Source organism: Cupressus sempervirens, chromosome 5 (genome assembly GCF_028749045.1).
Source record: "Cupressus sempervirens isolate cs-2001-9-10 chromosome 5, ASM2874904v1, whole genome shotgun sequence".
Classification (NCBI taxonomy): domain Eukaryota; kingdom Viridiplantae; phylum Streptophyta; class Pinopsida; order Cupressales; family Cupressaceae; genus Cupressus; species Cupressus sempervirens.
The window spans coordinates 508,583,525-508,655,613 of record NC_143122.1 but is presented as its reverse complement, the minus strand read 5'-3'; the positions used below and the strand labels follow the sequence as shown (position 1 = coordinate 508,655,613).

At 35.6% G+C, this 72,089-nt stretch overlaps 1 protein-coding gene across 1 annotated transcript; it reads right to left on the bottom strand.

Annotated features, from left to right (window-relative positions):
• Positions 1-14,841: 14,841 nt before the first annotated feature.
• Positions 14,842-67,271, bottom strand: LOC149556940 (Haloacid dehalogenase-like hydrolase (HAD) superfamily protein). The gene is made up of 6 exons (XM_089831575.1): positions 66,843-67,271; positions 21,017-21,145; positions 20,767-20,887; positions 20,565-20,646; positions 15,810-15,963; positions 14,842-15,669 (listed from the first exon to the last, which is right to left on the bottom strand). The coding sequence occupies exons 1-6, from the start codon at positions 67,077-67,079 to the stop codon at positions 15,535-15,537; spliced, it is 858 nt and encodes a 285-aa protein (XP_089687701.1). The 5' UTR covers positions 67,080-67,271; the 3' UTR covers positions 14,842-15,534.
• Positions 67,272-72,089: the final 4,818 nt, after the last annotated feature.

The following is a 72,089-nucleotide window of genomic DNA, read 5'->3' as shown; positions in this document are numbered from 1 at the left end:
CTGCGATAACTTTCAAATCGTGGGGCCTTTTGACCTAATTCTTTTTTTGGAATGCTCTAAATTACAATTAATTTCATTTGGCCAATTTACACCTCCTAGTTCACCAAAATGATGGCTCAATTAGATACTCCTATTTTTTTGGCATTTACACGTATCTCAAAGTGTTCAAATACTCTATCCTAGAACACTGATAGTGGAACTATGAGAGTTAAAGCTTTTATTTGACCCAAATGGGTATCTAGAAATGAAAACACATGAAACAAAAACTAAGTCTAAGTACATTTTTTTTTGGGTGACACAGGATTGCCTTTATACCTCTAGATGCTCCTGCATCACTTTGTCCTATTGGTCTACAGATCTCATATATAGTGACCCCATTCCATAACTTCAACAACTCGTCAATAAGGAGTCCAGTATACATTTTCATATCTTTAACTTGGTACTTACCTAGTAATTGAATGAACATAAATATTATATAATTATTATGACCATTTTGATGCACTATTTATAAATTAATTTAGACAACTATTAAATGAAAAAATACCTGGTACAATCATTGACAACATTATGTGCTCCCTCTTTATGGACATCCAAGGAGGAATGTTATTGTTAATAACAAAAATAAGCCACACTGAGTAAACAGATATCATATCTCCAAATGGATTGATATCATCTACTACCAATGAAAGCTCAATTATGAGGGTATTATTTAAAGAGATATGAGGTTCTCCTTTAAAGTATGGCTATGTTTCTTCTATCTCTTTAAATGTAGAACCATCTATAGACATTTACATAATGTCATCTTGACTTCTATTGCGTGCATGGTAATCCATAAATTGTGCCAAGCTAGTGCACCTAAATAATTGTTGAAGATGTGGAACAATGGGAATGTACCGAAGAACCTCGTGAGGCACTTTTTTTGTTATTTGATCTTATTGATATCTACTACTATGACAATCAGGGTATTCTATTGCAAATTTTTTTTTTTTATGATTTAGAATGTGATCATTGGGATATTCATTTATTGTATGATACTTCATTCCAATTTGATTTATAATGGTAGATAATTCTCAATACAAACAAGGTAGAATGTTTGATGGTGGTAACAAAAATTCACTTATCAACCTACAAAAATAAATATGAATTGTTAATATAATGAATAGTAATGGTTTACTAACATTGAAGATGACAAAAATGGCATACCTTAGCATAGGTGACATTGCTACATTGGATAAACCACATATAAACTTCAAGTTCACCAACAACACTATAGCAAAGAGAAGAGTGTTCGGGAGACTTCATATAGGGGCTCATGTGCCTTCTCAAGTATAGGTATATCAAGACCATCTTCATCATCATTATCATGTGCACTAATACCATCATCATGAGCATCTTCATCAGTTGTGCCAATACCATCTTCTTCAATCATGTCCTCTGGCACATTATCATCTTCTTCCATGGGAGTGTTATCCTTAGCTTGGATATTCACACCTCTATGTTCCTCCAATTGGAAATCCACATTTAGCAATCGACCAAAATCATGGCCCCCTTTAATGTGACCATATTTCTTACAATGACGTAGGGCTGTTGTGATTAGAATTGTTTGATTCTTTAAGCCCTTACACTTTTTGCAAGGACAATAACATTTATCATCTTTTCTTTAGAACTCAGAACACAATCTAGAAATTCTCTCATTATTTTGTTTTGGATTCATATTGTCAAGCATGGTCTTTCTTCACAGGAAAATATATTTGCAAAATTATTGGACATGTTATACTTAATGTTTATATTTGCACATATGGTTTTGAAAGAAAAATTTGGTGTAATTAATGTGTATATCTGCAAAAATATTGGACATGTTTTACTGAATGTTTATATCTGCACATATGGTTTTGAAAGAAAAAGTTGGTCTAATTAATGTGTATATCTACAAAAATATTGGACATGTTGTACTTAATGTTTATATTTGCACATATGGTTTTGAAAGAAAATTTTGTTCACCTTGCTCAAATTCACCCATATTATAATATCAACAATTTTCATTGACATAAATTCAACAACTCTTGTTGAGCCTTTCTATTACTCCTTGTTTTTCATGAGTTGGGGTCATTTAATAGGGAAAGTTTGTATTCAGTGTAGAGTATGCACATATCAAAGTTATGCCTATTTATTTTAGTAGTTCAGTATGATTCATTCTGGCAGTTGTTTGGCTTTTCTTGTGTACATGTTGCTTTGTGCTAAAGCACCCATAATTAGATATTAACCCAAACATATAACTATTCTATTGATTAAATGTGGCGATATAAATTTTTGCATAAAATATGGACAAATTAGGTGTTTTCTCCATATTTAGATAGTGTCTATCATGAAATGCATAAATGTTATGGTGGTAATTTTGGGACAATAAACAACTCCACCTTGAATTAACCTACTCCTCAGAAATCCAAGCAATAGGAGTAAAGTAAGAGCTCTTAAGGAAAGCCTTGTCACAGAAGAAATATATAGTGTGCATGGAAGATGTGACCTTCAAAAAAATAAAAGGAACATCATCAATGTCCAAGGCTGTAAATATGATGTGCAACAGGATTGTGCCCTCTAGAGGATTAATGATAAGAGATATTGACATCAAATTAGTCATGACTTCCCACACAAAGTCAGAATGCATTAATCCTTTTTACATGGCTTCCGTAGATGTCTATCATATTTTGCAAATTGGATTTGGGAGCTCAAACTACTTATCGTATAGTAGATGTATATTTTACCCAAGGGATTGTTCCTAGCTATACTAGGAATAACTACGAAGATTTCTAAAATCTTCAAAACAAATTGCTCACAAAATCAACATTAAATGTATATCTATAATCATTTTATAGAGGAATTTTTTATAGATATATTCTCCAAAAGGCTCAAGTATTCCTTTCCATTTAAAAAGTTGGGTGCATCGACCAATGTCTTTGTGGAAATTCTAGTCATTATTGTATGACCAGGGAAAATTACATTTTCTAACTAGGTAATAGTTGATAATGATTGTGAGTTTTATCTTCAACATCTCTTGAATCCTTAACAATTACACATAATAGTTCTCATTAGTTTAGCAAGATGCTTGACACCTACTTGTGCACTAGATATAGATTTTTGTTTAAATCTTATGATGGAAATGTTCTTCTACCATTTTAGCACAATGTCATAGACCACATTTTGTAACTGATTTTGTTCAAATTTCTTTGATTTCTTCATTTTCTAAATTTTCCTTGTTAGAATTGATACCAAAAGAAACCTTACTTTTTATCAATCTAATGGCATTTCTTACTTCAAGGAGAAAATAGAGATTTAGTTTTAGTTGTTTCATAGATTAACTATTCCAATTTTAGATGTTTGAACTTGAAGATACTCAAACAATAGTAGTTTGTGGGTTCATGAATTTGCAAATCTAAAACAAATTCACAAGTTCTCCTATGGCTATAACTTCCATATCCAATTCAAAATCCATCATAAAGCACCTTTTCCCTAATCTAGTTGTGTCATCCCTTATTTGATTTGTTAACACAAATACATAAATTATACGAAAAAATAACTTATTTACTATTATTCTACTCTTGTTCATATAAATATCAAATATCTACTCACTACTACATACTACCCAACCAAGAATGATACAGGGACTTTAAGATTAGTTTCCAAACGCAAGTTGACTTCTAGAATATCTCTAGAACATATCAGATATATTGATTTGTGTTTTCTAAATTGTGATTTAGAAAAACTTGTTGACCTATATTTAATAGGGGAAAGTTGACTTCTAGAATATCTCTATCTTCAACTTATAAGGAATCATAAATAAAGTATTTCATTTTCAGAAAAAGGAAATGAATTGAGAACCTAGACAGTGACTATAGGCTAATGAAGAAGTGATCAACAAATAATTCTAGAGTTAGTACACCCCCACCTTGTCCAACTTCCTGCAAACATAAGGTTACATAGATTAGCCATTATTCCTATAAAACCGGTTTGAAAAGATTGTAAATGCAATTTTCATAGAACAATTTGACAAAATAACAAAATATGATTTTCAAGTACCTCAATCTTTGATAGAGATGTTGTGGGTGCATATCTATCAACTACATTTCCATTGTTGTCAACCAAAAACGTAGTGAAGTTCCATTTTATGCTATCACCAAAAAACCCACCTGTGATTGATTTCAAGAACTTGTAAATAGGGGTTGCATTACTACCATTGACCTCAACCTACATCATCAAATGCAATACAAATAGAAAAGATAAAATTTAATAACGTTGTTTACTAGTTAAATGAAACTTGAAAAAAATTCAATTATTTTACAATAACATTGCCCCTAAAATATCTAGTAAAGATATCTAATAAGCAATCAAAATATAGCTAATATGCTAACCTTACCAAAAATGGGAAACTCTTCTATGAATCGAGTAGATGTCACCTGTACAATCTCCATAGTAGTGACTAAAACATTTTTAGAGAATACCATATTATTATCAAGATTACCATTTTGTTGTCATTGATTATAATATCATTAAAAAGATTTAAACTCATTAACAAGCTGTGTTTTTTGAGTACTGAATCAAAAAATATATTTGTCAAGCTATGATTTCAGTAATTGTGATGCTAAGGCAAAAGGGAAAAAAATTCAAAACTTCATTTTGCTATTGCTATCCAAATTTAACTTGTAGTTTTTTTTTATTAAAATGCATTGTTTCATGTTTCATAAACTCATTTGTTATGAGAATGACTAGAACATTTCACTTATTACACCTAGGTGATGTTCACAGAGGTGAATTGGAACTTAGGTTTTAAGATAAACTTCTAATAACAAATAATTCTTGTCCAATCTAATAGATAGAACATATCAGATATATTGATTTGTGTTTTCTAAATTGTGATTTAGAAAAACTTGTTGACCTATATTTAATAAATTATGAAATGTAAAAACTTATCTCTCATGATCACAGTAATATTCATAAAGATTAGTTTTTCTTTAAACCTAGTTCTATAGATTATACTATTGCCTCCTTCTAAAGATTATACCATTGCTATCATAGTTCAATGTGTAGTTCTCATTCAAAATCATGATCTATCTAAATTGTGAGTATCGTGGTCTTAGAAAAGGAAATATGACAGGATGCTAAAATTTCTTGATTCTCAACTTGATGCAAGGATGGAGGTGGTAACTATGATCTTCACATACTAATTCTTTAACTAGGCTTCTTCTAAGACAACCAAGTATATCATATGTTTTTCCTTCATATTCTCCAAGGTTAGAGACAAGGCAAATGGCCTATTCCTTGTGTCACTCTCACCTATTCCAATTGTCTCTACCTAACCCTTCACAATACCCAAACAATTAACTCTTACAATACCCAACACTTCCATCACCTTACACCCTCCAAGACCTTTATCAACATCATACCCAACAAGCTTCCAACAAAATCAACTCATTGTTGACTAAGTGAGTTCAAAACATTCACAAGGTTCTATTCCTCGCTGGGCTTCAAACATCTAAACTTACAAACTGATATAATGAGACTCTTCCTTTTAGCCCTCCCTTAGGAGTTATAGGGTAGGAGCTTACAATCCTTCCAAACATTTATCAAAACTAAAGAGTGATTCAAACACCTATTATTGAACTTGACCAAAATCCAAAGTTGTAGATTCCCAATTATTCCATAAGGTATATAACTATCAGCCTGAGTCTAGCAAATAGGCCTAAGACACCCCTATTAACTCCAAACTCATTAACTCTCCAAAGTACAATAACAGCTGAACTTTAAGACATCATTACCTTATCAAAAATCTTCATACTACTAATTTTTAGGCTCCAAGTGAGTGAGTGTATGGCAGATCAACCAAACCCTTTGCCATTATGAGGGTTTTATTGCTGATTGTAATGGCTAATTCCTAAGTTTTAATATCTCATCTTTCCTTCACCTCCAAAATTCTTCAACCTCCCAAGACTGAAAAAGACTTTCCAAACATACATGTAGATCATATAACAACTTATGCCACGGTTTTACTCGTTGATTCATTGTGCAACAACATGTATTTGCTAATTCTTAGCTAGCTCTTTACAAAGGAGTAATGGTATGTTTCCACTCCCAAGGTGGCCATCTAGCACAACAAAAAGAGTCTTTAACTCTTCCCCATCCTCTATACAATGGCACCATGCAGTTATTGTGGTTAGACAACCCATGAGTGCAAGTAAATTATTGTCCAAACTATGAATACAACAGATTATTCTCATAACTCGTGCAGTTAGGAAAACATGCAGAAATAATAATGATACTTAATTAAAATCTATAAGGAAACTCAAAATACCATCATAGCCACGAATCCAAAGAGAAGGTGTTAGGACAACATTCAAATACTAATGTATATGCAGATTTTCACAAAACATAGAACATGCTTTTATTATACACAATCATACGCTATATTTCCTCTACCTTCCTTCTCCATATATCCTCTACTCTATCTCTTAACATGAGATTACAATGTTTTATACACAAACATGACTTTTCAACTCCCTAATGACTCGTTCAAGGTGGATGATTGATCGGCTTCAAAAACTTGTCATTTTTGCATAAAAATTGCTGATTGCAACTTTTTGGCAATTTTACATCTTTTCACATTTTTGCATTTAATGACTTCTCATGATTTCTAGACATTCTATTCCATTTATTCCATTGCATGGCATTTTCCCACTTTTGACTCACTTGACCCATAATGCTTAAAATAATAACTTGGTCAACATGACCTTAATTTGAACACCTAATAACATGAAATGAAACAACTAAATCCCTAATCTAACATGACATAAAAACCTACTAATTATGACTCTAGATTCCATGGAGATGGTTAGGGTGCCCTACACCACAACTTGAAGAAGTCAAAGAGCTTAATTTCTAGTAACTTCAAGTGAACTATTTTCTTGAGCTCTCTCACACCATCTAGTCAAATCAGAATATGTTTAATCAACACTTAGGGACCATGAAAATTTCATGTCTTTACATGTAGAAACATAGTTTATTTTCTATTTTATATTTGAACTAATCCTAAATATGATAAGAGGAGAACCATTATCTTTTTTTGCACTCCAGGACTCTGGCAATTTTTATTTTATTTTATTTTGAGCAATTTATAATTCATAAAAAATCTAAAAGTATTTATAATTGAAAAATCTAAATCACTAAAATATCTTTTATTGAATATCTTTCAGTTCAAAAGATAGAGAAAAATAAGACTTCACTATAAAATATATAATTTATTTGTAATTTATACAAATTATAAGTCAGTAATAGTTGACCTCCTTGAGCTAAGAGCCTACAACTCAACGGTAACTTGTGAGCCCCTCATGTGGGAGGTCTTGGGTTTTAATTCCCTTAACACATAAAAATAATTAATTACAAAAAAAAAATTAATCCAGGCTTTGGTTGTTTACCGATTTTTTAAAAAAAATAGTTGTCCTTCTTGGAAGTTTTGGTGACTTATCTGTGTGAGCATCATTTCGATCCAATGAGTACTAATGTTTCATTTAATATCATAAAGATTAATTCATGTGAAAATATGAAATAATGAAGCTTGTATTAGAACTTTACTAATGAAAGAAAAGTGTACAATGAAAAACTAGAAATAAACTATAGAGGGAAAAGTAGGAGTAAATGGTACTATAAGATGGGAGACAAATACACCCACCACAAAGTACAAAAGAGGACACTAAGCTAAAATATTATATTAGACAATACCATGTTCACAAAATGTAGGTTGTGTGCAAGTACATAGAAGCAGACAACCTAATAACAATGACAAAGAAACCAATTTTAAAAAAATAACAATTACCAAGAAGAGACAATAATGGTATGACTAGAAATAATCATGATTCTGCAAGAGTGGTGACAACAGCTTTTGCATCCCCAATCAACATCGCAACAAGGTCCAAATTATCCTTCAGTTGGAAACCAAGGCGGCAACAACATTGCTTTCCTTCAAACCAGTGAGACAAGCGTGTTGAGTATTGATGGCTCTACTTGACTTACGTAATATACTACTCCCAACAACAATAACATTGGCCACAAGATGATGGTGCCTTTTTAGATCCCTTCCATCAACTATACAGCTAAAATATTTGAGATTCCTTTGTAGATCCCTTTCATTAAGTATGCAGCTGAGATATTTGAGACTTTCATTCTTGACACTTCAATTTAATTATCCACCACCAGCCACAATAGCCTTAATATAATATAAGCTTCTACCTTGGTTTTCTTTTTAATCTTTTCCACTTCTCTTTGGGATTGCATGTCACTCAATATTTTCATTTTTATTATAATTTTATTATTTGTATAGTTAATGGTCATGGAAGTAAGAGATCTGTCTATTTTTATCCTTGAAGTAAGATGCAGGGACACTGTAGCCTTGCAAGGGTTTTCTAGAAACTCTTTGCTCCTCCAGCAACTGGAAAGACAATGCTTGCAAAAGTAGTTGCAACCAAATGTGGGGCAAATTTCCTAAATATTACAATGTCGACCATCACATCAAAGGTAAAAATGTAAAAAAATTGATCAATAATTGTTTGTTCAAACATTTCTCCAATTCTTTTATAGTGTTGGTGAAATGTGTGTCTTGTTGTGGTTGGAGTAGCATGGTGAAGCTGAAAAGTCTATCGAAGCTATATTTACAGTGGCAAGTAAAATTGCTCCATGTGTTATATTTATAGATGAGGTAAGCACTGTAATTAGTAACATGGCAAAGGTTTTTTCTTCTTATAATTTCTAGATCTATTTTTCATATTAAAAATTTGTGTTTGTAATTCAATGATTCGTGTTTAACAAATTGATAGGTTGTTGGGTGTAAGCAATATAGAACATGAGACCATGCGTAGAATCAAAAATGAGTTTTTGCTAAATTGGAATGGATTGAAAACGAAAGAGAAAGAGAGGGTATTAGTTCTTGTTGCCACTAATAGACCATTTGATCTTGATGAAGCTATCATTCGAAGGATGCCTAGAAGGTACCTAGTTTTACTCTACGATAATGAAACAAAATCTAAAATAATAGGCTATTGATAGCACCCAACCTGTTACATAGGTAAATTAATGAAAAGGACAAGGAGCTACACTAGTGTTTGGTGAAAACCGTGGTAGAAGCTAAGTGTGCATTGTTTGTCAATCCTTGCGGATGATGTTATGCTTAAAAGACTCCAAACTTTTAGGGTATAATGCTCTACTCTTTTACTTAAGAGCTCATAGTGTAAGACAAAAAAACTACATCCACTCTATAGTCATTAACATTATTTGTATTAGCATTATTAGATTTTTCAAGATCCATATAAGTTGTAAGATGGCTTGATAATCAAAGTGGTAAATTGTATGCTATCACAATAGTCACAATGCCCATCCATTTCTTTTGTTTGAAATAAAACAATTGCGCTTGAATCAAGATCCAAAACTAATGATTACAAGAAGACAATTTGTCTTTCCAAGGCAATATTGGCAACATAAGGAATTATTTAAGCCAAACATCTTTATGTAAATCTTCCATGAGAAAAAACATAATATAAAAAGTAATTCTACCTAAACAATAATTTTAAATATGTTGCACTTGTTGTTTCTTACGATCATGGTATCAAAGGCATGAAAGAACATAGAATAGGAACTAAATCACAACCACTACAATCTAGCCCCTAATTTTCAATGTGGTTCATAATGTATGCATGCATTAGGGAAATTAGTATCCAAAGAGTAGAAGAGAAGACTAAATGGTACCATAGAACAAGATCTCGGTCTGCAAGTTTTAAGCTCTTACTCTAGGCTCTTTACTAATTTGACAAGGTTTCTATGTCAAACAATCCTTTACTAATTTGACAAAGTTTCTATGTCAAACAAGGAACAAGGAAATCGGGGAAGGAAGAAATAAGGACTACCCAAGTCCCCGAGTTATTAGAATTGCAAAACCTTTTAGTGAAAAACATTTTACCTCTTAGCCTAACAAGAGTCGATAAGTGGGACTAAATAATGCAAGATTATTCTAAAGCAAACCATTATGCTCAATCGATTCCAAAGAGTGATACTCCACTTGGAGATAATGGCTAGGATATTTTTAATAAGATAACATTAGAGGTTTGATCTTTTGTGAGGAAACCCTCTTCTTTTATAAGGATCGCTATAGATTTCAAAAAGCAGAAGTATAGGCCCTTTACTTGGCCTAAGAATTGCAATAGCCATTTATGGCTATGTCACTCACTTGTTGGAGAAGCCTCCAACAAGTGAGTGACATAGCCATAAACCAATCCCATACCTCTACTATGGAGGAAGAATCAATACCAAAAGGATATGAATATAACAATTCCAACTACCTCATGCATGGAACCCATTGGTTATTGCTTTCAATCTTGAATCCCACCCACTATTTAATTCTCAAAGCTTTCCATTCCCCATCTATGAGTTTGAATCCACCCTTGTTTTCCTTCCAGCAAAATGAGTGAATAAAATGATGTATCTAGGGGAATCCTTGACTACTGGCTCTATCCATGCCAGTGGAAAAAAAAACATGCATTGAAAAGCTCCTCATTTAAAGGACAACTATCTTTCGATTTCTACCCATTGATCCTCTATGACTCCCCTCGAATATCTTTTTTAATAGGTGACAAAATATATTGATTAACATTTTCGTTACCCTTAACTAATATAATCATTAATGGATATAACAAGTAATTATTAGTCATATTTTTATTCTTAAATTGAATACAAAAATCAAAGTAGAACTTAGAGTTGTGACACTACTTGAGTAAAGTGCTAGGCAATTCTAGTCTCTGTGCCCTCTGCTTCCTCTCGGGGCTTCAATGTCCAATGAGATTTAAGGGCAACAACATCATTTGGAAGCCACCTAGTTTTACCCGCTGCTTGGTTAAGAGGTGTCAAAGAATTGAAAAGATGGGCCTTGAACCAAAATAGGAAGCAAAGAACTTTTCAAAGCTAGAGTTGCGCATTGTTCTTCCAATTGAGTGAAACATATTTACCCAAGAACCATCAACAAACAGAACATCATACCGAAGCATGGAGAATTGTGGCTCAAAGGAAGAAATTGGAGAAATAAGTCATGCTCAAACTCTATAAGGAATTGCAAAAACAAGCCATGCCCAAATGCCAAATACCTAATGAAATAATGACGAGCACAATTTTCTTATTTTGATATTACGAACCCGAGTTGACCAAAATTTTGACCAACTCGGGAAAAAAACCAAAAAAAAGGATATTGAACAACTCTCTTGATGTGTTGGTCGAAAGTTTGGGTCGAAAATTTACTAGTGACCAAGATCATATCAGTAAGTATTAGATCCACTCCATCTGTGACAAGTCATCAACATAAACAACCTTACTCTAATACCATTCTAATGCAGTACATGGTAGGTGAATCTCCAAAGGAGATGACCAAGCCCCTAACAAATACAACACAACAGAAATAAACAAGATATTTCAATTGTCTTTATTGTTGGTTTTTCTAACAATAAGGAAAATTCAAACTTTAAAGCTTTCAATTCTTGAAGGTTCAATGTGCATACATCCAATTCATAGAATTCCTAAAGTGAAGGATGAAAAATTACTATTTGCATTGTTGGCTAATTAAATCAGACTCACGTATAGATTTTTACCTTCACATTCAAGTTTCATCGTTATTATTTTATAGTAAATTTTATCATAAAGATTGGTAAGATAAATCTTATTGGTTGCAAGTCTATGTACAAGTTCTATAACTACCTTGGTGTTATCATTAGATATGCTTATATGATGTATTACACTTTTGTAAAATATGACGTTTTCTATATTCAACAACAAATCCAATTTTAGGATCCTCACTTTGAATCCAATTCAATATTTACAATAGCCATGTTTTAATGATAAAGTCAAATGGATAGACTTTCATAGAAAATGTTCTTTTGTAATGACATCACATATATAGATATATTCATCAATGAATCATTTACCTTGCTTTATTTTTTGACCTAACAATCTCCCATGCACAAGGCATTAAAAGTTATCCCCCAATCATAACCCATCATAATCATTATATACATCTCCCAAATTGCAAAGAGCATTAGATATCAAATTGTTCCTATAGGGTCAAGGTTATCATTATCTATAGTAGAGATCTCACAATGTTGAATTCTTATTTGTATGCATGCTCCAAAACCCATGGCAAGGAAATGAGAGGACATGGAAAAAAACATAAAAGATAGAAGAGTTTCATGAACATTGTACATAATTATATTGGAGATGTGTATACCAAACAAACACTAACAAGGCACATGAATAGTTTTGCAAGAAGTCGTTAGATGCAATATTATTATAACATTCTTATTGAGATTTTTCATGAGTGTATGTTTGAATAACATCAAAGAAACTAGTAAACAAAGTGGAAAAATAATAAATGGAGCATTCCTCTCAAATAGAGGATAAGAAATATTTTAAGGCATGATTATTAATAGATCAAATTAATATTAACATGTGCACTAGACTACATAAGTATAATAATATTAATAAACTAACAATTAGAAGGGGGGGGGGGGGGGAGAGGAAAAACATGTAGTCCAAAATGGTAGAAACATTCACATTAAGCCCCTTGACATTTATACAAACGTGGATAATTTTTCTCATATTAAAATTAGCAAAACAAGGGTGTTGTCCCTTGCAACCGCATGAGCACATAAACAACAAACCAATGCAATAATTTACAAGAAGGCTCACAATAGACCATTAACAACACACTAGCAACATAGCTAATGACCCATATTAAGAGTGTTGGCAAAGTTGTACATCAACTATCAAAGGTTGGAGCAGATCAAGAGCAACAATTGGAAGAGGATCTACATGGCAAAGAGGGCCACACCAGTAACAAGAGATGGAATCTTGTCCATCGAATTAGAGACCAAACCAATAGGAGCGTCATCCTTTGGGGGAGCAAGAATCATCAACTTGTAAGGCATCATCATAAGAAAAATTAGATACCCAAACAATCAAGGTATCATTATTTGTGACCTTCCACCAAGAGGTGACACATTTACATTGTGAGAGAGAATAGTATGTAATCAAATGATTAGTAGAGATGCATTGTGTCCTCAACCATGAGAACATCCCTTGGAAGTAGTGTGGAGATGTTGATGTCATCCAAAATGCAAGCAAAAATAGAAGCTTGTCACAGTGACAACAAATTCCAGATTTAAAAAGAGCCCAATATAATTTGAATTTGAGTTTTAACATGTTTACATTATACTTTATATTATTTCAATGCTTGCTTCTTCTAATATATGGGATATGCACTTGATAAAGCTTTCAGTGTGCAAAAACTAAACTATTTGAGTTTTAATGGTTATGGGGAAAGAGAGATGTGGTCAATTAGAATAATAGGTTGGAACAGAGAAGTTATGAAATTCTTGAGAGTAACCGAGATACTTCTAAAACTTATTAATCATTATATGACTAAGATTTGATGTGATTTTTTTAAAAGATCAATGTAGAACTAACCATTACCAAAATGAAATTGTAGAAAGCATAAAGAAAATTAATTGCACAATATATATTCAAGAAAAACATTTGTAAATGAAAAAGAATTCAAAGATTATTTCATTATAAAACACACTTTTAACAAAATTATAAACATAACTTAAATATATCACTTTACACTTCCATGTGACCCATAATAATTCTTGCATAATGGTACAATTCACTATAACTTTCTAAATGAACTTAGTTTCCAATGAGGGACAAGCTCAAATAAATAAAGAATTAGGTGACAAACAAGATATGTGCAAAATTATTAGCCAATTTAGTATTATCTATCAAACTTGACCATTGACCATTAATTATTAAATGATATAAATTCTATAGAATATATAAAAGTCATTAACATTTTATTATTTTCTATTAGAACATTACATAAATGTTGTAATGATGTGAACATAATGACAATATGTTCTAACAAATTATCATGACTTAATAGATAAAAACCATTTGATTTTGCCTGCCAAATGATAATAACATTTTGCTCATAAGATTCACATAAAACTACGATTTACAGGTGACGAAACACTTTTTAAGTATTTCAAATCCCTTTATCTCATTTTACACACTCCCCTCCATCGATCCAAGGAGCATAAACCTGAAACCCTCCAAAAATTCTGCCGCCATCCTGATGAATGATCGGGAGTGTGATCCAAACTGCTAACGTTAAATATCACCAGTTACATCCGAAGTAATCTCAATCAGTGCCGTGGACTGGAAATATTATGTGCCTTGATAACATTTTCAGAATTGGTGTCTTACTTGGTATGGCTCGAAGCATTTAAAGACTAAGAACCAGTGTTCAAAGATAGAAAAGTACTTTATGCACCAAGGGACTACATATTTGAGATCAATGCTTGTAAGGGCATGTACTATGGAAGAGATATTTAGTAACCAACATGTAGTAATGCGTATGGACTAAATAACCAATCTAAGGCTAGTAAATATTAAAACATCGTTATGTACCCAGTCAAATTTGTAACAGAATGTCGTATACATCCAGTTTGTCATGATACGGCATTGCATCCTGAGGCAATTAGAATGAACTCACTCACGATTGTCAAGGCAATAACAATCTAAAAGGAGGATGAATCTTAATATGCCCAATTTATATGTTTCCCTACAGAACAAGGGCACGCGGTTCTCCGCTAAACAGTAAAGATATTCTGAATACTCCAATCGCAGAAGCTGCAAAGCCATTATAGTCAAAATTCAAAATATTCAAAAAACACTTTTCCTTGGAGTGGAATATTAGAGTACACATCATTTGTCATTGCCAAGCTTTTTATTTTGAGAAAATATTAAAATATTTTTCAAACACAATTCATTCTCATTTGTCTAGTACCATACAACCCCTCAACATAGAAATCCTCTGTTCACAGACGCGCTAGAGTCTGGTTAAAATAGAAGGAATAGCATTTGGTGTTAAGAAAATATAATATTCCATGTCCATGGAAAGTAGGGTGTCGGGTATGAATATATAATTTGGGGTAAAAGGTGGTAAACAATATAAACATTTTCATTTTATGTGCAGACTAAAAACTTGTAGCCTCGTCCCAATACATTCCTCTGCATGAAGGTGTTCCCCGCAAGTTTAGTGGATAAGCTTCCATGGCCGGATGAGCAATATGATAAATGATGTTGTAACGTGTGACCATCCAGAGGTAAGTGGACCTTATTTTTATCCAGAGCCAGAGCCTGGACGAAAGCCAACTCTGTGCATTGAATGAAGTACGCAAGAACAAGCCCATGCTAAACAAGATCGCATATAGATTCCATCCAGAGAGGATTCATTTTTATCCACTTAGCCATAACTTTTGATGTACACAGAAATAGGAAAAGAAGCAATACCCAGAATTAATTTCAAATTGCTGTACAGCATAAATTTGCATCACTAGAATTACAACACTTCAACTCTAAATCAACTGGCCAGTAAAATCCATAGCAGAATATATCAAATCATGATAACCGATCAGATGATGGAAATCCCCGTTTTTGAAACCATGCAGGCATGTGGAATCTTTCATATAACACAGGTCGCACATCTTTCTGTATGGCAAGATGCTTTAACAGTGGTAAGAGTACTTGCAAAAGCTGATCCAAATCACAAAGCAGCTCTTATGTAAGATCACATGGCAAAAGTTGAGTCCAACTAATATGAGACTTTTTCAATAAATACTAAATAGCTCTATTACATCACTATTGAGAGGCAATGCAACCACACACAGATTTACCTGTTGGTCATCTGTGTGTGCTCCGGTAAAAGGAACACAAGGTATGCCATTCATAGGTTGCAGCAAAAAACTGAAAGGATTGTTGTCAATAATAACTGTCCGACGAAGATCACGCGCAAGACAAGATAGATCTTTTACATGGTCTCGATATTTTCTGTTTAAATCAATAAATACTTTCAATTAAACAATTAACTATTTTGCCACAACAAATAATAAAAAAGCTCCAAATGGTCTTGATTGAAACCATTAATTGTTTTGCTACGGTATACAAATAAATCAATAATAAAAGCTGTGTAGCAAAAATATAAAACCATTTTTTTCAAAAAACAACCTTTGTGCGTCAGCAATAACCAACATTCATATAGACAAATAATATTTATTTAATGCCTGTAAGGTTACCAGAAGTAGCCTTGAAGAGGAAATTGGATAAATAAGTCAACATGCTGAAGAAATCGGATAAGTAGCCTTGCAGTAAACAGAAAAACATATGGATAAGAAAACTATTAATATTACCTACTAGCATTTTAAAGTTGCACAAACAAAATGGTTACAATGAAGGAATCTTATTGCTTTTCTTATACGAGAGTTAAGAAATGCCTATTGAAAAATTTTATTGGGAAAAAAACCATTAAAAGCTATTTAAAGCATGACTCATCCATATATGGTCAGAAATGTGGACAATCCAGCGAACTACTGCAAACTCAGCCTGCAGCTGAATGGCACGTGAAATAATCCAATCTCGTTTTCAAATCAGATCACTTAATTGTCCAGATGATGTCATTCATTTTTTGTTGTTTAAGTTAGCATAAACAGAAAGAAGCATCACTTGAAAGAGTAATTAATATTATGCAACTGCATTATTGCAGAAATGTTATGTGCAGTTGGAAGTAAATTTATCGGATGTATTTAAATAATGTTGCGAAATTATGGAGCATAGTGTCTTTATTTATTATTACGCTCTAGCTCCATTCAAAATGTGATCAGCTACTTGAACCAGCCATGAGCTGATTTGAGAGCTTCACCACTAGTGCCAAGAAGGCCATGGCCTCATCCCAAACATCATCCCTTGGTCCACAAGGAAAATGAAAGGCTTCCAAAGAAGACGTGCATTGTTTCCTTCGACAACATGCACATTATTTTAAAATCAGTACCCAAATTGCCTCCTGAGGAGAAAAAATGATTGTTATCTCAAGAAGGAAAAGGCTCCATGAATCTCTCTTTTAATTAATATAATGGAAAGTAGGATCTTCTTACAATGCAAATTCTGAAGAGGACCTTTCCCAGTGAATCTACAGATCCGGGAAATTAAAGAGAAGTAATCACTAAAAGAAAGGAAACAAGAAAAAATATTCAATGGAATGAAAACAAGAGCCAACCATAAATAAATCCACTCCACCTCCATTCAATCCATGATCAGCTACTTGAGCTACCCATGAGCTGGTTTTAGAGCTTCATCAATAGTACCAAGAACGGGCCATGGCCTCCTCCCAAACCCCATCCCTAGATCTCTACGAGGAAGATGAAAGACTTCCAAAGGAGACATGCATTGTTTCCTTCGACAACATGCACAATATTTTATAATCAATACCCAAATCGCCTCCTAAGGAGAAAATTTGAGTGTTATCTCAAGAGAAGGAAAAGGCTACATGAATCTCTCTTTTAATTGATATAATGGAAAATAGGATCTTCTTACAATGCAAATTTTCAACGGACCTTTCCCAGTGAATCTACAGATCCAGGAAATTAAAGAACAGTGATCACTAAAAGAAAGGAAACAAGAAAAAAGATTCAATGGAATGAGAACACAAGTCAACCATAAACAAATCCATTGATTATCATAAAACTGTGCAAATTCAGGCTTCTCACAAATTCAAGAAAAAAAATTAATGTGGTGAAGGCACATGTTCTCCCATATTGGAAAATTTCATAAATTCGGTAGATTCTAGAATCTAGCATAGGTCCTCAATAATGCCCAAAATTTAACTAGAAAGGGGAATTCAATACATCCAAAACCACAGTATAGAAAAAGAATGGAATGACAACTGAGATATAAGTTGTAACCTGAGATCAAAATAGCAGACTGTTGAGTTTCAATATGCATGCTGAATCGTCAAAGTAATAGGAAGAGCTAAATGGCAGAAGAAAAAGATAGCATTCATAACAAAGAAGTGGATCAAACCAAAGTGACAAACAATAGCTAAAACAAATGACATTGGTCTGTCAGACCACTGGTCACTTCTATGTGACATCTCTAATCAAGAACCATTCAGGAAAAACCTATTAAAATATGAAAATGTGTGACTTTCATCCTAAATTTAGACACAGTAGTCAAAAACAATTGTGCTCTTAAACTCCCAGCCTTCAAAGACATCGTCTGTTCAAGTTGACAAGAGATGAAATAACTGAAAATGGAGCGAAAGAGATGGATCGGATAAACATTTGGAAATATATTTGCTTGGAGAAAATGCATATAACTTGGGTTATTATAAAGTGAAATAACCAACTCTTGTTACTATCAAAATTTTTATTTATTTTTAACCTTACTTAAACCATCACAAGGTGGTAGCTCTAAAACCAAAATTGCACAATGTTGCACTGAATAAGAGAAGCTTATATTACAAGAGAAATCCCTTAACCCAAAACTAATCCTAAAGAGTTCATTCTAGATGCTCCTACCTATCATCCCTTTCTATGAATCAAATGTTCCATAAGCACATGCCAAATCACACAATCCACAGTGAGTCCAACCCCTGTTTGCTATAAAAAAATTTCCCTTTCCCTTTCACTTCCAATGGTTTAGTAATCAAACATATTTTCAAACACTTTGCTTGCATTAAGGAGCTATGATGTTTCTACTGTAGTTTTTCTTTCAGTTTGGCATATGTTTGAAACTCACATTTATAAAGCATATGATATGTGGGAAAATAAACTACTTCGCTCAGAAAAGTAGAACATTTATTGACTAAATAATACAAATAATCATTTGTACCCAACTGATTAATCGATATCCTTAACTACTAAATAACTAATTAAAATTACACGGGCAATGAAATAACCAGCAGACCTTACATTAGTAAGCACAAGTCTGAAAGTGTCAATGAATGACAATGTTTTTGCCTAGAAGACTCAAATTCAAATATGTCTGCAAACTGTGTTGCAGCGACTCAGAAATTCCAAACAGCACTTGAAATAAACAAGGGAGACTTGATGTATAAAAGATTGGTTGCCATAAACTCTCCACTCTTCAAATCCTCCAATGAAAATGTTCACAAGCAGCGTCAAATTGCTGTCAAACTCCCCTCTTCTCGCTGTGCTAGAGCTTGAGGGAATGTACAGCAGAAAAATAAGGCTACAATGTGTCCTTCTAAACTCATGCCTGTTTAGGGTAAAATACTACAATGCTACAGCAGAAGGTTCTAGCTCAAAACTACCTCCAATCTCTTGTATATCTTCCAGCATCAACCAAAATAAAGAGCCATGTGATGGATGCTCATGCACTGATAAAGAGATACATAAATCTGCAAGTAAAATATAAAAGAACTCCATGTCTAGAGTTAAAAACTCCAGATACCTAGGGCAGAATGTCATGTCCCCTTTCCTAGCCAATGAGTTTTGTTGCGCCATTGGCCCATTGCCTTGGTCCCATGGGCAAACCAGGTTTCCTATTCGATTAGAGCAGTTTTTGGCCTAGGCAATTTCAGTTGTGGGCTAATTGGGGTTGTTTCAGTGGGCTTTCAGACAATTATTATTTTTAGTAAGTCAGCACGCTCATCATTCTTTGCATTTCAAGGTTGAAGTGACTTGTCGAGACCTTTCCGGCAAGCTATCACACATGCATATTAGAGTCCATCTTATTAGAGTTTTCAATGCCTAAAGATGTAACTGGTTTATTTAAGTGACTTTCGCTCTTGGAGAGTTATACTTGAAAGCTTCTGCTTTCAACAGGCAAGAGGACAGAGAACCTCAAGCTTGGATAGTGGACGGAAACCCATTGTTGGTTGGAAATATTTCGAGTTTAATATTGTATTTCAGGTTCATCTTTTCTATGCCAATAGTGGCATGTTGTGATGGTTAAGTTGTTGCATTGTTATCCTTGCCATCAAGGTTCAAATCTCATGGGGATGAGGTCCCCCGTTTGTGGCCTCACTGGTTCATAGCTACAGGTCAAAGCGTTTACCCCTCTTAAAAAAAACAAAGGTTCATCTTTTCTATTATCCAATCTTCTTGTAGTTACTGTATCTGCGATTGAATTTCTTGGTCGTTATGCTGAAGAACTTCAATAAAATATTATTTTTAAAACTGTATTTCTGCTGGAGGCTTATGGCAATAATATTTTGAAGTTTCTTTAATCTGCCTATTGTTGGGGTTTTGTTGGTGAAATCTGAAAAATCATTGCATGAATATATTTGTTTTAGATTTTTGAGTTTTTGTTTAGGGTTTTTAGAAGATATCCAGTTAGGGATATTACAGTGATATCAAAGCATCTAACCTGCCATCCTATTGGGTATAGTCAAAAGTTTAATAAGAGACATATTTACAGGAAAAAAATATTACTCGTGGTCAATTGATTTGTGAGTTCAGTTATTCTGGTATTAACAGTAATTGAGGGTACCGTGTAGTGGAGTTGAAGATTGTTCTGGCCAATTTCAAGCCACAATAGACTCGAGAATCTAAGCACTACCAAAACCAGCAAAAGTTACAAATTAAACAAGAAGAGAAAGTAAATAAGGTTGGTGCTCTTATGCTTGGACTTACGTGGTAACTGTTGCAGGTCGATAAAGTCGAGCAGCAATCTTGTTTTCTGTGTCTATCTTGTCAACAAGAGGTCTAGCATAGCCTTTAAGGTCAAATTTCAATAGCCACCAAAGCAAGAAAAGGTAAATACTATGTAAATCATCTCCAGGTTAATAAATTCAGAGAACGCAGCAAAGACAAATTTAGTGGTTGAGATTTAAACCTTCAAGACCAGCGGTGAATAGGACAAGTTCTGCAAACTCACTGGCCTCTGATAAGAATTCTTGCAGGCCAGGTCGTTCATAGACAGTCACATGGTTTACTTTTTGTCTTCCTTCATCTTCCTAATATTGAAGAAGTTGAAATACAATCAGTAGAGCACAGAACATAAAATAAATACTCCCACAAATTATAGCAATTAACTTATGATTTTGAAACGAGTTAGAAATTGCACCAACAAATCCCAGATTTACCTTATCGACGGAAACACATTGAAGCTCAAACCATCTGATTCCTGCTTGTGTAGCTTGATTATGGATGAAGGAAGGCAAACTTGAAGATTCATATGCACATACCAATGTCTCATCCAGATCAAGAACTACCTGCAGTAAGTATATGTTTTCAAGTTCTCTCAAATTAAATAATCAAGAGCAATTACAACCTTTAAAATCTGAAAAAGTTCAACTGCCAAAATGCAAATCAAAGTTGATGCTCTGGATTCTTTCTGGAGGCAGCTCACAGAGAGATAATATTTTACAAAACAAAACATAATCTAAGAGTGTTGACGATAGCCATTTCCTTTGTTTTTAATTACCAAACATGAAAGAATCTAATTTTACAAGGCAGTTCTCCTTGACAAGTGCAATAGCTTTCATTATTAACAAATATTGTTAACTTATTCTCTAATGCCACTTACACTTGTCTACTGAAACAAATGCAAAACGGGTTATTTTCCTTGATATATAATGGATAGGATGAAACAGCTACAAGAAACACAAATGTTTAAGCAATGGATACATGGATGAAACTTTTGGATACAGAAACACATCACAAGTTCATACTGGTTTTTGATTTGCTAGTGTTACCTTATTTTGCATTACTACCATTCTTCTTATGAAGAACTTGTTGGTGCATTAACCATCCTAAGCATATTTCAAGATTATACTACAAGAAGGGTACGCCAGCTTACAATACTCTGTGCATGATGATTTATCAATCATCATACATCATACAACAGATTTCTCCTCCTGGCCCCAATTGTCCCTCCAGCCCTCAATTTTCCATTTGGCCTGCTGTAGCCAACAGCATCAATGCAATGGATAACGACTTTCCAATACATTTGTTTTAAAGAACACCATCAATTGAGCAAATAGCAGTGGCTAAAACTAACATTTAGGTTTAGAGTTTAAGTTCATATTTATAGTATCCACATTCTATCATTTCTCAACAGCAAGAAGACACGTCATTTTCTCTGCTTGCACATTTAAAGCTGCCCTAGAAGGAAAGGATTTAAGGTAGAGAAGCTTTTAGTGCAGAACACAAATCAACATAAGAGGTCTTAAAATTTTCCAGAATAGGAGCTGCACCAGCGAGGTTTACTGAGACTTTGGAGTTCCCAGCTACAATCTACTAAGGTCTTCCGATCACCTTGACTTCTCACAACCATCTCTCAAAAAGCGCTACTAGGGGCATTTAATGCAATGAAAAGTTAACGAAAGAGTAAGCATCCACATAATATTATTCATTACTTTATGTCTAACTTTTACATCATTGTAACTTATGCCTCTTGCTTAATTATGGCACTCCAGTCTTCACAACTCTTGCTTGCAACCCCGTGCCAACCCTTTACAAACAACTCTTGCTTATAGCACCGGCAGCACTCACAGACAAAATATTCTAGCTAACTAATTCCTCAAAAAGTGACAATTTATTTCTACCCACAATGCCAAATTCAATTGAATGGCTACCTTCTTCCACAGTTCACAACCAAGTAAAAAATAGTATTCAAACTTCTAAATACCATCCGGATAATGATAGTACTAAATGCTAAAATAAATCCAAACCAATCAAGAATTGTTATGTAAGATTCTTTCAATCTATGCAAAGAACCCCCCATAAGCCAAAGTTACGCCAATAGTGAGCACCAGAGCCTACGTACCATGAAAACGGCTACAGAATAAAAGAAAATTTGTGGCAATGGTTATTCAAAATGCTGGTTCTAGATAAAATAAATTGTAGTCAAATTGAACAAATGTTTTTTTCATGTTACTAATCAAAAAATGTAAATAAAAATTATTGTTGTGTATGGTTTAAAACACAATTTTAATGGACACAATTGAAGCATTTTACAGATAATGTATTGAAATTGTAACTGACCCCACAATTGCCTTGATATAATTGAAATTGAAGGTATGTTTATGAACAATTCCAAACAAACCCATCCATAAAAAATCATGCTCTAGGCTCCACAAGTGAATCAAACTCAATGCAAAATAATTAATCAATCATACCAAGTGCACCTAGGCTTCTCACCAATTCAGTAACATAGAATTCCCTACTTAGAAGATCATATTATAATGACCTAGTTTAGGCTAAACACATATTTGGTGAACCTACATGAATCTATACCAAATTTTAATAAGGGAATTTTAACTTTCATTATCTAATTTTCTACATCTTTTGTACGCATTTTACCACACTTGTTGGCTCTTATGATTCTCCTAACTAGCACAACCTCTTTAGATTTTAAAATGATTGCACCTTCTTTCCTTCCACTTGCACCTTTTCAGTAATATCTGAGTGTAATTTTTTACAATGTCAACCAAGATGATTTAGTCAATGCAATATACTTGGCAATGACACTAACATTCCAAATAACTACAAAGAATCATACATTATTGGCCAACACAATTGTATTCAGAAAACTCAAAAGAATTGAACATCGTCATCTGTCAACCAAGAAGATTCATGTGCCATTGGCCAAGCCAAAATGTGAAATCAACATCAACTTAAAAAAAAGAAAACTATTGCTAACTAATGAACTGTGAACTTTGTATGGTGGATAGCCATTGTATTTTAATGTTAGATGTTTCAACGAATCCTACATATCCCATGTTTTGTTGTGAAAAATAACCTTGAGCAAAAAAATGTGAGTAGCCTTTGCTAAATGCTTAATCTTTGTCTTCTTTTCAATCTAATGGCTACCATTCATTATGATGGAAGCTTTCCATAGATTCCTGCTAACATCAATGTTTGCATTAGGGGATGTGATGGAGGCTGGAGCCCAAAGTTTTGTAAATTAGGGCCTCCATTTGAGCACCGTCTCTAATATTTTAGCCTACAAATAATTTTATATTTTTTTTTTTATTAGGACAAGATTTATTGATCTTCGCAAATAGCTAGTCAAGTTATGCATTCTCCTATATCCTTAGGTCACATCTTCATAATCTCAAGATCACATACAAAGCAATATTTTACATAAGCCAATTATAAAGGCGTCACAATTCTTTAAACTCAACTTATTCTGTGTAACTTATCTATAATAGCATAAAAATAGGAATATATTTAGTCAACTTGTCAACCACAATGAAAATACTATCCTTACCTTGTACTCTCATTAGACCTGTGATGAAATCCATGAACAAATACTCATTTTTGCTCAAAAATCAGCAATGGTTGTAACAAACTAGCAAGATGCATATGCTCAGATTTGTTCTACTGACAAGTCAAACATTCCTTGATATGCTTAATGACATCATCCTTAAGGTCCTTCCAAGAGAACCTCTCTTTGATCTGCCTAATGGTCTTAAAATAACCCAAATGACCTACTAATGGTGTATCATGAAAGGTCTTCGTAATCTTTTTCTTAAGTTTAGATTCAAGTACTAAATATATCATATTCTTATAGTAAATCACATCATCAATTACTCGATACTTGTCATCTTGAATCTGCCCATCTATAAGCTCACAAGAAAAAGTATATTTGGAATAGTCAACTAAAAGTTGAGACTTTTAATCAGCTGAAATAGATATAGAGCAACAAGTAGCAGTAGGTGGTCTCCTGGAAAGTGCATCAGCCACAACATACTTTTTGCCTTTGACAGACTCGACGTCCAAATCATAAGCGTGTACCTTACCCATTTTTGTTGTTGCTCATTTAACTCCTTCCGCTACCACAAATAATGCAAATTGTTGTGTCCTCACTACAAGCCTCCCACACACTAGGTACTATCGGAATTTTGCAAATACCATATAATGGCCAACATCTACTTGTCATACACAATAGGGTGTCTATCTTGCATGAGCACTACACCAATACCCTCACTTAAAGCTGTAAATGTTTCAGGATCTCTGATAGAGCAATATTCTGATAATATGCCTGAAGATTTAATGTGAATAACTGAGATTTGAACTTAATATTGGAGGGACAGATTTGAACAATTAAATAAACAAAACTGGTATATAATAATATCTGCTATTGTATAATTGCACAGACTTATTATGAATCAAAGACTGCAGAAGTTGTGTTTGATTGTTGCTGAAGGTATTGAACATTGTCGTGAATTGGTGTATTTCCCAACAACAAGGATCAGCAAATATAGGAGACTCAAGAGTCATGTCATGTAGAGACATGACTCTACATGGCTATTGCCACGTAGGGTCATGTCCTTACGTGACATGGCTCACACACGGTTTGTGAGTGCCGTCAAACATGATTATAATCAGAGATATCAAATTTCCACAATCCATCATAATTGTTATCATATGTTTCTGGATTTGATTGTGTTTTCTTTTGCATCAACGTTTCAGATCACACTCCGTGATCCGTCATCAAGAAGAATAGCAAGAGATGTATAGCAGATATATATATGACTTCTTGCATCTACTAACCTTTTGTTCTTATTTTGTTTGGTTTTTATTTTATTTTTTATTTATTCTCATTTATTATTTTGTTTTACTTTTTTGGTTTTGGTTTGTAGGTTTGGTTCTTTTTATTGATTCGTGTGGTTATTTTGTTCTTCTCTATTAGTTGACTTGGATTTGTTGTTTCCTTCTCTCTCTTTTCTTCATGACTAGATTGTTCTTTTTAATTTCCTGATTTAATTATTTTTCATTTTGTGGCCCTTACTCCTCGGTTCTTGTGCCTCGTTATATTTTCTCCTATTTATATTTAGAGTGAGTCTAGAGCTGCAACACATTCTCTCCTATACATCTCTTGCTATACATCTTGATGATGGATCACCGAGTGTGATCCGAAATGTTGATGCAAAAAAACACACAATCAAATCCAAAACTAGTGATAACAATGATTATAATCATTTGATACTTCATGAGCACAGTTGACATGTTATCCAGTAAAACGAAATATAATCAATTTTGATAGTAAATCACCGATTTGATATATAATAATTATTTATATAAGCATACATGTATATGCAGTTTTATATATATATGTGTGTGTGTGTAAACAATGCAACTATATATATATATATATATATAGAGAGACACACACAATATGATTGACAATAAGCTTCAATTCGACAAAAGCTACAGATTTAACAAAAGCATCACATTCCAGAACAAATGCCCAAGAGAAATCTCGAAGTGCTAACATTGAACAAGGACTCGACCTTTTTAAGCTTGTCAAATATCACTTCTGCCTCATTTGACCACATAAATGCTCCCTTCCGAGTAAGACATGTGAGTGGAGTTAAAAAGTTGAGGAAACCCCTTAACAAAACTCTTGTAGTACAAATAAAGTCTAAGGAAAACTCTATAATCATAAACATCTCTCAGTGTTTCAGAGTCCAAAATTGCTGGTCTCTTTTCCTAATGCAACTTAACCCCGTTAGCCCCTATCACATGTCCAAGATATAGGATCTATATCAAAGCAAACTTGCATTTGGATTCCTTAGCAAATAATGGCTGCTCCTCCATGATGCTCAGTACCTCATCCAAATGTTGTAGGTGTCTTTCCCAAGTTTTGGTGAGCATCAAGATATCATTAAAGATCAACAAATTAAACTTATGCAACTACTTATTAAAGATGCGACTCATACATGGATAAAATGTAGCAGGTGTGTTGGTGAGACCAAGGGGCATCACCCATAGCTCATAGTGTTTGTAGTGGCATCTAAATGTTGTCTTATGCACATCCTCTTCATGAACACGAATCTGATGGTATCTCGATCAAAGATCTATCTTCAAGAAGTAAACCACCCTTGCAATTCATCCAACAACTCATCAATTCGTGGAATATGATACCTATTTTTATTGGTTCTCTTATTCAAAGCACAGCAGTAGATGCAAATCCGTCGAGTTCCATCCTTAACCAAGACAATTAAAGAAGCAAATGGACTAGAGTTGGGCCTAATGTGTCCCATAGCAACTCCTTAATTGTTGTCTTGATGTCCTCTGTAGAATGTCTCAAATGGCGGTAAGGAGTGGTAATAACTAGATTCGCAACCTCCTCTAACTCTATCACATGCTCAAATCCACAATCAAGCAATTTAATTGAAGGAATCTCTTCAAAAACCCCTTTGTACTTATCTAGCATAGACTGTACGTCATATGATGTTGCTGCCCAATATTAGAAGTGCATTTGGTAGATATAAAACACTGAGATGCTCGTTCAATATCACCATCTCTCATAATAGCCTCCATCTGATGAGCTAAAACAATCCTAGAACCACCTTTTGGTATAACCTTGAGAATTACCTATTAGACCATCTCTCATGAACTCCAACTATTTTTTATTATGATCAATCGTGTACCTGCCAATATTTGAAGCCACTGTAAACCCAATATTGCATACAATCCATCAACCTCAATGATACAAAAATCAGCCACTAAAGTATTAACACCCAATTGGATTCTAAGTTAAGAAATCTTTCCAGATCAATTCAGAAGATCGTCACCTACAACCTTACAATCAAATTTAGGGACTAATAAAGTTAAGTGTGTCCCCTATATCCAAAAGACAACCAATTCGCTGCCCTTTGACATGTAATGTTCCCATCATACAATAGATAATTAATCAAACCTTTGTGTATGGGTCAATTGATTTAGTATATCTCGGGCTCATTTTTATTTAATTGTTTCCATAGGTGTGACCGTCGGCTATCTTTGTAAACCCTTGGAAAGTTCTTATGTAAGGTATTTAAGCATGGCATGTAGCTAGTAGTTGGTATGCAATTTGGGTTATTTCTTTGTATTGCGAATTCCTATTGCAGTTCAATATTGTTTGCCATTTCGGAAGTGAAAAATCTTCCCTACTTGGTTCTTATGGTTTCGATGGGAATCAACCCTCACCCTATTCTATTCATTGTATTTATTTGCTTCAGATCTGGCAAATTTGAAACACCATTTTAGTCTGGAATATATCTATATCTAGCAATTATTATCTCAATATACTCTGGTGTCTTTTTCATTACTATTTCCTTGAAATTGTCAATTCCATTCTGGAGGACTTAGCTATAGTGAATCAAAAGAATAACACCACACTGCACAACATCTCTCACCATACGGTTTCTTACTCCTCACCGTTCTCATTTCCAACACCGTACGCCATCTTCCCCTCTACACTGTGTGGCCTACAAGACACAACCGTACAACCTTCCAATCACCTCGTACGATCCTCCCAGTCCCAATCGTATGGCCTTCAATCTCAACCGTACAACCCCTTCAACCTTCACTGTACGAGCTAGCAGCTACTACCGTACGGCTTAGACACTCTCCCCTCAAGGTCGTACATTGCCTCCAATTTGCTCCCTCCCTTACAATGCCCTCTAACTGAGACGAAATTGGGTATACGGAGGAGTCACATCTCAACTGCGAGGATCCGAACATTACAATGGTATCATAGCCATAGATCCTGCCAAACTATGGATAGTGAATGAAAGTTTATAGTTGGAAAAGAAGGATATCCCGTTCAGTTAATAGAATGGAAGATCAAGAACCCACTCCTACCGAACTCATGGCACTACTAAGGTATCTTTCGAGGAATCAGGCTCAAATCAATGATACTCAGCGACTCATGGAAGAAACTCTTCAGAAACTGGCAAACAATAAGATATTTGGTGAACATAATGGTCACAGCACAAACTCGGTGTCAAGTCAAACCCTCATCCAACACTCTCTTGAGCTTACATGCCAACCTTTCCTCCGCAGACAGAGGTGCCGCAAAGAGAAAGGGAACCAACTTTCACGAAAATACAAGAACAACTGAGAGAAGACTGGAGAAATGCCAATTTGGAAGGAGACATTTCATATAAAGATTACACGGAATTAAGAATGCATAATTCTAGAACTGGAAATAGAGGATATTTTAATGATGATCTCAAAAGGAAGTTTAGTAAAGTAAACCTATCCTCATTTGATGGATTGGGATCTATGAGTGAACAAGACTGGGTAATGAAAGCAGACACTTACTTCCAGCTTAATCTGATGCCAGAAGAAGCAATTAAGTTTGTTGCTCTCCATTTGGAAGGAATAGCCCACGAATGGTAGCAACACAATAGAATCACACTCGAACATGACCAAATCAACACGTATGCAAAATTTACTAAAAGACTAATAGAGAGGTTCGATAACTAAGATCTGGAACTCAAATTCAAGGAGTTGGCACAGTCGAGGTAAACTAGATCGGTGGATCAATACATCACTGAATTGTAGAAACTTTTTGTAGTGGGCACTGATATTGTGGAACGACGTTGGGTCGTGCTGTTCCTAAACGGATTGATGGAACCATTAAAGGGTTAAATCCAGCCACCTTTTGGAAGCAATCAAAATGGCTCGAAGCATGGCACTTCCGTCATCTTCTTCTGTCCGAAGCAACTTTCACTCCAAGCCTCCATTAGCACCAAAAGAAAGCCGACCTCCGCCAAGGAAGCCCCCAATGGACGAAGCCACCAGCAAGATCTACTAAGGAAGAAATTATGTTTTAGTTGAAAAGAACTGTGGGATCTAGGACACAGATACATTGGAAAGGGGAAGGTACACTACATTGAGGTCATGCCAGATGACGAACAAGAGGACTCTTCTACCAAAGATGAACACCAACAGGAGGTACGGGGAACTCTCCAACGTCAAAGGATGATTGTAATGTTGGACAATGAAGCTACCTTGAATTTCATAAACTCATCACTCGTGAAGCGAAGGGGATTGCCAACAGAAGCTCACATAGGGTTCCAAGTCAAATTTGTTAGAGGGTCAATGTTACCATGTACACACCTTGTTCCCTAGTTAAGCATCACTATGGGTAACCACACAATAACTGAAGACTTCTTTGTAGTAGACCTGGCAAATGTGGAAGTCATTTTAGGCATACAATGGATGGAATCTCCGGATGAGTACACACAGAGTTTCAAGTGAATGGATTTCACTTTTCTTGTCAATGGAAAAAGGGTGGTCCTAAGAGGGATGATGAATGAAGGTCCAAAGGAAGTATCCACGAAGAAAATGGAAGCTATTTTTTGACATAATGACATAGTGTGGGTTGCACAGTGCTTCGTGTCTACAGAGCCAGTCAAGGGTCAACAAGCGTACCATCCAAATGATAAACTTCAAACCATTTTGGTTAAGTATGAGTGAGTTTTTTTTGACATTCCATTAGGTATACCTCCCCATCGAGGTTTTGAGCATACCATCAAACTAGAAACAGGAATGAAGCCAATTATCACCACTCCATACCGAAATCCAAAAAAAATCAAAGATGAGATCAAGAAAATGATTCAAGAACTACTCGAGAAAGGATAAATCCGTCCCAGCTCTTAGCTCTTTTACATCATCAGTAGTATTGGTTAAAAAGGACGGAATTGTTACAAGATTCAAGAATGGCCAAATTAATGGATTTCTAGATGATTAATTGATTAACAAAGGAACAAATGTGTTCCTTATAAAGAATTACAAGGATGTTGTTTATAAAAGAAACAACGTAGACTAGAGACAAAATTAGAAACAAAACTGAAGACAGGATAGGAAACATTCCTATCTAGACTGAAAGACAGACGGACTACAGACAAGTAGTTGACCATCATAGAAAGTATTTAACTAAGGAGATAATATCTTAATAAAGATATTAAAGATATTATCTTAATACCCTCCCTTAATGGTCAATGTATGGATGTCAGAACATTTTGGGATAACTATGATCCTCCTTGGATCTACAAAATGCTGAAACCAAGAAGCTTTGCCAGAAGAGTGCTATGACTCAAAACAAATTGCAATTACAAAACTTTGTTTTTGTGGAAAAACGGTAAAACCCAGAATCTCACGCAACCTTGTGTATTACAAACATGAAATGATTGTTGAGAAGAAAATCAACAAACCCAAAAAAACAGAAACAGATTTAGAAGGCGAAAAATGCAGCTTCGCCTTGATCAGGAAACTCGACAACTTGTGTTGTTGGCTGGAAAGCATTTTGCCTTGCTTGGGCAGCCAAACGTTTCCAGCACTCGAACTTCCTATGGCTAAACTTGTGACAGTAATTACACTGTACATTTTGCTTCATAGAGCCATCCAGGGATTGAGTAGAAGGTTGATGCTGGAAAGGCTGAGAAGACTGATGATTGTCGATGTTCTGTTGAAAGGATTTTGCAACAAATGCCTGCTCTGAGGAGGCTGTAGAAGCATTGCTGCCAAACTGTTGTTTCCAACGATCCTGCTCCAAAACTTTGGTGCATAATTCTGGAAACTTCAGATCAAGATTAGTTGACGTAATGTTGAGTGTTTCTATGAAGTGCTCATAGGACTGGTAGAATTTTCAAAGTGATGACTACCATATCCTCTTCCTCCATTTTCCGACCAATAGCTTCGAGCTGATCATGGATGTCCTTAATCTTTGTCAAATGCTCTTGCAAGGACATAAGTTCATCCATCATAATGGAGAACAGCTGATTCTTCAGAAAGAATGTCTGACTCTTGTCAGATGTTTCATGCAGCTCCTTTAGATATTTCCAGATTTCTGCAGCTGACTTGCCGGAAGGAATCTACAGTAGCTGATCATCGATAACAAAGAGCTTAAGAAGCATAACAACCTCGCAATTGCGATCATCGAACTTGTCCTATTCTACTTGGTCGGAGGTCGGACGAGTCTTTGTGCCTAGAACAAGCTCATCCAAACGACGATACTCAAAGTTGGTTAACATGCACTGCTTTTAGTGGTTATAATTGCGGCCATTGAATCATAGACTACCCTCCAACATCAGATTAGTCAAGGATGCCATTTGCACGAAGTTCAAGGCAATCTTTAGGCTGACCCAGAAAATAATGACAAGTACCTAGAAAAGTAGACGGAAAACCCAGAAGGAATCTGCAATCACAATGCAAATCTATCGGCTCGAAAATCGAGGCACGAAAAATGACGCACCCAAAAAATTCTGACAAAGACCCAAATGAGGTCTTGAAAAACCCACCACAAATAAGAAATCAAAAAAAAATTGGACCTCAAAAGTTAGGGTTTCGGGCAAAACCCTATCCAGCTACAAAACAAGCTCCAAAAAATGGCAGATTCGAGAAAAAATGTTGCAAAACCAGACCAAGAACCAGTCGGATTTAGGCTACAGTTGCAGGGTGGAGGTCACGGCAAGATTGAGGCGGAAAAATGAAGCTTTGGCAGACGTTTGCGGCTCCAAACGTGGAGGACAACTCCCAACACGAATTTGATGAAAATTGCAGGTTGCGGACTCAATTTCCTCTGCAAATCGTGTGGAAAATGCAGGAAAAACTCAGTATTCAGCAAAGATTTAGAATATCGTGGTTTTTAGTAGTAGAAAAATGCAATTTTTAGCAGTAAAAAAAATGTGGTTTTAGACAAACAAACGAAATCACATTTTTTAGATGAGGGGCAGAAAAAAACGACCTCCAAAAACTTCCAAAATTTTGATTTTTCAGTCTCTTGAACCCTAGTTAAAAACAGGCAGCAACAAATTTCAAAAAAACTGGAATAGTTTCAAAAATTTTAGAGCAAATAATTTCCAAATAAATTATAAAATTCTCGAAAAAATTTGAAGTATAGGCTCTGATACCATGTTACAAGATTCAAGAATTGGCAGACTAATAGATTTCCGGATAATTGATTGATTAATAGAGGAACAAATGTGTTCCTTATAAAGAATTACAAGGACGTTGTTTCTTTAAAGAAATAATGTAGACTGAAGACGAAATTAGAAACAAAACTGAAGATAGGATAGGAAACGTTCCTATCTGGACTGAAGACAAAAGAGACAAGATAGGAAACATTCCTATCTAGACTAAAAGACGGACTACAGACAAGTAGTTGACCATTGTAGAAAGTATTTAACTAAGGACATAATATCTTAATAAAGATATTAAAGATATTATTAGGAACGATGCGCATGTATGTGGACTACCGTACGTTGAATTTAAAAAACAAATAGATACCCTATTCCCAGGACTGATGAATTGTTGGATGAATTGCATGGTGCGGTTTATTTTTCTAAAATAAACCTCCATTCTAGATACCATCAACTCTGCATGAGGGAAGAAGACGTGGAGAAGATGGCTTTTTGTTGTCACTACGAGCATTACGAGTTCCTAGTCATGTCGTTTGGATTAACGAATGCACTAGCTACTTTCCAATCTTGCATGAATTGCATCTTCATCAAACAATTGCATAAGTACTTGCCAGTATTCTTTGATGATATCCTAATTTACAGCAAAACTCAAGAACACTTGAGGAATGTGCAGTTTGTAACCAAAACAAATACGAGCACACTTTACCTGTCAGGTTATTGCAATCCTTGCCTATACTGGAACAAAAGTGGGAAAGCATCTCTATGGACTTCATCACCGGATTCCCTAAGGTAAACGAGAAGGATTGTATCTTTGTGGTGGTTGACAAACTGATGAAGTATGCACACTTCTTCACCATTTCCTCAGATTTCCAAGAAGCACAGGTAGTCAACTTATTTTTCAGAGAAGTTTTCCGTCTACACAGGTTACTCCAAAACATTGTTAGTGACAGGGATGGTTGGTTTCTAAGTATTTTTTGGACATAATTGTTTCGGTTGGCAAGAACAGAATTGTCGCCAAGTACTAGCTACCACCCTCAGACAGACGGACAAACGAAGATTGTGAACAAGTGGCTAGAAGGCTACCTCCAAAACTATGTTTCGGCAAAGCAAAGAGCATGGGTCAAATGGATGCATCTAGGGGAATACTGTTACAATACCACTTATCACATGTCCATTGGGATGGCACCTTTCAAAGCAGTATACGGGTATGAACCCCTTTCCTTTATTGACATGGTACTGGGTGACAACCACATACCAAGGGCGAGGGACTGGCTTCAAGAAGGGCAAGACATCCTGAGATACTTGAAGAACTTACAAAGGGCACAGAATCAACAAAAGATGTATGTTGACAGACACCGGATCGAGAGAAGTTTCGAAGTGGGAGACTTGGTCTATCTAATACTCCAATTGTACAAGCAATCCTCATTGAAGGCAAAAGGGAAAGAACAATTGAAGCCACATTTTTATGGTCCTTATCGTGTAGCTCACGACATCGGTGAAGTTGCCTATGAACTAGAACTTCCATAAGGAAGCCACATCTATAATGTCTTTCATGTCTCCTACCTGAAGAAAGTCGTGGGATAGAACATCACAGTAACCACAAATCTTCTGCCGCTCAATGAAGAAGGGAAGCTTGTATTGGAACTAATCGAGATCATTAATGTACGTGAGAAGACTATGTGGAACCGTACCCTGAGGTAATACTTGGTACGCTGGAAACACTTGCCATTGGACAATGCAACTTTGGAAAGGTGAACACATTCTGCAACATCCAGCATTGCATTTGCTTGAGGACAAGCAAATTTTGGGACAGGAGAACTATAATGTTCCCGTCATAAAATAAATAATTAATCAAACATCTATGAATGGGCCAATTGATTTAGTATATTTTACACCCATTTTTATTTAATTGTTTCTGTAGCTGTGGTCGTTGGCTATCTTTGTAAAGCCTTAGAAAGTTCCTTTGAAAGGTATTTAAGCAAGGCATGTAGGTAGTAGTTGGTATGTTATTTGGATTATTTCTTTGTATTGCGAATTCCTGTTGGAGTTCAATATTGTTCGCCATTTCGGAAGTGAACGATCTTCCTTACTTGGCTTTTACGGTTTCAGTCAGAATCAACCCTCACCCTATTCCGTTCATTATATTTCTTTGCTTCGGATCTAGCAAATCCGGAACACCATTTTAATCTGAAATATATCTATATCTAGCTGTTATTATCTCAATATACTCTGGTATCTTTTTTATTACTATTTCCTTGAAGTTGTCAATTCCATTCTGAAGGACTTAGCTGTAGTGAATCAGAAGAACAACATCACACTGCATCACTTATGTCAGTCACTGTACAGCTTCTTACTCCTCACCATTCGCCTCATTTCCAACACCGTGTTGGTTCCCATAACCGCAGATTGAAATCCTACGAGTCTTGCCAACTCGATGCTAGGATATCCAACCGGTTATGGCCAACTTGACAGAATTGATCAATGTGATCCAAATCCCCTTCGCTTCTTGCTCTACAAAACCAAGGCGAGTGTACCTGATCCTAGAGAAAAACCTTAAATCCAAGATGCTTAAAGAAGATTGGTTAGAACACGAATACAATGAAAGTTTTCCAAATGGCAAGAATTATAGAAAACTTCAAATTTACGAATTACGAATTAAGAATAAAAGTAAATAATTGTATGAATGTTTGTAAAATAAGAATAAGTATAGAATAATGCAATAAATGAATATATTAACTCTTCCAAGGAAAGATATGAAATAATTGCCAACATATGGATTGCAAATTATGAAAAATATAAAGACTAGTGCCGAAGGGCGATAGAGTCAGTATTATAAGTTTAAAACATACAACTTTATAAAATTCTATGCACATTAATTATAAACAATTTAGTAATCAAAATGCGATAGATCAAATATATGGACACAATTTTAAAATAGTCTAGAATGTACTTTAACTCCTGTCGTTGGTAGACAAACTAGACAAATTCGGAAACAATCAAATATTTCTCAATATCTATGATGTTCAATTTTAAAATGCTATAATTGATCCTGTCCACTTATCTATCATATAAATTATTTATAAAATTAAAATAATAATTATAAAGGACGAAATTATATAATATTTTAACTCTAAAGCTTCATGCAAATAAAATAAAATAAATATCTCATACTGATCATGCCAGAAATAAAATTCCACTGGAGACACTCCTTATGGATGATCTATCCAATGCAGTTTGACTCCAGAATCGCATATAAATTCATTTGATAATCCACAATCCACAAACTTAGTTCAAAAAATCATTTCTTATCGAAGTGCATAAGATATCTTAAAAATTAATATGAATATGAATTATCTCTATTGTTTTTTACATCTCATATTTATACACTAGCAAGTGGTGTCGGTTGCCTCTCCAGGGATCGCCTCTCTTCATAACAAAAAACTAACCATAATAAACATGAGGTTTTAATATAATTTTAGCGATAATCTCAGGATTTTGTATTTGATGTTTTTGAGCAGTGGCAGAGTTCACTCAACATATCCTCTGTGAGCATCTCCGAACAAAGAAGCATATGCACACATCTTCCGCCTCCATGTGTACTTCCTCCGCTAAGCATCATCTTTACTAGATGTGTTAATCAATAATTCTAGTTCCATGGGATATTGTTCTCTTTAACAAACGATCAAATCCTCTTGATGAAGATCACCATCCTCCCTTATATATTCTCCAGACTTCTGCAACACATCTGACGGCATATATATGTCTTTTTTCAATGGCGTGTCTTTCTGGACAGCGTGGAGCTTTGTATATTCTTCTTATTCAAACCTTCATTCATGGTGATGGAGCCTTAAAATTCAAAGTTTTAGCCATCCATTTGAGCATAGTCTATGAGTATCAGCCTCCATGTTTAAAATTCATTTCTGCAGTGCATTTGAAGATGGTGACGATCATGTTCACAAACTGATAGAGTTTTAGGATTCATATTTGAGGATCTCCATTCTGATTCTTCCTTTGTCTTTTTGTTTTTATTTTTTATGTTTTTTCTACTATAAATTGTATTATTTTCCTTAGGATGTGAAGTCCTCAACATTCTGTGCTTTGCTTCCTAAAATTTATGTTTGAAGGTTTCTTTAATTTTCTTGGTTAGCCTAAAAGTTTCTAATTTATTATCCAATCTGAGTGACTGGCCCTGTATGATTTTGCCTCTGATTTTGTTATACAGATAACAATGGTGGAATTACATATCAATTATATTACACCAGGATTGGTTAGTTGTTTCAAGATATTGACTGGATGAAAGAAAGTATGTATGTATCATGCTGGATATCTACAATGAAATTGTTAAAGATCATACAGTGACAAATGTAAACAGGACTCAGACACCCGATACATGCCTTCAATGGAGCAGCAACAGTCATATACGGTGATAACTAGAAATGGATATGGCACCTGCAGATTCTAAATTTTTATGATTCCAGTATTTGTATTTGCAGAGAGAGAAAACAACAATTGAACATAAATAATGACCAGATACTTTATCTGTATATAAATACTGCCCAGAAATAGCTAACTTCAGTGCCGTTAGGATTGAAACTGACAATATTCAAGAGGCCATCATGGAGAAGAGCACTATTATGTGTTTGCAGAATCGCACAGTAATAATACACTGTGATTGGCATATTGATGGCATATAGAAGTCATTATATATGCAATCCATTGAAGCGAATTTGTTCTCCTCTCCATCAGCGGCTTCCACAGGGCCTTTTGGTAGTGTTTCTCATTAATTATTACCTATATACTTACATCGCTTTGAATTTTTGTGTCAGGTGTACATTTGAATGAAGGTGCCGTCAGAAATTGGAAAAGTATTATGGGTGGAGATTTTCAAGTATGGTTTGGAGAAAGGTTGGCACCATCGGGAGTTTGACATATGTACAGGATTCAAAAATCCGATACATGCTTTTAATGGAGGGATCCTCGTGCTTGATTTGCCCAGTATTTAAGCGCCAGAAAAGACATACGTGATTCATGGAATGGTGAAGACCTGAGGACGACTGTGTTACATGTTGAAGTAAAGCGGTTTCGCGGTGGCCTTCTCGCATAAAATTGAAATATTTCTCAGATCATTATATGGTGTTTCCCCTGAATATATATATAAATAATGCCATTGAATGAAATCAGGATAATATATCTACAAAAGTTACCACAAGGAATCATAACCGATGATCGATTTAGTTAAAAGTTTTTTATTTAATTATTTGTTTTGAAAGGTTGTGGTGTTCTAAAAGTAACCAACATCTTTTGCTTGTCTATAAATATGACATGTAAAATCAAACAGACCACTGTTCAATATTTTCCAAAAACTCTCTGCATTCCTGAAGCTTAGTCGATTTTTAAATTCTTCCTTGAAGAAGATTGAAGTTTGAACTAAGCTGTTGGATATTGAATTATTGGGCATACATTTTGATATTGTGGGAGATAACATTGTGTTGAGTGGAGCATCAACATCTAAGTGTCATCAATACGATTTTTCCTATAATATAATTAGTAAGATTTTTATTTGCTTTAGAGTTAAATTACTATATAGTTTGTCCCTTGTGATCATCTTTATTTTCTATTAATAATCTGATAAGTAGGAGATAATTTCCACAGCAAGTCAAATTGTGATATTGCTATCAAGATTTAACTGTGTGATTTTGAGTCAAACTCATTGACCCATGTTTCATGAGTAGTGATTCAACATGAATCCATCTCTCATGAGAATAAATGGAACACTTAGCACTCATTGGATCTAGGTGATGCTCACAAGGGTGAAGCACCGGGACTTCCCATGGAGGAAACTTCGTAGTTAAGCGCACTCAGGCTGGAGTAGTACTGGGATGGGTGACCTACCGAGAAGTCCCGATGCTTCACCCCTGTGAGCATCACCTAGATCCAATGAGTGCTAAGTGTTCCATTTATTCTCATGAGAGATGGACTCATGTTGAATCACTACTCATGAAACATGGGTCAATGAGTTTGACTCAAAATCACACAGTTAAATCTTGATAGCAATATCACAATTTGACTTGCTGTGGAAATTATCTCCTACTTATCAATTGATGAGCTTAAGGGGCTTTCTAATGAATGGTTCATAAGGCACAACACTTGGTGAAGGTTTTGCAAATGGGGTTGCAAGCTTTGGGTTTAACCATGGAGGAAACTTCGTAGTTGACCACGCACAGGCTAGAGTAGTACTGGGTGGGTGACCTCTCGGGAAGTCCCGGTGCTTCACCCCTATGAGCATCACCTAGATCGAATGAGTGCTAAGTGTTCTATTTATTCTCATGAGAGATGGATTCATGTTGAATCACTACTCATGAAACATGGGTCAATGAGTTGGACTCAAAATCACATAGTTAAATCTTGATAGCAATATCACAATTTGACTTGCTGTGGAAATTATCTCCTACTTTTCAATTGATGAGCTTAAGGGGCTTTCTAATGAATGGTTCATAAGGCACAACACTTGGCGAAGGCTTTGCAAATGGGGTTGCAAGCTTTGGGTTTAACCATAGAGGAAACTCCGTAGCTAAGCGTGCTCAAGTTGGAGTAGTACTGGGATGGGTGACATCCCAGGAAGTCCCGTGCTTCACCCTTGTGAGCATCACCTAGATCCAATGAGTGCTAAGTGTTCCATTTATTCTCATGAGAGATGGATTCATGTTGAATCACTACTCATGAAACATGGGTCAATGAGTTTGACTTGATCAAAATCACACAGTTAAATCTTGATAGCAATATCACAATTTGACTTGCTATGGAAATTATCTCCTACTTATCAATTGATGAGCTTAAGGGGTTTTCTAATGAATGGTGCACAACACTTGGTGAAGGTTTTACAAATGGGGTTGCAAGCTTTGGGTTTAAACATGGAGGAAACTCTGTAGTTAAGCACGCTCAGGTTGGAGTAGTACTGGGATGGGTGACCTCCTAAGAAGTCTCGGTGCTTCACCCCTGTGAGCATCACCTAGATCCAATGAGTGCTAAGTGTTCCATTTATTCTCATGAGAGATGGATTCATGTTGAATTACTACTCATGAAACATGGGTCAATGAGTTTGACTCAAAATCACACAATCTTGATAGCAATATCACAATATTAATAATCTATTATTAGGATAAGTGGATCAAATTGTTCGTTGCTATTTAAACCCAACAAATACAAATATTGTGAAATATTGTTATTGTTTTCTTTATTTGTATCTATTTTGTCCATATAAGGGTTAAAACATCATAGACTAGTTTAAATACACATAAAAACGAAATAATTTGATGCATCCTCATAATTGAATTGTTTATAGATTTAATATACATAATATCAGAGAGTTGTTTGTGAAAACATATAGTTTTGACTCTATTGCCCTTTTAAATTTCAGCACTGATCATTAACTCGCTCATATTTCTCAATCTATATGCTGGCAATATTCTGATCTTTTTCTTTTAAGGGTTTGATATCTATTTGTTTTAATAATTCACTTTTAATCTCATTTCAGCATTCACAAGTTTATTAAAGTAATTGTATTTTGAAGATTAATACTCACTATTATCAATCCAGAAGTTTCCTTAAAATCTTGCCATTTCGGGAAACTATCTTTGCATTGAATCAATCTACTATAAGCATCCTTAGCTCAGTGTTTTGTTTAGGATTAGGTACACCTGCCTTGGTTTTGCTGAGCCAGAAGCGCAAGGGATTTGGATCACATCGATCAATCCCGTCAAGTTGGCCTTAACCGGTTGGATATCCCAATATCAAGCAGGCAAGGATCGTAGGATTCCAATCTACGGTGGAACCAACACATGGAATGGGTGATATCTTCAAGCTTCAACATCTAGACTCTTAACATCGCTGCTCTCGGTTCATAGTCAAAACCTTGTGTTCATTATGTTTCCATCATTCAACTCCATATTCGAGGGTCTCTAAAAAATCTTCCGCTCCTCATCTGCACATGTTCATTCATACCTACATGCAACAAATTTAAAGAAGTATTAGAAATAATACAAAAACCACTGAAACATAACTTCTAGTTTAGGCCTCTCAAGAATCAAAGAAAACTCCATCGGACTTGGTCTTGGATGATAACTTTGCTCTATTGCACTTTAGTGTTATTATACTTATAATATCTGAAGACTCCTTTATGTGCTACAAATCTGACGTGTTGTGTTTGATATATGTCACTTTGTGTGATGTTATTCAGCGAACCATTTCCTCCATGTCTATTGAAAACATCACACTAATTTATCTTATTGCAGAATTTAATGAATACATCTTCTACATCTCTGTTGAAGATAGCTGTGTCTTTTCAATATATCAATATGCAAATATATTGACTGTTGCTTCGAATTCCCAGAATATGCTTCAGATGCTTCTAGAATTTGATGAGTCTCCCAAATCTATGAAATGACTATCTTTGTGCTCATTAAAGCCACTTCCCATGGATACAATTAATGATGTAAAACTTTCAGTTCTGCCACTCTGTAGCATGAAATACCTCTGTAATTTTCACTTGAAGAATCAAAAGTAAAAAGAATATAACAACTTCCAATTCTGGAAATATATCTCATGTGCAAATTATTTTGAATGCTATGTAATTCACATAACAAGGATCTCACATTTGTTCCATGTATTTTAAATGCTTCATCTCGTACATGGCTTCATACAACAAATCCAAATTATGCATGGTCTGATGCCCAATCAATGCCAAGCAGAAAAAATAGTCTGGTGTCTTTCTCATAAATATACCAGAACATACATTAGTCACTTCCAGACTTCACATGCCTTACCGAGGCTTATCCAAGTTTTTAAAATGTCCTGTCTTAAAGGTTCAACACAAATCCTGAGTAATAACAGAATCTGAATAGCCACATGTGTAGTAGGAGCATCCTTCATAAACTGAATCACTCATCCCTCATTAAATCTGGCATAATGATGAAATAGTTAAAAAATATCTCCCTGCTGTAGTTGCTTGCATAGTTCTACTTCAATCCTCTAGCACTATAAATCTGCTTATATAATCAGTTATAACCATAACATCAACCATGCTACAACAGTGATTATTATCTCTTTATAAATTTGTCCACAAGGTTTTCATATATTTACTTCAAAATTGCTCTATCCATTGGTACTTCTAATTTTATATCTTGCAAAAATTACCAATGACTGAGAACCTCAACATTGTTTCACAAATGGAGACACAAATTTTAGGCTCCATCACACCGTACACCATCTTCCCCCGTACAGCCTACCGCATGGCCTTCCAATCACCCCATACGGTCTTCCTAGTCCCAACCATACAGCCCCCCAGTTTCAACTGTATGGCCCCTTCAATCTTCACCGTACGGCCTAGCAGCTACTATTGTACAGCTCAGACACTCTTCCCTCCAGGCCGTACATTGCCTCCAGTTTGCTTCCTCCCTTACGATGCCCTCTAATTGAGACGAAATTGAGTATACAGAGGAGTCATGTCTCAACTGCAGGGATCGAAACATTACATGACAACTCCTTTCAAGCAATGGCATGTAGGTACTCCTGAAAATGAAGCAAAAATAGGGGTTAAGCAGAAGCATGTGTTTCACCTTTCTCTACCTTAGGTTGTTGCTCATTGTTTTCCTCTTTATCGCTGTGCTCAGATATGTTATCATCATTCTACTCACCTTCCCCATCAAAAACAGCCTCAATATAGTGAATCTTGTCTTTTCCAAGGCATCTATGATCAAGGTTTCAAAGTTCCCTACATGTGAAACATAGTTTTCTTCTTCTTAACTCTTTGAGTCTCTATATCCATCTTGGGTGTTGTAGTTTTATTCTAATTTGTAGATTTCAGATTTGACTTTGACCCTAAAAAGGCTTCCTAGGGGGCTGCAATATAGAAGATGAAGTTTCTAAATCATGGGCGAGCTTGATGGCCTCCTATAGCGTGTCTAGTTTCAGCATTTTCACAATTCCCATAAAAAATTCATTCAACCCTTCAACAAATAACATAACTTTCCTTTTTTCTAACATATTAGGAACAATGATTGAAATCTTCTAAAATTCATCAAATGTTGGGATCTAATAAGCCACTCTGCTTCACTTGGGCCAACTACTTGTAATGCACCTCAATGTCCTTTTCAGAACGAGTGATCAATGTACTACTAAAATCCTCATATGAATTAATCAACCCATGATCCTATGTCGCAATGTAATATCCCAATAGGATATTATCACCAAATTTTCTCACAAAACCAATTTTCATAATATAAGAGATAAATTATGCAATGAATCGCAACAACATTTTATCCCAATAGGATAATATCTCCAAATTTTCTCACAACACAATTTTCAGAATATAACGAATTATTTATGCAATGAATCCCAACAATATTAACCAGTAATCGTTCATATAAGTTATTAAGAAAATACATGTTATTGCATTATACATCAACAATACAATAACAAGCATCACGTCTAATCTTAAATACAAAAATACAGTCAAATAAAAGTGCAAGCTTAAGTGACACCTGGTGTGACGTCTCCATGGACAATAGAGTTGCGTCCACTGCCTAACGGCACAAGGGTTTTTGTCCTCAAGTTGGATGAAAGCCAAAGCTTTCCAAATAACTCTCCAGGAGTGAATGAAGTCTGAATCATAACCAAGCATGCTGAAAATGACACCCCTCTTCCCATTTTAAGAACAACAAGCTGACTCCTCATATTCCTTGCATGTCTCTTCATTTTGGATTCTCTTTTCCCTTTTGTCTTTTTCCTACTTAAGAGAATAATATAACATTATAAGATTGACTTATTAATTCCTCTCTTAAATTTTTAATGTCACTTTATTAAAACAATTTAATCTTTAGACATTAAAACAAATGTCCTATCGAACTTAGCAAGCCACGTATAATAGCTTGTTGGGAAGCTCTCGGCCAGACACTCCAAGTCTAATACTGCAACCCTGGAAATAAGGATTGGCTTACTATAAATAGTAAGTATCAGGACCCCCTGTTATCTAGACTCTGATCGGCCTGAAAGTAAAGAAGTATGTGTCAAAATCATACTGACCCCTAGCAAAGACTTAGTTAGCCCACAAGACCATGATGGAAAAGGCTAAAGACGTGTCAAATGTTAATGGCTAGAAAAGGGGATATTACAATCCTCCCTTCACAAAGATTGCTTGCCCTCAAGCAATCAGCATTTGCATGTTGTAACTAAAAATGCCCAAATCCCATTTCAATCTCAAGGAAGTTGCATGTTGTAACAATATGTCTAAAACTGTGAAGCCGCTCATCAACTCCCCACATTCACAATTCACCAATCATGCTAATACCAAGATCCTTCATCACTCCATGTGCAAAATTTATCGAATCAATCGGCCATGTGTTGCCATCATATGTGAGAAAATCCTCAATCCAGCCTCACTCCAACTAGGATCACAAGCACTGTTAGAGTCAAATAGAGATGGGAATTCAACATCATGCCAACCAGCTCCCTAAATCAATATTGACCATGTGACTGATCCTCCTAGATCCAACAAACAATAAGGCCATCCACCTTCCCAACTATCTAAAATTCCTTTTCGTTCCATACTAACAACAAGTAGAATGTCCAAAATATCTAGCAGCCACAACACTGCTCCTCTAACATGTATCCTGAAACAACTGTATTGAAGAAGCAAGCTAGATAGGCTTTCTCCTTCATGAAGGGAAATGTAACATCCCAAATGCTATCATACTCAATATATGTGTAGAGTAGCCATAGGCACTATATAAATGAGGGGAAGAATATATCAATGAATAACCATCAGCACTGTCCTTTCTCCTTATATGTTCCTTGGCCATATTGTTAGCCAAGTTATTATCCAAGGCTAATTTGTAATCAGCATGTTGCCCCTCTGTCAAATGTATTATGTAATAAATCAGTCACTTCTTGGCTGCCATCAGTATCAATCTATGACTCTTGATCAATATCAAAAGGTATTCCATCATCAAACTCAAATAGTGGATTCTCCCATACACAATCAGCATCCATCTCAAAAATTGAATTACAGTGCTTCATTCAATCAAAATTACACTGGATGAAAGTATTATCACTATAAGAATACATATCCTCATGCCTTCCCTTTATCGTTGCTACACAAAAAGCTGATCGAAAAAATGCTTCATCAATCCTGCTGGAGCTCTAATTTTGATACTCCATTTTGCACAAATGAAAGTTGTAACTGTACAATAGGATTTATGGAATTCGGAAAGCTTTGTTCAAAAGTTTCATCTGCCTTTTAAAATTGCCTTTATGTCAGAGGAGTTAGGCATGGGTCATGGTATATATCTAAGAAACGCCCGTTTGAAGTTACCTAGAACATGAACCTCCCAAGAGATCTATATGAAGATGGAATATATCAATGTGGACCAAACACATCCAAGCTTCACAGGTTGTTTGTACCATGACCAAGACAAGGGTTGGGTTGTTGGGGCAACTGATATTGAGAAGTCTACTGCATTCGAAGTCCTTGCTGGAAAACTGAAGCCCAATCTTGACAGATTTTATTATCCTTTTGGTTGAAATGATATTCTAACACATTTCTGAGGACCAGAGATACAGAGCTATTTCTCTCGCATTTTAGGGGATAATTTGAAGGCAGGATACTAATTCAATGAAGGAAGAGTTCAATGATTTGTAGATATTTCCGAGTACAAGATGGAAACCTTTTGAGTGAATAACATCAAAGATATACTTCAGACGCTCATCATTTTTTCATTGGAGCAAACAATGCTCTTTTGTTCTCAAAGCATCATGCTCTATTGAAGAGTGCTACCAATACTTGTGATTTTAGCAATACCAGTTGTAACATCTACATCCTATACTATCAATAATTTCCACTAATGTGCAAAGGGTTGAATCAGAAAAACTCTTTTAAAAGAAAAAGAATGACACCAAGGCATATTCTCAGATTAGAATAACAGATGGAAAAAGCTATTTGAAGTGTGTGTTTTTCAAGAAACTAAGAGCATATGGTTCAGGGGTACAAGCAAGTCAAATCTTTACCCAGGAAGAGCCAAGAGGAATCTAAATCGTTGATCCTCAACCATGTATCTAAAACTTTGGTGATTATTGATATCTAACTTTCTCTTTGATTTTGCTGCAGGGACACATGAGAAAGAATGGTGGAATAGTCATCGTATCTCCTCCTTATTATGAAGGCTTCAATCGTGGATGAAAAGGGAGATTTGAGGAACACCACGATAATAAAAGGAAACCACACTTCACTATGGGATGCTAGGCGTGCTTGATCTGAATACACAGAGGAAGTTCCTTGTTTATTGGCAAGTGGTTCATTGCCATATACCCTGCAGTATGAATGGACATCTGGAATATTTCAATTCTCCAAGCTTTGTAAAGAATGCTCTTGTAATGATAGCTGAGTACTAAGGCCCCTACAAATGTTTTGATAATCCTTCTCTTGGAGCTTCAAGATTACCATTTCTCTCTCCTGTCTAAGGCACATTTGGTTACCCCGTTTCCTCTGATGCGTTGCACGATCTGAAGTTGTGAACAAAGGAGCTATCATATCCAAGTGGATGACAAGGGGCCTGTACTTATTTCCATCTGCCACATTGTGAGAAGAGGGCATTGTCCATGTGTGAAGAGTTTACTTGTGACAGTTTTTGGAACAGTTTCCAGTCACCCGATTACTCAATTAACCCTTTTGTTTAATCCAACAGAGTTATTGTTTGTTCTAAAATAATTACAAATATTAAATAACTCATACAGTTGTAGTTGTTAAAATGATACTAGGTGTATTAAAAAGGTGTGGTGTTTGGAAAAAATTCAACCAACAACCCTTACTTGTGTATAAATATATAACGTAAAACGGCACCACGAGAGAGACAATTCATATTTATATACGATTCATATTTATATCAATTTTTTACATATGCACACTTTGATATATTATATTTTTTCATTGGTAAAGGAATGAGCGAGTGAACAAAGCTCATGGATTTGAATTATTGGGTGAATTTTATGCGGTCTAGATAAATTTGCAGTAGATGGATCATCCATAACGAGTATCTCTATGTGCAATTTTTATTTTCGGCACAATCTGTAAGCGTATCTATTTTATTTATTTGCATTGGACTTTTAAATTATCAAGTTGTGTCCTTTATAAATATTTTTATTTATTTTCTATGAACATTTTGAAATTTGGATAAGTGGACCGGGTCATTATTGCATTTTAAATTTGATAAACTATAATGTTCCCCTTATAAAACAAATCATAAATCAAACTATTGTAACGGGTTGATTGATTTAATGTATCTTGGGCCCATTTTTATTTTTGTTTCCGTAGTGGTGTTGCCATTGACCATCTTTGTACACCCTCGGAAAGTTGTTCCCAACGGGTATTTAAGCACGGCATGTAGGTTGTCTTTAGGTATGTTTTTGGATTATTTTCTATGTACTGTGAATTCCTATTGGAGTTTTGGATCGTTCGCCATTTTGGAAGTGAAAGATCTTCCTTATTTGGCTCGTACGGTTTTGGTGGGTTTCAATCCTCACCCTATTCTGTTGTTGCATGTATTACTTCGCTTGGATCTAGCAAATCAGAGCAACATCTCTTGGCAAATATTAATTGGATGTTTCTGTGTTCACTTTCCATTCTTGTCTGAGTTTTGTCTTGTTCATGATGTATTAAGTGAATCCACCTTCCATCACGGCACGACTTCACCTCCACAAATACACATCCGTACACAAACACCTCCATAAACTATATCGTACGGCCTCTTTCACATCCTCCCTCACCCCCCCATACTCCCTCCAATCACCCACCGTACGGCCAACTTAGTTTGTACCATTGTACGGCCTTTCAGTCCACCGTACAACCCTCTCTTGATGTCGTACGACTAAACATTCCTCCTGTACGGTCAATCTCTCATCAGGTGGCATAGGTCAGCCTGTTGTACGACCTCCTTGGCATCCGTACGGCCTCTTTGGCATCCCGTACAGCTTCCTGTAGCCGTCCATATGGACTTACCTAAGCAGATTGTCTCCATACCGTATGTCATTTGTACTTCCTCCTCACAAGTAAACCATTTTATCAATTCGTCTAATCATAAAAGAGGACTGGAACACTACAGTGGTATCAAAGCTCTTTGATCCTACCAGTCTATAGACAGTGAATGAGTTTATAGCTAGAAGAGAAGAAGGACACATTCCGTTGATCGAATGGTTGTCGAACCAGAACCGACAGTTGCCAAACTCGTGGCACTACTGAGGGAACTTGCCAAGAACTAGGCATAGATCACTGATATGCAACAACTCATGGAAGAGACTCTCAAGAAGTTGGTAGACAATAAAATATCCGGAGAACAAAATGTTCACAACACAGACTCAGTGTCGGGTAAATCAAACCCTCATCCAGTACACTCTCGACCTTCCATGCCGACTTTTCCTTCACAGACGGAGGCACAATACGGAGGGAAACAACCAACCTTTGAAGAGATGCAAGAACAACTAAGAGAAGACTAGAAGAATGCAAATTTTGAGGAAGATATATCCTCTAAAGATTACGTGGATCTAAGAATGAGATATTTGGGAGGTAGAAATAGAGGATATTTTAACAATGATCTCAAAAGAAAGTTGAGTAAAGTAAATCTGTCTCCATTTGACGGATCTGGATCCATATCCACACAAGCATGGGTAATAAAGGCCGATAGTTGCTTCCAACTAAATCCTATGCCAGAAGAAGCAATCAAATTTGTGGCACTGCATCTGGAGGGAGTCACGCGTGAATGGTGGCATCATGACACTATCACATTGGGACATGATCAAATAAATACTTAAGCAGAATTCACTGAGAGATTGATAGATCGATTTGATGGTAAAGATCTGAAACTCAATTTCAAAGATTTGGCATAACTGAGGCAAACTGGATTGGTCAATCAGTAGATTACGAAATTTTGAAAACTCTCTGTTTTGGTCATGGACATTTCCAAAAGAAGACGAGTAGTACTCTTCATGGATGGATTGACAAAACCTTTGAAAGTTTGGGTAAAGGGGTTCAACCCTACCACCCTATCGGAGACTATCATTAAGGCACGGAGTATGGCATCGTCATCCACATCATCCTCTTGAAGTTACTCACACGCCAAACCGTCGGCGTTTCCAAGGGAAAATAAACCTTTGCCCAGGAAGCTATCGTTGGACGAAGCTACCAGATAGGAACTCCGAAGGAAAAAACTGTGTTTCAATTGCAAAGGACCTTGGGAGCCTGGCCACAGATGCCTCGGAAAAGGGAAGATCCATTACATGGAGGTCGTGTCCGATGATGAGGACGAACAGGAAGAAATGCCTACCGAAGACAACCAACCTCACAACACCAGCATGGTCAGTTTAAACCGTACGGAAAGAATTGCAGATTTGGTACGGCACGGAGGAACCATTGCCTAGCCGATAGCCCGAGGTGCTCAGTTTTTCATGTACTAGGAACCCTTCAAGGACAAAGGGTCACGATGATGTTGGATAGCGGTGCCACTCTAAATTTCATAAACTCATCCTTGCTGAAACGAAGAAGTCTACCTACGGAGATGCACGCAGGCTTTTAAGTCAAGGTTGTCAGAGGGACTCTTCCGCCCCAACACACACGTTGTTCCTTAGCTAAGTATCACAATGGCAAATCACACAGTCATTGAGGATTTCTTCATAGTGGACCTAGATGACATGGAAGTTATTCTAGGCATACAATGGATGGAGACACTTGATGAATACACTCAGAGTTCCAAACGGATGGACTTCACTTTCATTGTCAATAGAAAGAAGGTTGTTCTCTGCGGAATGGCAAATGAAGGTTCGAAGGAAGTTTCTGTGCATTGAATGGAGGTAATTTTTCAGCATGATGACGTTGCGTGGGCTACGCATTGTTTTATCTCGGCAGAACCTATAAAAGGGCATCGAACACCTCCACAAGATGATGAACTCCAGAATATTTTGAGTAAACATGATAAAGTTTTCATTGACATTCCTCCTAGCATACCGCCTCATTGAGGGTTTGAGCATACTATGAGTTGGAAGCAGGAGCCAAGCCAGTCATAACCACACTGTACTACCATCCGAAGAAATTCAAATATGAGATTGAAAAAACAACTCAGTAACTGCTAGAGAAAGGATGGATCCGTCCCAGTTCCAGCCCTTTCGCGTCATCTGTGGTTTTGGTCAAAAAGAAGGATGGGACGATGTGCATGTGTGTGGACTACCGTGCATTGAACAACAAAATAATAAAGAATAGATATCCCATTGCAAAGATAGATGAGTTGTTGGATAAGTTGCATGGCGCAGTCTATTTTTAAAAAATAGATCTTCGTTCTAGATACCATTAGAATTGCAAAAGGGAGGAAGACATAAAAAAGACGGTCTTTTGTTGCCACTACGGACATTATGAGTTCTTGGTCATGCCATTCGGATTGACAAATGCACCTAATACATTCCAATCATGCATGAATCGCATTTTCAACAAACAATTACGTAAGTACTTATTGGTATTTTCTGATGATCTTATTTATAGCAGGACATGGGAGGAGCACGTGACGCATCTGAATGAAGTCCTAAAAATCATGGAGGAGCAATCTTTGTTTGCCAAGCAATCCAAATGTGAATTCAGCATGACAAAAATATTGTACCTAGGGCATGTTGTCATTAAATACGAAGTTCAAGTGCATCAGGAGAAGATTTAGGCTATCCTTGATTGGCCTCCCCCAAAATCACTCACAGATGTGCAAGGATTTTTTGGGCTATGCAATTATTACCAAAGGTTCATCAAAGGATTCTCTCAACTCAGCGTACCATTGACGAATCTGACAAAGAAGGGGTCTTTCCAGTGGAACGAAAAGGCACAACTCACTTTCGATAAACTGAAAGAGGCAATGAGCACTTGTCTCGTACTTGCATTACCTGACTTCACTCGACCGTTCATTTTGGAATGCGACGCATTCGGAGAAGGCATTGGCGCAATACTGATGCAGGATAGACACCCCATAGCTTATGAGAGTAGGAAGCTTGCGCAAATAGAACGCCTCTATTCCATCTACGACAAAGAGATGTTGGCCATCGTACATGCACTAACCAAGTTCCAGCAGTATTTGGTAGGTGCCAAGTTTGTCTTACGCACTGATCACAATAGTTTGAGATATTTTTTGGAGCAATGGGATTTGAACGAGAGGCAACAAAAATGGGTAAGCAAGGTTCAAGCCTTTGATTTTGACATTGAATATTTAAAAGGAAAGAACAATGTAGTTGTAGATGTTGTGTCCAAAAAGCCCGCCATCTGCTTACAACCCAAATTTCAGCCGATTGGAAAGCACAATTGTTGGTAGAATATTCCAAAAACACATTTGCCTGTGAGCTAATGGATGGCATTGCCAAGGATGACAGGTACAGAGTAGTAGATGACATCATTTACTATAAGAGTCAGATATTCCTAGTGCCTGAATCTAAATTAAAGCATAAAATCCTGAAGGAGGTACACGACTCACCCTTGGTAGGACACCCAAGCTTCTTCAAAACATACAAAAGTCTACGAAAGAGGTTTTCATGGAAAGGATTAAAAGGGGACATGTTGCAGTATGTAAGAGAGTGTGCAGTCTGCTAGCAAAACAAATCCGAACATATTCTGCCCATCAGGTTACTGCAACCGCTGCCAATTCCAAAACATAAGTGGGAAAGTATCTCAATGGATTTCATAACGAGGCTTCCCAAGGTGAACAGAAAGGATTGTATTTTCGTGATGGGTGACAAGTTGACAAAGTATTCACATTTCTTCGCCATCCCCTCAGAATTTTAGGCTGCACAAGTTGCCGAGCTGTTTTTTAGAGAAGTTTTTCATCTGCTACCCCGAAACATTATCAGTGATCGAGACAAGCGATTCATCAGTATATTTTGGACAGAACTGTTTCGCATGGCAAGGACAGAATTGTCACCAAGTACTAGTTACCACCCACAGATAGACGAACAAACGAAGATTGTGAACAAATGGCTCGAAGGTTACCTTCGGAACTATGTTTTGGCACAACGAGCGTGGGTCAAATGGATCCATTTGGGGGAATATTGCTACAATACCACGTACCACATGTCCATCGGAATGGCACCATTCAAAGCTCTATACGGGTATGAATCCCTCTCCTTCATCGACACAGCTCTAGGAGATAGCCACATACCAAGGCCGAGGGACTGGCTTCAAGAGGGGCAAGACATTCTGAGATGCTTGAAGGACAATCTACAAAGGGCACAAAATCAATAGAAGATGTACGCCAATAGACAAAGAATGGAGAGGAGTTTTGAAGTAGGGAATTTGGTCTATCTCCGGCTCCAACCCTATCGACAATCCTCATTGAAGGAGAAAGGAAAAGAAAAACTGAAACCCCGATCCTATGGCCCCTATTGTGTAACTCGCCGCATTGGAAAAGTTGCTTATGAGCTGGAACTTCTGGAGGGTAGCCGTATTTATAATGTCTTCCATGTTTCTTGTTTGAAGAAAGTCATAGGGAAAAACGTCACAGTTGCTACCGACCTTCCGCCACTCAATGAAGACGGAAAGCTCATTTTGGAACTGGCCGAGATCATCGAAGTAAGTGAAAAAAACCCTACGGAACCACACGGTGAAAGAATATCTGGTGCATTGGAAACACTTGCCATTGGATGATGCGACGTGGGAGGGTGAGCACATTCTCCAACACCTGGCATTACATTTGCTTGAGGACAAGCAAAATTTGGGACAGGAGAACTGTAATGTTCCCATTATAAAATAAATCATAAATCAAACTATTGTAACGGACTAATTGATTTAATGTATCTCGAACCCATTTTTATTTTTGTTTCCGTAGTGGTGTTGTCGTCGGCTATCTTTGTACACCCTCGGCAAGTTGTTCCCAACAGGTATTTAAGCACGGCATGTAGGTTGTCTTTAGGTATACTTTTGGACTATTTTCTATGTACTACGAATTCCTGTTGGAGTTCTGGATCGTTTTCCATTTCGAAAGTGAAAGATCTTCCCTATTTGGCTCGTGCAGTTTCGGTGGGTTTCACCCTCACCCTATTCGATTGTTGCATGTATTACTTCGCTCAGATCTAGCAAATTGGAGCACCATCTCTTGGCAAATATTAATTGGATGTTTCTGTATTCGCTTTCCATTCTTGTCCGAGTTTTATCTTGTTCATGGTGTATTAAGTGAATCCACCTTCCATCACGGCACGACTTCACCTCCACAAATACGCATCCATACACAAACACCTCAATAAACTATACCGTACGGCCTCTTTCACGTCCTTCCTCACCCACCCGTACTCCCTCCAATCACCCATCGTATGGCCAACTTGGTTTGTACCACCATACGGCCTTTCAATCCACCATACGGCCCTCTCTTAACATCGTACGACTAAACATTCCTCCCATCGGATGGCATAGGTCAGACTGTTGTATGGCCTCTTTGGCATCCCGTACAGATTCGTGTGGTTGTCCATAAGGACTTACCTGAGCAGATTGTCTCCATACCATACGTCATCTGTACTTCCTCCACACAAGTAAACCATTTTATCAATTTGTCTGATCATAAAAGAGGATTGGAACACTACATAAACATAGATATTGTGAAATATTTAATTGTTTCTGTATTTATGTCTAGTTTATCTCCATATCACTAAAGTTAAAGTGCATTCTAGACTAGTTTAAAATTGTGTTTATATGATTGATCCGTCACGTCTAAATTGTTAAAATTGTTTATAGTTTAAATAGATTGAACTTTATAAAGTTATACGTTTCAACTTGTAATATTGACTCTGATTGCCCATTTAATTGAGCACTGGTCTTTATATTACTCTTGATTCATAATCCATATGCTAGCAATTGTTTCATTTCTTTCCATTGAGGAATTAATATATTCATTTGTTGTTTTCATTCTTTATTTAAAACATTATCACATTTATTTATTAATTCATAATTTTCAAGTTTAAAGTTTTTCTATAATTCTTGCCATTAGGAAAACTTTCAATACATTCACGTTCTAACCAATCTGCTTTTAACTATCTTGGGTTTAAGGTTGTTGTCCAGGATCAGGTGCACCAACCTTGGTTTTGCAGAGCCAGAAGTGCAGAGGATCCGGATCAAATTGATTGATCCTGTCAAGTTGGCCACTACCAATTAGATATCCCAATATCGAGCAAGCAAGGCTCGTAGGATTCTAATTTACAATTTTGGGAGCCAACAAATCCTAGTCATCATCCAATGGACATGAAGTCATAATGCATGGAGATTCCATCAAATTTCCAAGTGGCTGATCCATAATTGTGTCCTTTTCAGCCTTGTGGTCCCTCATAATACCATCAGCTTCATCCCTGCTAAGCTGCCCATACGACTAAGTTTTATCATTCTTTTCAAACTTTCTCTATATGCCAAAACAATTCATCTTTCCTTCCTCTCTCAATTTTGTCCCTTATTAAATATGGTTTCAGTTTTCGGTCACATTGTCTGATACATTAATAACCAAACTACAAGCATCCGAAGAAGTTACATGTGTTTGTCTTAAATCAGCCAATATGGTGGATAAGAGATTTTGTGAATCATCATCACTCTCTTCAATGATCATGAACATAATAGACTGCATATTGGATAGAACATTTCCTTGACGGCCCCTTTTTATGGCAATCAAGAACTGATAGAAAATATCATGAATTAAATCTTGACAACCGAGATCCAACATAATCACACAAGCACGAAATTTTGCAACAAATTCTAAAATATTGATTGTTTTACCATACGAAAATGTATAGACATTACACAATCCTTGTAAACTCTCCACGGTCAATTGGAACACCTCCTTCATAACTTCCCTGTTGTAAGGATCATGTGGTGTTGTTATCCTCATAAAATGAATAATACATTGAGTGACTGCAAGTCTTACCTCTCTATCAAGATGCCTCAACAATACCGGCTTAGCCAAGGGGATCATAGCAAGAACGATGTTCACTTGTTTGATTGTTTTACCATAAGAAAATGTATAGACATTACACAATCCTTGAAAACTCTCCACGGTCAATTGGAACACCTCCTTCATAACTTCCCTGTTGTAAGGATCATGTGGTGTTGTTATCCTCATTACATGAACAATACACTGAGTGACTGCAAGTCTTACCTCTCTATCAAGATGCCTCAATAATACCGGCTTAGCCAAGGGGATCATAGCAAGAAAGCTGTTCACTTGTTTACTCTTTGAACCTAGCTATTCTATTGTAGATAAACACTTTTCTATTACTCCCAAATTTTATCCTTGGGTTGTGGCAAACATGCAAGTTTTTGTTCTATACTGTAGAGTTTTTCTTCAAGAATTTTTCATAGTTCTTGGCAACAAATTTGTGTAATTGTCTATACATGTTTGTGAAATCTTGATGCAACTTAAGTAGTTACTATTGCACAAATGGTCAACCCTATTCTAATAGGTTTTGACATTTACAATCTTCCACACATTGTGTTAGTAAATAGATTTGTCCTTCAACAGTAAATAAACAGATTAATTCCAACTGCCCAAAAAGGAAGAACAAAATGCACTAACAGTTGGATAGATTATCATTGCATTGATAATCCTCCTTTGAATTGAGAGGTACAACTCCCTCTTAGAAAATATTCAATGAATTCAAATGACTAGATATGCCTTTAACCAGAAGGCGCTAAGGTGTACTAACACCCACCCATAAACATGGAATGAATGCAGTTATCAGATTTATAAACTAAATAAAGAGGGAAAGACCAACAGACGGCTACAAGACCACTTATTGAGCCTTCCACATTACAGAGGAGATGAAAGAAACTAAAAGTCTTATTCTGCAAATTATGAGTTTGTTACCCAACTGATTCACAAACACATATGTACCTAACATGATAATATAGAATTGTATTTTAAAATAGGGAAGAAAAGTCCACACGATAAATTTCAACCAAGAAAATAAGTTTTCAGACCTCAAGATCTTACACAAGTATACTCCTCTTTATTCCAAAAACATAACAAAATAACCACAAGATTGTTTTGTCCATTCCATTATAATCAAGTTGCAGAAAATGAAGATAATTTTCCTCCATTTCCCTCTCTATTACAACTACATTTAGCAAATAATAATCCCCTTCTTTGTAACCTCAAGACCGTTGGTAGAAAGAATCCCACCCTTGAATGATTTTTACAATAAAATAGTGTGGGGGACATCGTTCAATTGTGATAGCTGAATCTTGAGCTTCCCTTAATTAGATGCTTCCCCCTTTATTTTTCAGGTTCGATCTTTCAAAAAAATTACATTTATACACTTAATAATAAAGACATCTATGGAATTAAGATTGTGTGCACATTCGGACAGGTGGCACTCGAGTTGTCGTTATTGGTTTCAATCCATCGCATTGAGGGACTTGCTACTTTACTTAAATAGGGGTGGAAATTATTATTGCCACCTCATCCTCTTTTACTGGTCATTCTTGAAAAGGGCAGGTTGTTGTATTTTGTTATGACACATCCCTCTGATGCCACCAATATGTAATCGGATCCCATAATGTTTTGGAGAGAACATTCTTGATTACATTTTGAATCCCTTTAAAGAGGCACATACCCTTATTATCTGCATTGACATTTTGTCAAGCATTTCATAGACAACTCCTATGCTTGGCATATGAGCTTGCGATCTTCGAAGCATATTGAGGGATTTGGGAAATTGCTCAAATTGTGATCAGGAGCGTTGTGTTAGTCACAACAATCCCCATTTACCAAGCATTATTTATTGGACAAATTACACAGCTTATCTCCATTTTGGCCTTCGGCTAGATATCGATCAACAAAGGGACCCGAATTTCAAGTCACCTTTGAATGAGCTTTGGGATTTGCTTTGTGTCATTCATCGTCATCTCTAGATCAATCCGGCATCATCTTCCATCAATGCTCTTAATTGCTTCTTGTATTCATTGCCCGGAAATCTTTGACTTTTACCTCCCAACATATCAAGTCCGACACATTTTGGAATAAGGACCATTGACGAAATTATTTGTGAATTGAAGGGTCTCGGATACAAAGATCGAACTATGGACTCCATTTGGAAATCAGCTTTTCTTTGTCGCCTGCCCAGAACCATTCCTTATCCCTCTCTTATCACTGTAGAAAGAAGACAATATAGAATTTCTTTGCAAATCTTGCACAATGTACATCACATCTCAAAGTATAGGACCACCTGGTTATTAGAAGTCGGGTACCCTATAAGAAATTTGAAGGCATTTGAAATTTCTTATTAAACCCAATAACACATGGTGTCAGTGAGCATTTTCTAATATGACTTGACTACATTTGTCTTGCAAGCATCATTAGGCGACCTTTCGTAGTCGGTCAATCATCTGTAAAGGGCACTTAGCTGACTCGATGGAGCATCTTTGGCATTGCAATTTGGTTCACCACTCTTTCTATATTTTGCTTCCACGCAACCGTTGATGAGCACCTCTGAATAAATATCTACAAGAGTCCAACTGCATGTGGTCATTAAAACAATGTGACATTGTGTCAAACAGATCACAATCATTCTTCGTGCCCGATTTGTTTATATTCACTATGAAACCTTCCTACTGGTTTTCCCTTTGAAGTTGGATTCTTGACTGCGAGTATCTAATAAATAGTGTTATTGGCAACAGGATCATCTCTCATTGGGCTTGGCAACTTATTTCAGACAATGAGAACATTGCTTTGGTAGAGAGACCATATCGAGACTCGATGCCAGAGTGTGGGACTATGAGGAGGGCATATTTGATGATACTCTAAATATCAATTGAAAACACAAATTCAATAAAACCAATGACTATGTTTTATGAATTGGGCACTATTACCATGCATCAAATTCATTCTTCTTAGCTTGCTTGATGGCAACAATTTGATCGCCATCAATTGGAAACTTGGGTACCTGTGCTTCGTGATAGTAAAATAAGTAATCACATTCGCTAACGGGTTTTAATAGAGTTGGGTATGTTGCCTCAAGCATTCGGCATGCATTCTTTGCACTTTCCACAATTTGCATAACACTTGTCTTAACCAGTGGACTGAGACTTTTCTCCAAGCATCTGCACCATCACTAGACTGTCTATGCTAGCCTTGTAGCCTCAACATCCCAATGGCGCCAAAGCTTTTAATACTACACTAAAAATTTGACTTTTGGATCTTCACATTATGGGGATGCCTCCATTCTCAAGCATCATTGAGATAAAGTCACAATGGCATGTATGTCTCTTGCCCTAGCCGATCTCAAGTGGGCACTCGTCGATTAACCCGATGCCTTAATCATTTAGAAAGGAACATGAATTGAGTGAAACTTTATTTGAACCATTCCCGAGCTTTGACTTCTTGCTCATTATTCTATGAACAGGGTATTTGCAGCAGGCATTTATATTTGGAACAAATAATTAACTGCCTTTGATGATTCCAAACCACGAACTGTGATCTCACACTAGTTACAATGGAGATGTCTTTGACTGAAAATTTTATGGTCCAAGTCCTCTAGTCTGATTTATCTATCATTCCGAATGCTTCAATTGTATTTTGTGATCATTTTTAAATATATGCTCATCAGAACCAATTGAAATGATTACTGGTAAAATGATATTTCCCTCATGAACTGGGATGAGCCAGTATTTTAAATCCCTGGTTCTATGAATGATCTGAACTTTAAGCTGTTAAAACTTCAATTCACAATTCTGAACTTTGAAATCTGGGCTTCTGAACCCAAGCCTGCACTTTAGAATCAATAAATTTGTGTTTCTGAACTGTTGAGATTGCATTTGAGCCTCTGCTTTTGAACCTTGAACTTTTAAACTGGTGGGCCTTGAAATCGAACCTATGCTTCAAAAGTGAACCTTGAACCTGAACTACTTGGTTCAAAGGTTCGAAAGTTCAACCGAATGCTGATCTTATATAAGCTACCACTTTCAGAAAGAATTTGTCAGCAACTGATATAAGAAACAAGAAGATTAAACGGATCTTTCCCTTCAGTTTAATTTTTAGAATTTTGAAATTTGGAAGCCAAAGGCAAGCCAACACACTAGACTGTCTGTTGCTTTAGATATTTTATCCAACGCTTTGCTGATAAACAGCCAAAACTATTACTTTTTTTACAGATGCATATAAAACATATATTGCAGAGGTATTATCTTGAGCATACAAGTCAACTCACTGCTCAGAATAGGTATAAGTAGTAGTATGGCATCTATTTCAGAGATGTAAAGTAAGGGTTGCAGCAAGAATGAGAATGCCTCGAACCAATACCTTGCACCTGGTAATTGGTTTAACGCCATGAAAATGCAACAACCTGCACTAATTCGAACATGCAACAATAATCACCACATATATGCTCCCACAAAATACAATCTCATGAGTACCCACAGACATCCACCCAACATTAACTCCTTAAATTGAAGTAAATGAGCACAAGGGAAGTCTGATATGAGGTTTTGTATCTGATCAGATGAAACAAAACAACAAAATTACTCCTGACCCCTACTAATATGAATCCTCTGATGTAGTGATTAAACCAATGACGCCTCCAAAATGCACCGAAGACTGTTTATTTCCTTCTCTCTGCTTGCATATGAGACCCTGTTTACTGAAGAATTTCAACATCCTCGCACTGATACAACTCCGCATTTACTTCTGAGAATCCACCATAAGCTACAGCTATACCCCTCACTATTTGAACACCGTGTGTAAGATTCCCAAGTAAGCCTAAGTGTTTTTTATTCCAGCATAAACTGAAAGTGATGTGATTTGCAGAAGAAAGACCAGTTTTTATTTGTTCTGTCGTTATAGAGTAATTCATAAATGGAATAATCACACCATGTATAATTTATGCATCGACCTTTCACCTGTTTCAGTGTTGTTCCTAGTCCTACTCTTTGAATTTTCAAAGATAGTACACGCCCAAAATCTATGCTCTGACTATTGTTTAAGTATTATGTAAAAAAAGACTAAGTGTCCAATGCCAAACACAAAAAGCTCTTAATAGCTGATCTATCAATACTCTCCCTTACAACATAAATTGTACATAGCACACTATATCTTCATATATTCATTTTTCAATCTAACTCTCCTCCTTTGACATCAATGACAAAGGCGAGATCCCAAATACTCTGCCTGAAGGCAAACTCGGCCTGAAGGCGATCTCGACCTGAAGGCAATCTCGGGCCAAAGGGGATCTCATCTCAAAGGGGATCTTTATCCGGAGGTAATCTCAACTCGAAGGGGATCTCTGTCCAAAGGCAATCTTGACCCGAAGGCAATCTCGAGCCGAAGGCGAACTCGGCCTGAAGGTGATCTCGACCCAAAGGGGATCTCATCCCAAAGGAGATCTCTATCTGGAGGCAATCTCGAGACGAAGGGGATCTTTGTCTGGAGGCGATCTCGATCCGAAGGTGATCTCGGCTCGAAGACAATTGCTTTGATAGCACTGTAATGTCCCGAAGGCGATCTCAGCCCAAAGGTGATCTCGACCTGAAGGCAATCTCAACCTTAAGGGGATCTCTATCCAAAGGCAATCTCGACTCGAAGGCAATTGCTTTGATACCACTGTAATGTACCGTACACAGCACAGGAGGGAAGGAAACACGCAGGATTGACCTGGAGTTGTCACACAGTGACCAAACGATGGAGTTTGTCTATTGTACGGTGATGATCAAGAGGTCGTACGGTGATAGTGTAGATAGTTTATCATACGGGGTGAGGGAAGGTGACTGTACGGATTATGGGTCGTATGGGATGGAGGGGCTGATGGTGTACGGGAGTACAGAACCATACGGAATGATGACTGTTGGGAGTGGAGGAGTGAATGAAGGTTGTCTGGAGGGATTATACTTCATTGATAATGCAGGGGTTGTTCAATCACCAAGATATCAATGCAAACACAACACAAACATGATATATCAAAATCAATATATATTCCAGACAACAATGATATTTGCAATAGAAATAATGCTCTGACTTGCCAGATCCAAGCCAAGAACATAGAACAGAATACGGTTAGGGTTGAATCCCACTAAAAATGAAAAGCCAAGTAGGGAAGATCTTTCAATTTTGAAATGGTGAACAATACTGAACCCCAACAAGAATTCGTAGTACAAAGAAATAATCCAAAATCGCATACTAAACAACTACCTACAGTCGATCATAAAAACCTTTGTAAGCTTCTTACATCCATCAAGGTCCTCCTTAGCTTGTAAAAGTTCTACTAAGGAAACAAGCTCTAATAACAATTGTTAGGATCAAGCAACACTGAAAGGGGTGGTGAATTAGCGTTGCAACACTTCTAAACAAATTAAACTTCTTACCATAATTCATATAGCCGTTGAAATGATAAAGCATAAAAGTAAAGCATACACAACAAGAGAACTTATAACACCATGATTTGTTCTCGAGGAAACCCAAGCCAAGGGAAAACCCCAGTGGGTTTGAATTGAACCTACAATATGATGCACTAATCTAAAAATGTCCTTGTTAGAAAACTTGACCCTATTAGAAGTCGTTACATTACATTTAGTACATAAGCCCTTTTTAAGAGACAAGACCCTATTAAAGGTCTGCAACCCTGTTAGAAGTTGAGAGAACAAAAAGGGAGCTCACTACTCAAGGGTGAAGGTTATAGCTACCTATAATGACTCACAGCATAATACAATGGAAATATTAAATGAAAAGTGTGAACTATACACAGCATAACAATGCCAGATTAATCCCAATGAAGCTCGCATCTACTATGATCTGATATTCATATCAAGGCTTGCACACTACATCAACATAGCATCACAGTCCATAATTTATATCTCTGCATGCCAAAATAACTTTCCTTTATACATTGTCGAATTTTATTCCAATCGGCTCCAGCTATACTTTACCAAGCGTGTCTGTATACTGGGCAAAATATAATATCAAACCATGCTATCTAAGAGTTGGATGTCGTCCCAACATTGCCAAGTAATTAAATTGATACGGCAATTCAATTTACTAAGCCAAAATATCTGATCTTCATAGCCTGTCCTGAAACATTGTCTCCCTAGACTTGTACAACATACTAACATTGGCAATCATAATTATAGCTCACATACATTATATAAGTCTTTTATCGTCGCTAACCAAAACTCTCCGACTGTGCTATATAATTCTTCCCTAGGCTTGGGCATTTTTCACATTCATATCATACTATTACTAATCACCAACACAAGTTGTTACATCCCAATTTTTTACCTAATTTAAAATATAGTCGTTGAGGTTCACATGAAGTCAATTGACAGTTAAATTTGTTATAATCCTACGAAATGGTAAGATGGTTAGTCATTATATTTTCATGTGAAGATAACATGCTAGTGATTATTTATCACGAATTCATAGAATTGAATAGGCAGTTAGCCGTTATGATTATTTATGATTAAATAACTTAATTGGTAATTTAACTTCCGAGAATTGCCTTGTAGGAAGCACGTTGAAGGAGTGGAAGCATTGTCAGAAAAGAAATAGGCACAGGAGCATTACCATCACTGAGCAAATGGGTTGAGGACCTAGCGACTTGAACATCAAGATACAATCAATGAAACTGCATGAGCTATTAAATAAATAATTCAAAACATAAAATAATTTAATTAAGATATAAAACGCACCTCAAAGGATTTTAAATAAGTTTTCACCATATTATTATAAAATATATGTATATACGTACATATAGATATAAAAATGAAATGGCACCATTATATTATAATAATTTAATAAAGTGATGTCACCTCATTAATATATTTACATGTACAGTTATAAATATAAAATAATAAAAATATTCAAACTATAATAACATTCGAATTATAATAATATTCAAACTATAACCTTCCAACTTTATTTCCAATTTTATTCTTTCTTTGCTTTTAGACCGATTTAACACTTGGCATGATAAATTGGAAAATAATCTTGTAAGTTTCGAAAGCCAAGAAGTCACGATTTTATTCTTATTATATGGAAGCCATGAGAAGAGACGGATATATTTCATTCACCCAACTATTTTCCTTGCTACGTTTTCTTTTCCAATATTACCACTGCCTCCCTATAAAACTCGACTTTCATTATTTCTCTTAAGTCGATTCTCAATTTTTTCCAATCTGCATTTTAACTCTATCATAAGTGTTTGATCACACTGAAGATTAAGTACCTCTGCTTTGTAATCCGTCCACAGCAACTGAAGGAGGGCTTGTTACCAAGACGTCCTGCAAATCTTCTTTGCTTATTAGGGCCTCTTCTTAATCGACACTCTGCTTCAAGTCCATTGAATATCTGAAAGACCTTTTTCATTGCATAGCAGTACCGTTGTATTACAGTCTGCCGTATGTATCATTCTTTGCTGAGGATTGATATATATACTGTGGTTACGCCTAAAGGAAACCAAAGAACTGCAGATACAAAATCGTTTAGTAAGATCCAGACACCCGACTTCTATATGTTTCAGGCACTCGTCTTTTCCATGTTATCAATATTTGTATTGGGAACCAGCGTTCAAGGCAAGTTGTTGAACTTTCAGCAAAACTCCATTCGTCTTACGAAATATACCAAGTTATGTGATTAACACAAAAACCAAACATTGCAGTGTAACTTCTACCAAATTTGCTACAGCATTTCCGATTTATATAGCAATAAGCTACAATACTTATCATGATAATATTTTGTTTGATGTATGGTTTGATATTACAAAATTAATTCTCTTTAAAATAGATTAGATCATGGCAAGTGAAAGCCAAGTAACCATAATATGATTCCATGAATCTTTATGCCAATGGAGATAGAGTTAAACAATAATTTTTGCAATCTTTAAAGAATATATGTATATAATCATGAATTAATTGAGAATTAACAGACAAAGCCAATTGCTCTGAGATCAGAGCACCTAGGATTCACCGGTTGTATAGCCATGGAAAAAAAGTGAATAGGTAAGATGGAGTCTGCAATGACATAGAAATAAAAATCAGATATAATACATTAAATCTAGAATAATATTATATAATAGCTCATGCATAATCATGTTTATTGTATTCTCCTGTTGTCAAGTCTAGTGATGTGGTTAGATACCAAGATGCTTAGTGGATGACGAGATGTTCCATGTCTATTCCGAGTAGGGAGGGTCTTTCTCGTTAGAGATTGTGTGGAAATAAGTTATGGTCCGAGGTTGGGTGGTTAAGCCCTTGACAATGTTTCACCTCTCCACAAGATATCAAGACAACATGCATCTGATAAATCAGTAACAACTATTTTTACTTTTATGATATTTATACAAGTAGAATTTATGATGGATTAATGTATATCTTTGAATTCAGTTATTCCTTGTTGTAAGCAACCTTTCTTGTCAATGCAATTGCTAATCATTAGATTGGTTGACCTTTCAACTGAATATGGAATATATCTATAGGATTGATATTTCAGTCTTCATTTATATGAATAATGATTATGAGCATATCTTCTAATCTTATGTTATTGCCACAATTAGCAATGGGAAGAAAAGAAACGATACAGTGGTATCTGATGCCCTAATTAATACAGTGGTATCTAATGCCCTGAATGATATAGTGGTATCTGATGCCTAATTGATACAATGGCATGTGATGCCCTAATTGATATAGTGGTATTTAATGGTAATTGTCATCTGATTTTGATATAGCGATATTGGATGGTAGTCATCATTTGATATTATTATAGTGGTATTTGTGGACTAACCTACGTGATTGCAGAAGCATCCCTAGATTGATTTCGGTCTTGAATTCCATGGTATGTACATTTTAATTTCCGTAGTAAATTCATTGATGGTGTTTTCAATTCTTAGTTAAAAAATTTTGTTTAACTAATTTTAACCGTTAATCTCATTTATATGAACGTAACTAATTTAATTGTCTTCCTATGAAAATGAAGTAATAACTATAATTCTTAGATATGTTAGTTGTTAGTTAAGACCCAGAAAAAGGATATGTTACACAAGTGACCATATCAATGAGAATATTACCATCAATGACAACGTTTGATTAGTTGCTAGACATTCACTTGCCAACATTTACCCTCAAATTGTCCTACGAAGTTGCAATTTTGGTGGGTCATCTCCATTTATACAGACTACAACTAAACTAAACTAAATATATAGTCCAATGGAATATATCCACAACACTGAAACTCTTTCACGACTAGTCAAAATCCTTCAACATTTTCCCCTGCAATAAAAGACTTAATTGTTAAGCTACTTGATCAACAAGATTGACTTATAGCACTTATTTATGTTAGGACTAGTTATGGGGTCATGTTGAATATCCTTTCTTAATAGCCAGAAGTTAAGAAGGTTTGACTGCTAACAAACTCCATGGTAGAGATCTTCAGCCGATGAAGTATGCAAAATATTGACCACCTAGGTATTGTTAGTGCAAATAGCTCAACAAACTTTGTTTTTTAATTCCTACTTGCAAGGATAGTTGCTTTTGCATCTTATTTTGAGCTGCAATTGCTTACTTTTTAAGCTAAGGAAAATCTCTATTTTTTCAGGTTTATTATCGTTTTTCCTCTGCTTTTTTCTATGAGGGGGTTTATATATTGTAAATGTGTTCATTTGTAATTAATGCGAAGTTCTTCATTCATCTCATTCTTATTTTGAATTTTTTCGTTATGCAGGTAAAAATTCTTTCTTTCTAGCTAGATCCAATGTTTATAGGCTAGCTAAATAATTACATGCTACCGAAGCATAAAATTTTACATGATATCAGAGCATACGGTTGCTAGAAAGAAGAATAAAATTTATTTTGCAGGTACTTAAAGAAATTTATAGAGTATAGAGAATGAAATTTTTAGCTTTTAGCAATCTGATGCTCTATTACTATTTCAAATGGAAGACAATGATTATGCTTCAGCTCAAAAGTAGAGGCTTGTATCAACAAGTAATGACAACAAAGGTTGATTCAAATTCTTTTGGTGCTGTTTTGGGCTTGCCTTCATATTATTCTTACTGGGACAACATTCCAATGGACCTATCATGCCTCTCTTTTGTCAACCTTATGGAGGAGTTTCTACTCTTTGTGCTAATGCTTCTTCTACAATAATCAATTATTAAGACTATTGTTTGCTGTATTTTTAACTAGTAGTTTCTTCTTGCATGGTTGAGTATTGTTGTTGGGGTCCCTCATACAAATTCATGTGTTATCTGCATCCTTGACTTACAAATGTTTTTTTTTTTTGTTTGTCACCTACTCATTGTTGGGGAAGCTATGTTGATTATTGTCTTTTGTATCTTCAACTAACAGATGTTTTACCTTTGTTTTCCATCTACTCATTGTTTAAGTAGAATCATTCGGGGCACTCATGCAAATTGATCTTGATCATCATCTTGGTTTCAAAGGAGATTTTTCAATCAGCATTGTGGAGTTATGATTCGACTTTCCCCCTCCCCTCTTTCTTCATGCATTTATCTCCCTAGTTAGACTGCAGCCTTTGTTTTCTATCCATACTTTCAAGGATAGCTGCTTTTGTATTTTATTTTATACTTGATTTATAGATAAGACGCAATTGCTTAGTTTAAAATTTACGTAAAAAAAAATGTCTCTATTTTTTTCAGTTTTATTCATATTTTCTTCTGTTTATTCCTTCAGGAAGTTTATATATAAGCTCAGGCTGGAGTAGTACTGGGATGGGTGACCTCCGGGAAGTCCCGGTGCTTCACCCCTGTGAGCTTCACCTAGATCCAATCAGTGCTAAGTGTTCCATTTATTCTCATGAGAGATGGATTCATGTTGGATCACTACTCATGAAACATGGGTCAATGAGTTTGACTTGAAATCACACAGTTAAATCCTGATAGCAATATCACAAGTTTATAGATTGTAAATGTATTCATTCTTTCATCTCATTCTTATTATGTTTATTTTCTTTATGCATGTACAAGTTCTTTCTTTCTGTTTGCAGGTATTTTGCATCCTACCAAAGCACAAAATTTTACAGTTATGACAAACATAAAGACATATCAATTTAGGCTATCGAAAACGCAGATTTACATATGTAAATCCCCATTAAATTTTCCCCAAAAATTTTTGAGAAGAACGAGATAAATTAAAAATGTTGAACAAAATTTCCACGATTCAAAAATGATGAAAAGGGAAAAATGAATGAATAAAAATCCCGAAAATCAGAAAGCTCCATTCAAAGTAGAGACTTACAGTAAGCTTTTCAATGTCATTAGCACCACGCTGCGGAAGTAAGCGGGCATAGTGGCGAGGGATTGAGGAAGCGTGGCAGAGAAATTGTTCGAGACCAAGGAATGCAAGTAAGCGGGTGATGAGGATGGAGATGCTCGCTGCATTTTTAATGAAGGCCGCCACCGCCTGAAGAACAAGAGCCACCCACGCCCCCCTCGGTTCTCCTTGTTTTTCCTTCTCATCCTCTGCTCTTGCCATTCTCGCAAACACTTTTAGTTCAGACAATTGTCCAAGTCTGATAGACGCAACCAGGGCAAATGCTTACGAAATTCTCCTCGCTGGGAATGGTCTGCCGTCAAACTTGACCACATTTTCAACTGATTAGAGCCCCCTTTTCCTCTAATACGATGGCCCAATTTTCTCTCTCCAATCTCATGAAAGAATAATATTACTTCCCTTTGTGCCCAAGTTCCTATACTTGATGTTGTGGGTTTTGGGATAAAAGTTATGTTGTATATTTAGTTGTGAATTTGGAATAGAATATCCAATGTCATGAAGGGCTTCCAATTCTTAAAGACCAACATCATCGAATATACTTTTATAAGTTCTATAATTTACATTTATAAGTTGTAAGAATCTATAAATGACAATATAGATTCAACAATCTATGATTTCATATTTAATGTTTACTACTTCTTTTTAACATAAGCATTTTCAATTTTACCATTTTTCTCAAAGGCTTTTCAAATATATAATTTGTTTATCTATCTTGTTGGCATGTGTGTACCTAAAATAAAAGGTAGAACCAACAACCACATGTCTACAAGGGGCCTAGTCTATGTTGGCACTTTGATGGGACATAAGCTCCACTCTTAACAATTGTGGACACCACACTATTTGATTCAAGTAAACACTCACCAAAACAATCAAAGAATGTTGACCAATGTCTAACTGATATAATAGGTTATCATCCTTTCAAGCTTCTTGTTTATATGGCATAATATGCGTGACAGAATATACTTTGTACTTATCAAGTGTTTGTCGTCCCAAATCTAGTAAGTCAAAATTAGATTTTTCACAGTTCAATTAAGTAAGTTAATTTGTATTATGAGAGTTCAGTAGGGAAAAAAAACGTGTGTGTGGTTTTGAAAGCTTAACTATGTAAATTAGTGACAACTAAATTTAGTGAATTACTAATAATAATCTTATTTATATTTCCAAGACTGATTTAAAATTTCAAATTGTTAAGGCAATCTGTGATGACTTTCTACCCAAACTTTTATAACAAGGACCAAGCTTGTGTTCTTGCATTTTGTAGACTTGCAACTAAAAATTGTTTCATACAGAACTTTAATTTTTAATTAAATATTTCCACTTAAACTATAATTAAATTTTTTTTTTTTATAAGAAGGAGATATTTTCCACAAGTCAAATTATGATTTTGATATATTCAATTCAACTATGTAGTTTTTTGAGTCAAACTCATTGACTTCATATTTATTAATCGATCTTTTAGTTGTGATTATATAAATAAAATACTTTTATAATGCGTAAAGAAAATATTATTACAAATTAAAATTGAATTATATTCAAATACAAAAAATTAAAATAGACTATATGAAAAAAATTAAATTTTCATCAATAAATTTAAGAAAATAAAAGAAAAATAAAATATATAAAAAAATAAGACAAGAATAATATTTTAGATGGAACTTAGAAATTTATATTTGTTGAATTTATTTTTTATTATTGTTATATTGATTATAAAATATAGTTGGCCTTAGCTCAAAATATTGAATATTGCATTTATGGTTCACTAGATAAATTTGGTTGCTAAGTCGGTCTCTTTCCTCTTTAGACTTTGTCGATGTCGACACTGATGTGTGAGAGTGTTTTCTTATTTTTCACCACCAAGTTGTGGGTTGACGTGTTGTTTGTCAGTTTTCTAGCTAAGCAATTTGGTGTTCTCCATGTCAGCAACAACCAAATTTCTCAGCTTCAGAGTCTACGTTTTTTGAAGGCATTCTGTCAACAGTCTACATGCCATGTTTGTGCTTCCATTTTGCACACCTTATTAACATGTAAATCCAAACCTCCTACGAGAAAACAAGTGTCTACAAAATGAGTGCTGTGTGTCAAAATAGAATGCATTGCACTATATGGAGGGGAGGTAACTCATGGGTTAGGTCTTCTTGTAGGAATGTCTACTCTGAATAATAATTAGAGGGTTTAGTCTATAATCTTGACTTTAGGCTTTGTTGAGTTTGGAGAAGGTTGTGTGAACTGATATTTTTCAACTACGAGCAAGTTTCTTAGGTTTAATATTGCCACTTTAATAAGGTTTATGCTCTTCGAAAGATGAGTTTTGTGTTATGGGCATTTTTAGGAGGATGGTATTCAATAGACAGAGACATTAGTTTGAAGGGCTAATGGGATATTTGTGTTGGTTCTTTTCAGAACTGAAAATAGAGGACAACTTCAAGGCATAGGCACATAAGAGTTTGTGATTGTGGGTGAAACACCTTTTCATTTGCCCTTAAATTGATTTCACTACAATTTTAAGCTATTTTAATTCATAAATCTTGTACCATAAACTCTTAGGTAGGCATATGAAATGTGTGTACATTGTTGTAAATGTATAAGGGATAAAACATAGGTTATCAATAGCTCCACATCTGACTTACATTTTGTTGATCATAGTCGTATACAATGTCATGTTCATTCATGTTCATTCTCTTCATAGTTGGGGAGTGAAGGAAAGCCCTCAGCAAATGTAAATGGGGAGAATTTGTGCATTCAAGTGGGTAGATGAGATTTTCGTGCATGCTTTTACATTGAACTGGGATTGTATAATTTCGATACAAAATGGGATGTGTGTGATCTTACGAGTTGTGTGATAGTGCCTAGGCATAAGACATGGTTTGTTCAATTTCCTACATATCACTGCCATAGGTTCTAATTGTCAAAGATCAATTAGATGAATAACTTAGTGTTGTGAGGAATTCATCTTGTAAAGATTGGTGCCACAAATTGTGTTGTTCAAATGCAACAAGGGTTACAATATTTTTAGAACACAACTGTTGGTGCTTTTCACAGATTTTTTGTGGTTTCAAGGGATATGCATGTAACACCTCGTTAGGCAAGCCAAAAGAAATTGACCTATTAAGTCACTAAGTTTGCCAAACATTTATTTTTCAAACAATAAGAGATAACATAGCAGAAGCAATAAATCACATACATACAAAGCAATACTTTAACAATTACATCTCGTAAGGGTTCCATGACATTGAATCACATTCATAAGTTTAATTAAGATTAAGTTTGATACAAAAAAAAGTCCACATCATAAGATTATCATAAGTACGAATCAAATGAAATAATATACAAGTACATAAGATGTCACATGGCATAATCAAAGTGCATAATCATCCTTTGTACAGGTCATAGGGTATGAAATGCTAAAAGAATATACATCATGATAAAGTACAACATCTCATAAGATCTCCAATAATCAAAGCACAACAAATTAGCATATGACCATAGAACAAAATCACAAGATCAGAAGAATGGAACAACTACACAAGTACATCCAGCAACAACATCTAGTTGTCAGATCTCAATGGTATAAGAAAGACTGGCACTTGATCTCATGGAACCTACATGGCCCACTCCCACCGTGCTAAGGAGATAATCTCAAGTCCTATGCAGATAACAATCCAAGAGTCATAACCAAAATCTAGGTCAAGAAAATCTTCATAGCAATCTATCTCAAAGGTACCAAGTACACACATAACATCTAATCCCAAAGGTAACAAAGACACGTAAACTTACTATGTAAGTGGGCAAGTGTCATCGCATGAGCCAACTCCAAGGTTACCTTGATAGCCTCCCTAGACTCCAACCTCCCTAGTGACTCTATGTGGCATTCGTATCCTTTCTTACAGACAAGGTATACTAATGAGGTAAGGTTGCAACCGAGCATCCTCTCTACTCCCATCCTAACTTGTACTAACACTCAAAGCATGGGTGAGGTAAAACACTGATTCTTGTTAATTCATTTTAACCCATTTAATGAAATGTTATCACTTATTAATACAACTTACAATTAGTTACCCAGTCCTATACAAGCAACTGGAAAGCACCAAAAAGATATCTGATCAAAAACCTCATAGGTTACACCAAGAAAATCACACTATTCACCTCAGTCCTATACAAGTAACTAAAAAGCACTAATAAATAATTGATCAAAAATCTTAGTATAGAAGTACGTGAATGCATCACAATGATTGAGAATAAAAGATAGTGACCAAATAATATACATAAACATCATCATAGATCAAACACCCCCCAAGCCTCTGGTATACATACCTAAACTGGTCAAAACTAGGTTCAACCCAAACCCATCATAACAAAAATCATGATACTTCAACAGGTATACAAACAAGTAAAAATAATCAACCATTTTAATTCCTTTTGATATAACTTCCATAAAAATTGTTTTACATTTATGTTTCATTGGTAATAATCTTCCTAATATATATTCCTTCTAAATTTAGATGATCATAATACAACCCCCTATTTTTGTAATTTTCAAGAACCCATTTTTTTTAATAAAACTATATATGTATGTATGTATGTATTCCCAATAATAATCATTACAATTTTATTTATTTTATTTTAGAAAAATAAAAAATAATAATGATACTAAAATTTTGATGTTTGAAAAAAAACTCCATTTTAAATAATAAAAAATATAAATAAAACTATCACATATATATATATATATAGTTTTTAATAAATAATAATGATTAATACCTACCTTAGTGTAAATGCCTTTCCACTAGGGGTAAGGCACTATCGTGGTAGCCCTATTGTCACAGTAATAAGTTATTGCGACAACAGTACCTGCTACTATCACAGTAGGTTTGTCGTGCGAAAACCTTAAATGATCGTCAACATGAGAAGAAAGGAAGGGGGGGTGGGGGGTGCTGGCCCCATCTCCCTAAAATATATAATTATATTTTTTATAATGTTTTTCTTTTTTTTTTAATTACGCATACCCCAAAATAATAAAAAGATAAATTACATTAATAATTATAATAAAAAGAAACCTAAAAAATGATTAATACCTACCTTAGTGTAAATGCCTTTCCACTAGGGGTAAGGCACTATCGTGGCAGCCCTATTGTCACAGTAATAAGGTATTGCGACAACAGTACCTGCTACTATCACAGTAGGTTTGTCGTGCGCAAACCTTAAATGATCGTC

Bases quoted from the DNA above. Each gene is read 5' to 3' on its own strand.
- LOC149556940 (XM_089831575.1), bottom strand. From the start codon at position 67,079: ATGGCAAGAGCAGAGGATGAGAAGGAAAAACAAGGAGAACCGAGGGGG. The intron at 21,146-66,842 runs GTAAGTCTCTAC...TACTTACTGCAG, and splicing joins ATGACATTGAAAAGCTTACT to GTAGTTCTTGATCTGGATGA. The intron at 15,964-20,564 runs GTAAGTCCAAGC...TGATTTAAACAG, and splicing joins CGACCTGCAACAGTTACCAC to AAAATATCGAGACCATGTAA.